The sequence below is a fragment of the Nicotiana tabacum genome, chromosome 17 (genome assembly GCF_000715075.1).
Source record: "Nicotiana tabacum cultivar K326 chromosome 17, ASM71507v2, whole genome shotgun sequence".
NCBI classification, from domain to species: domain Eukaryota; kingdom Viridiplantae; phylum Streptophyta; class Magnoliopsida; order Solanales; family Solanaceae; genus Nicotiana; species Nicotiana tabacum.
In genome coordinates this window covers 57,527,005-57,599,093 of record NC_134096.1, presented here as the reverse complement: position 1 = coordinate 57,599,093, position 72,089 = coordinate 57,527,005, and the positions used below count along the sequence as shown (strand labels likewise).

Below are 72,089 nucleotides of genomic sequence, written 5' to 3'. Positions count from 1 at the left end.
GACCTCCTTGCCTTACCCCTCAAATTCTGCCCCAGTTTAAATACATACTTCTAACAATATTTTTGGTTGTTCCGCATATGATGAAGTTGGTTGAACTTGCGATCTTGCCCTAGTTTCTGATCGTGGGGGAAAATAAAGATTTTATTAAGATGTGACCGAACCCACAGGGCTTCCTACGTATCCCCTCTTAAACGGGAATCAGGTCAAGCGTAGTTCAGTTACATCAAGTGAAGAAATGTAAACAATCCTAAACATAATATCTCTTGACTGCGTCTGAGTTGATAGGTTTTGGCCAAATCTCTCCGTCCATTTCTGCAAGTATGAATGCTCCTCCTGTTAGTACTCGATGAACCATGTAGGGACCTTGCCAATTGGGTGAGAACTTCCTCTTGGCTTCGTCCTGATGTGGGAAGATCCGTTTTAGCACTAGCTGCCCCAGTGTGAATTGTCTTGGTCTGACCTTTTTGTTGCAAGCTCTTGCCATTCTATTCTGGTAGAATTGACCGTGAGATACCGCATTCATTTTTTTCCCATCGATGAGATCTAGTTGTTCATATCGGCTCTATACCCATTCTGCGTCGCTGAGCTCAGCTTGTTGTATGATTCTTAGAGAAGGGATTTCTACTTCGGCTGGGATAACTACTTCCGTACCGTAGACCAGGAGGTAAGGAGTTGCCCTAGTTGATATGCGAACCGTGGTACGATACCCTAGCAGAGCAAATGGCATCTTGTCGTGCCATTGTTTGTAATTATCTACCATTTTCCTTAGTATTTTCTTGATATTTTTGTTGGCGGCTTCTACAGTTCCATTCATCTGCGGCATGTATGCTGTGAAATTCTTATGCTTGATCTTGAAAGTTTCACACATGGCCTTCATTAAATCACTATTGAGATTGGTGGCATTGTCGGTGATGATTGACTCTGGCACTCCGAATCGACAAATAATGCAATCTCGAACAAAATCTGCGACGACCTTCTTAGTTACAGCTTTGTAAGATGCGGTATCGACCCATTTTGTAAAATAGTCTATGGCCACGAAAATGAACCTATGCCCATTTGAAGCAGCGGGTTTGATTGGACCGATGGCATCTATGCCCCAAGCAGAGAAATGCTAGTGTGCGCTTGTTGGACTGAGTTCATTGGGTGACACTCATATCATATCAGCATGTATCTTGCATTGGTGATACGTATGGACATACTTGATGCGGTCTGTTTCCATAGTCATCCAGAAATATCCTGCTTTTAGTATTTTCTTGGCTAAGATAAATCCAGTCATGTGCGGTCCGCAGGTTCTGGCGTGTATTTCCTCGAGCAATCTGGATGCTTCCTTGGCGTCGACACATCGTAATAATCCCAGGTCTGGAGTCCTTCTGTACAGAATTCCTCTGCTTTGAAAGAAATGGTTGGCTAACCTTCGGAGTGTGTGCTTCTGAGTATGAGTTGCGTGTTCTGGGTACTCTCCATTTGCCAAGTATTCTTTGATGTCATGGAACCAAGAAGTTTCGTCACTTTCTTCTTCAACATGAGCACAATAAGACGGTTGTTTATGAATTCCTATTGGAATATGATCGATGAAGTTCTTGTCTAGGTGTTTTATCATGGAAGATAAAGTGGCCAATGCATCTACGAACTCGTTCTGAATCCTCGGAACATGTTTGAACTCTATCTTCGTGAACCTCTTGATCAACTCTTGTACACAGTGCAAATATGGTAATATTTTGGTGTTCTTGGTAGCCCATTCTCCTAAAACCTGATGCACCAAAAGATTAGAATCTCCAATCACCAACAACTCCTGAACATTCATGTCAATGGCACAACCTGAGTCCCAAGATGCAAGCCTCATATTCCGCCATATTGTTGGTACATGGAAACCTGAGTTTTGCATATACAAGATAGTGTTGGCCAGTTTCTGATACTAAGACAACTCCGATACCCACTCCTTTGAAGTTTGCAGCTTCGTCGGAGAACATTTTCCAACCATCATATGCTTCGGTGATATCTTCTCCTATGAATGGCACCTCTTCGTTGGGGAAATACGTTTTCAATGGTTCGTATTCTCCGTCTACAGTTTTTTTTGCCAAATAATATGCCAATGCTTGCCCTTTTACCTCCTTGTAAGTTACATAGATGATGTCAAATTCACTTAGTAATATCTGCCATTTTGCTAACTTTCCTGTAGGCATGGGTTTTTGGAAGATGTATTTCAGCGGATCCATCCTTGATATGAGATATGTGGTGTATGCACAGAAATAATGCCTCAACTTTTGAGCAATCCATGTCAAAGTTGAGCAGGTGCGCTTCAGCAAAGAGTACCGGGCTTTGTAAGGTGTGAATTTCTTACTCAGATAATATATTGCCTACTCATTTCTTCCAGTCTCATCATGTTGTCCCAGAACGCAACCAAAAGCTCCATCTAGTACGGACAAATAAAGCAGCAAAGGTCTTCCTGGTTCTGGTGGGACTAGAACAGGTGGTTTAGACAAATACTCCTTGATTTTGTCGAAGGCTTTCTGACATTCTTCAGTCCATCTTGTTGCATCAATTTTCTTCAGCATTTTCAAGATCGACTCACAAATCATGGTTGATTGTGCTATGAAATGGCTGATGTAGTTGAGTCACCCTAAGAAGCTCATCACATCTTTCTTATTCTTCGGCGGTGGCAAGTCCTGGATAGCTTTGACCTTTGACGGGTCCAATTCAGTCCCTCGACGACTGACAATGAATCCTAGCAATTTTCCGGCAGGGACTTCGAAGGAACACTTTGCAGGATCCAGTTTCAGATTATACCTTCAAAACCGATCAAAGAATTTCCTCAAGTATGCTATATGATCTGTGCTTCTTCTGGATTTGATGATTACATCATCCACATACACATCTATTTTCTTGTGTATCATGTCGTGGAAAATGGTTGTCATGGCTCTCATGTAAGTGGCTCCAGCATTCTTCAAACCAAACAGATCATTTTATAACAGTACATTCCCTGTGGTGTGATAAAGGCTGTCTTTTCGGCATCCTCTTCATCCATCCAGATCTGATGATACCCCGTGAAACAATCCACAAAGGATTGGAGTTCATGCTTGTCACAGTTGTCAATCAGTATATATATATATTGGGCAATGGGAAATCATCTTTGGGACTCGCCCTGTTTAAATCTCGGTAATCAACACATACTCTGACTTTCCCATCTTTCTTCGGAACCAGCACAATGTTGGCCAACCAAGTCGGATATTCAACCACTCTGAGAACCTTGGGTTTGATTTGCTTGGTGACCTCCTATTTTATCTTCAAAATCATATACGACTTGAATTTTCTAAGCTTCTGTTTTACCGGTGGACACATGGGATTGGTAGATAGCTTGTGAGCCACTATGGATGTGCTCAAACCAGTCATATCATCGTAGGACCATGCAAAGATATCTTTATACTCTTTTAGGAATCGTACATACTCTTCCTTCTCTGATGGTGATTGGTAAATGCTTATACACGTTTACTTGACCGCTTCAGAGTCCCCTAAGTTAACTGTATCAGTCTTGTCTAAATTAGACTTAGGCTTGTTTTTAAAGTTTTCCACTTCTCTAGCAATTTCCTCAAGTATTATGTCGTCTTCCAGATCCTCTGAATCATTATCCTTATGTCATGTTGCCTCATTACATGTCACAGTCGTAGGTTCATCGAGATAGGTAATAATAATGCTGTAGAGAGAAAATATAAAGAATAACAATAAATACAAAAAATAGCAATGCATTAATAAAATCTTGAAAAATGTAAACAAGTACGGCTCGATGATTTGAGCAATTATTTCAAAACAAAATACGTTCAAAACAAAATATTGAAAATGTCTTAGATGCTCAAAAAATTGCTTTAAAATCATTGATGCTAATTGCCAGGCTACCCAGGAACTCGACGGGTCTGGGATGGTGTAGCAGTCCAATTCCTGATAACAACTCCTTTTTCAACGGTCTGAATGGTAAGGTCTTCCTCCTCCTCCTCCTGCTCCTCAACTATCGCACTGTAATCCATGTCTTTGTCATCCAGAAATAGCTTCCTTATGCCATCTAAGGCTTCATCTTCCTCAGACCCCCACATTATGTCATCTTGATGAAATGTTTGGTCTAAATATGGTACCGATTGTCCCAGTAGATAATAAGGACTACGCCATGGTGGTAACCAATATTGGCACTCTTGCCAAGTATATTCGTACCCAAGTCCGAAAGTTGTACCATGACGCTTCGGCTGTACCGGTTTGGTGATCCCTTGGAGATTCTTGCCAAGACCCTTGCTAAGTTTATACCCTGTCCATAGCAGTATGCTTTCTATTTTGTTGTTCCACCATTTGTCCTTTTCAATTATGTTGACGTGCTCAATGTGATGGTATGTTTCTTCACCTAACTGCTTCCTATTCTTGATGACCAGAATAGTCTGATTGGTATAAATGGGATTACTTACATCTCTGTGGATGATCACCTCCTGGTGGTTCCATTCAAATTTCACGGCCTGATGTAGAGTATAGGCCACTGCCCCAGCGGCATGTATCCAGGGTCATCCCAACAATAGATTGTAGGTAGCAGATATATCTAGCACTTGAAACTCAACTTCAAACCAGGTTGGGCCCATCTGTAGGATGAGGTTGATTTCTCCGATTGTGGCTCTTTGAGATCCATCAAACGCCTTCACATTCATGCTTCCTGCTCGTATCTCGTACATGCCTTTACCCAACCTCTTCAGAGTGGTCAGTGGACATATATTGAGACTCGAACCCCCATCTATCAAGACCCTGGCGATGAATTTATCCTCAAATTGCACTGTGATATGTAGTGCCCTGTTGTGACTTAGTCCTTCTAGTGGCAGCTCGTCTTCATGAAAGGTGATTTTGTGGCTTTCCAGTAACTGCCCGACCATGTTGGCCATTTCCCCACTAGTGATGTTGGCGGGTACATAGGTTTCACTCAGCACCTTCATCAGGGCATTCCTGTGTGTCTCAGAGTTTTGTCGCAGTGACAAGATAGATATCTGAGCGGGAATTTTGTTCAAATGGTCAACCACAGAGTATTCTCTCGCTTGTACTTTTCTCCAAAGGTCGTCACGACCAGTCTCAATAACAGGTGGCTTAGATGCAGCTTCTTTGCTTGTTCCTCCCAAGAGCTCTGGTGTATAAACCCTGCATGTTCTAGTCATGCCTTGTGCTGCACCTGTTTCTTCCATTTTCGCTTTTCCTTTCCTTCTCGTTTCCGCAACATAATCCCATGGTATAGCATCAGACTTGTAAGATGGTGTTGGTGATACCATCACAGTGAAAGGTGTGGTTACCTCAACTTCAAACGGTACTGGTGCGGTTACCTCGACTTTAAGTGGTTCTTAGGTTTGTACCACAATGGGCGTAAGGGTGAATGGAGATGTTTTAGGATCACCCCCCCTTCCGAATAAGTCCAACTGACCCCTCCGGATCCTATTCTTCATTGGTCTCTATGATCTAGGAGATGATTGTTACGAATATTAGGTGCGACTTCTTTTGCCTATATGACCTTGGTGTCGATCAATGTCTGAATCTTGTCCTTCAGAGTGCGACACTCATTAATGGTATGGACCTTCATGCCTGAGTGATAGGCACATGTCTTCTTTGGGTTAATCCACTGAGAAGAGTTTTCCATAGCAACGGCGGGAATGGGAGTGACATAACCATTAGCCTTCAATCTCTCATACAGTTGGTTTATGGGTTCAGCAATTGGAGTGTATTGTATGGGTGGTCTGCGGTCCAAGTTTGGTCTTAGTGTTTGGTAATTTTGGCGGGCGGGTGGTGGTGAGTGATAATATGCGGGTTGGGTGTAGTAGGCGTGGTAGGTGGTGACATGTTGTTGGTATCTGGGGGGTGAGGGCTGGTGTGTGGGTGGAGGTATTTCGTATGTGAGAGGAGGTTTAGGACCCTGTGCCACCATTACATCACCCACTTCTTTCTTCTTCGAGATACCTCCTGACTGCAAGGCTTTATTCTTGGCCTGTAATGCTTCGAAATTTGTCACCATTCCACTCTTAATTCCTTCTTCTATTCTTTCTCCCAGCTTGATGATCTCAGAGAATTTATGGGTTTTAATAACCATCAGCCTTTCATATTACCGCGGCTCTTGTGCTATGACGAAGAACTTATTCATTTGTTCTTCTTCAAGCGCTGGCCTTACCTTTGCAGCTTTAGATCTCCACCGAGTAGCATACTCGCAGAAAGTTTCTGTTGGTTTCTTCTTGAGATTTTGAATGTAGAAAATGTCTGGTGCATTTTCTGTGTTGAACCTGAATATGTCCATGAAATCTGACGCCATGCTCACCCAATTAACCCACTTCTCCGGGTTCTGACTGATGTACCAAGATAGATCATCTCCCGTGATTCTTATCATGACCAACTTTATACGGATTCGTTCATCTTTGCCCACTCCTACAAGTTTGTCACAATATGTCATTAGATGTACCTTCGGATCACCAGTTCCATCGAACATTTCGAACTTGGGAGGTTTGTAACCCTCTGACAGTTCCACATCTGGTTGAATGCACAAGTCCTCATAATTCAAACCTTCAATGCCCTTACCATCTTCGACGCTCTGAACTGTGCTAGTGAGCTTCTTGAGTTCTTCCGCCATGTTCTTGATGAGCAGGTCCTTCTCGATTGATTCTGGTATATATAGGATTTGTTGTGGGATGTGGGGTAAAGTTTCCACATATATGGGATTACTTTGGTGAACTTCGGGAATCTGGGCATAAGGGTGGTCATTGGTTGAGTTTTGGGGATCAGAAGTAGGTTGCGGTGCATTCTGGGGAGTATGGTAAGTGGTGGTTGTAGGTATTGAATTAGATGATGATGGTGTTGTTGAGGAGTAGGTACTGGTGGAGGGTTATGGTTCTGAGGAGGTGTGGTGTATTGATGGTGGCGGTGGATTTTGGTTCTGCGTGTTTTGGGGTGGTGTCGGGTTTTGGGCATTTGGATTTTGTTGGTTGGTATCAGGGACGTTTAGGGTGAGGGAAAAGTTTGCCAAGTTTCGGACCTGCTCAATTTCTCCTTGTAGCTCCAGAATTTTCTGTTCCAGGCATAAGACCAATTCGTTTTGTGCCGGAGTACTTCAGCCACTTGAAGTTTCAACGTTTTCTTCCATAGTAGCATTGTCTTTTCTGATACCGCTTAAATCATCCATTTTTCATTTCCCTTTGCTTCTGCCTTTAGGATCACTTGGTGGAGGAGGAGGTGGAGGACCTTTGGATCTAGTATGATATGCAGATGATGCCAGTATGCACGAACCAACCTTGGGGAATGGGAATAATCAAAAGAAAGAAAAAGCAAAAAGTAACCAAGTCAGGGATATTTGAAGAATGCTTGCAGTATTTAAACATGTTCTGTAAAATCATGCAATAATTCGCGACCTAATTTGGGACCTCATTGTGCCCGAGGTAGGCCTAAGCGACACATAGACTTGGAGAAAACTGATGCCATTATTGCGTCATTTCATTAATGTGAAAACGAGCCAAACTTTTACTAAATCGATAATAATAATGAAGTTACTAATGGCGTTTAGCCTTATTACAATCGAAATCTAAACTAAGCTAGTAAATAGTAAAGAACATCATTTGATAAATCTATTTGGCCACTCAGGGACCTTCTCCACGCTTGGCTCTTTTGACACCATCAATCAAGTTCCCCAGGTCGCGCATAACCAACAATAAATAAGCTTTTTCTAGATACCCTCCTTCGCTGACATCTGTGTTCTGACAATCTGCAAACCTCTTTCTTATCTTTCCCTCAAGCTCCATCAATCCTTGTTCTAGATATTCCAAACTCTCGGTGGACTTAGTGGCGATTTCCTTCCATTCATTAATTGCCTCCATGTCCACTTTATGTTGTTCCAGATGTCTAGCTTCAAACTCGAAAACCTTTTTGCGAAGCCTTCTATACTTGACATGTTCCTCAGCAGCATCATCGATGATCCTATTTTCCAAATTGACCCCTGGCTTGACGTCTCCCGCTACATCATCTACCAACCATAGCGGATAGAAATATATATGACCGGCATGGCACCTGTCTGGCTCGATAGTCTCTCCTTCCACAATGACCTTCTGGTTCCACATATGTTGCGCCTCAAACTTGAAAGGAATGATGTCCCCTTTGAAATCTTTCTTGTACTGAACCATGTTAGAAACCCGATGTATGACTTGTTTTCTTCCTGCTTGTCTCATTACCCTTATAGAAGCATAGGGAAAAATGTCTCGCAACCCGATCAATACCAAATGATTATTATCCCTTGACTTGATGATGAATTAACTGCTAGGAAACCACTCAAACATCCAATGAACCTTCTCGTCTGTCAGATTGCTGAAGAAACGTATCCAACTTACAGCACTTCCGGGCTGTACGAACCTATCTAGGATGAATGTCATTTTGTTTGAATAGTGGTAGGCTATGTAGTCATTCAATGGCCGTCGCAGAAGCTCCTGACTATATTCTCCCTTTTGAAAGTGTTCCAATAACCAGACTTGCAATAATAGATTACAACCTTCAAAATGTCCGAACCCCTGCTTGCACCGATCTAGAGCGCGGTACAGTTTAGCTAGGATCAGAGGGATGATGGTGTAGGTTTGCCCCTCGATGCCTTCCATTAAAGTTCTAGCAATTATAGCTAAACGAGTGTGAATCCTTCCCCCTTTCATTGGAAATATCAACAAACCCAAAAAGCAAATGATGAATACATAAACTTGGCGGTGCGTCCAACCTAAGGAGGTAATGGCAAGTTCATCATGATGAATATAATATGACTTACTGTGCCCGTAACGCTCATAAAGGAATTCAAATGCGATGTATGACTTCTTCAAACAAAGCAACTCATCATTTTTCTTGAAACCTAGCATTTTTAGAAAACCGCGAGGGGTGCAATTCTCTGGTACTAATAACCCTGGACTATCCCATGGCATCTTGGCGAAACCTCCTATTTCTTCTAAGAGGTGTCATTTCTATGTCACCAAAGCGGAAGACGACCCTTTTCTCGTCCCAAAACATGGCAGCGGCCTCGATCAATGCCTTATTTGGTCGGATGTCTAGCAAGGACGACAAATTACCAAGGACCCTTCTCACATGTTTCTTATCGCAAGGCGTGAGATTTTTCCACCACTCAAGTAGCAGAGGTGGGATGTTTTGGACCATGCCGAACCTGGGGACTTCATGCTTCATTTTCTGCAAGCAAATAAAGTTAGCCCTTTCCCCCTCCTGATTCTACTATTTACGCAATAATGATCCACATATTGGCACATTTTCTCCAAGTAATGCACATAACATGATAGTGTCCATTAGGATTGTGAAAATCCCGTCAGACTTTGGACAAGGCTTATCTTAGCGGGCTATTATGTTAACAACGTCATAACCCGTACTAGGTTCAACATGATGCATGTACATTTGATGTTGGAGTAAGGTTTCTAGAATGGTCTAGACTGGTACTTTCAAGTGGATAACTTGAGAGGAAAAGGCACGAGACTGTCGACTGCACCGCTGATCGACTAGTCTACCGCAAATAAGCCTTTCCGATTTAAAAAGGTTAATTCTGGAAGAGCACAGACACTCATCAAGAGCCGCTATATTGATAATTGGCACGAGTGGAGTATTATGTGGAGCATGTTTTATGCAGAAATAATAACACATTGCCAAGTATTTGCATGATAAATATGTAAACGCAGTAAATATGGTAATAAGTTCAAACATGAAAAGCATAAGAAAGAAAGACAAAGGAAGAAGTTAGTTCGTGGAATATATGCGAGAATGTAATAAAGCAAGTAAGGGAGTAGGGATGGGAGAGGTATGATATAGCAGTCTTTAAAAAAAATGAAGAGCAGTCATAGCAAATAATGGCGAACGGGAAAGGGATATGCATGTTATAGAAATTTTTTAAAAATAAAGGTGGAGCAGGGAAGGGATATGCATTTTATAACAAAGAAAATAATCCACGTAAGCCAAGTTCATTATGGTAAAATCCTAAGTATTTCCCCAGCAGAGTCGCCATGCTGTCGCACCCTGTTTCCTCATGAAAGCAGTCCTCGACATTGTGACAACTTTTTTGGATGGGAGATAGAGTGCACTTAGCCCATTTCTATTGACTTTGGCATTGATTTGTTACCGGGCACTCAGCCCATTTCTATTCCACTCTATCGGATGGTCCCAACAGAGTTGAAAAATTTAAAGGAACAGTTGCAAGAGTTTCTCGATAAGGGCTTCATTTGGCCTAGTGTGTCGCCTTGGGGTGCTCCTGTCTTGTTTGTGAAGAAGAAGGATGGTTCTATGAAAATGTGTATTTATTATCGCTAGTTAAACAAGGTTACAATCAAGAACAGGTACCTATTGCCACATATTGATGACCTATTTGATCAGCTTCAGGGTGCCAGAGTATTCTCTAAGATCGACTTGCGTTCAGGCTATCATCAGTTGAAGATTCGGGAGCCAGATATCTCGAAGACTGCTTTCAAAACTCGGTATGTTCATTACGAGTTCCTTATAATGTATTTTGGGTTGACCAATGCCCCAACATCATTCATGCACTTGATGAACAATGTATTTCAACCCTATCTTGACTCCTTCGTCATTGTGTTTATTGACGACATTCTGGTGTACCCCGGAGTCGGGAGGATTATGTGCAACACCTAAGGACTGCGCTTCAGACCTTGAGGGAGAATAATTTGCATGCAAAATTTTTGAAGTGTGAGTTCTGGCTAGACTCAGTGGCATTTTTGGGTCATGTAGTATCGTGTAAGGGGATCAGGTAGATCCAAAGAAGATTGAAGCAGTGCAGAGTTGGCCTAGACCGTCCTCAGCTACGGAGATCCGAAATTTTCTTGGTTTGGTAGGGAATTAACGTCGATTTGTAGAGGTTTTCTCATCTATTACTGCACCTATGACCAGATTGACCCAAAAGGGTGCTCTGTTTAGGTGGACCGAGGAATGTGAGGAGAGCTTTCAAAAGCTCAAGAATGTTTTAACTACAGCCCCAGTGTTAGTGTTCCCTATTGGATCGGGGTCGTATATGGTGTATTGTGATGCATCGCGCATTGGTCTCGACACGATGTTGATGCAGGATGGTAGGGTGATTGCCTACGCTTCCAGATAATTGAAGGTGCATGAGAAGAATTATCCTGTCCACGACCTTGAGTTAGCAGCTATTGTTCATGCCTTTAAGATCTGGCGGCACTATTTGTATGGTGTTCCTTATGAGGTTTTCACCGATCACCGGAGTCTACAATATCTGTTTAAACAGAAGGATCTTAACTTGCGGCATCGGAGATGGTTGGAGTTGCTTAAAGATTATGACATCACCATTCTCTATCATCCCGGGAAGGCCAATGTGGTGTGCGATGCCTTGAGTCGCTAGGTGGAGAGTTTGGGTAGTTTAGCATATCAACCAGTAACAGAGAGGCCTTTAGCCTTAAATGTTCAGGCCTTGGCCAACCAGTTTGTCAGATTGGATATTTCCGAGCCGAGTAGAGTTTTGGCTTGTGTGGTTTCTCAGTCTTCTATTTATGATCATATCAGAGAGCGTCAAAATGATGACCCCCATCTGCTTATCCTTAAGCACGTGGTTTAGCACGGTAATGTCAAGGAAGTCACTATTGTAGATGATGGTGTATTACATATACAGGGCAGGCTATGTGTGCCTAATGTAGATGGTTTGCGTGAGTTGATCCTCTAGGAGGCTGATAGTTCGCGGTACTCCATTCATCCAGGTGCCGCGAAGATGTATCAAGATTTGAGGCAGCACTATTGGTGGAGGCGGATGAAGAAGGACATAGTGGAATATGTAGCTCGTTGCCTAAATTGTCAGCAGGTGAATTATGAGCATCATCGACCGAGAGGATTGCTTCAGAAGATAGAGATTCCAGAGTGGAAATGGGAGCGGATCACTATGAATTTTATTATTGGGCTCCCACGGACTCAGAGGAAGTTCAATGCGGTTTGGGTGATTGTGGATAGATTGACCAATTCAACTCATTTCATTCATGTGGTTACTACTTACTATTCTGAGTAGTTGGCTCAAATTTACATCAGCGAGATTGTTTGGCTTCATGGCATACCGCTATCTATCATCTTTGACCGGGGAACGCAGTTTACATCATAGTTATGGAGAGCTGTATAGTGTGAGTTAGGTACTCATGTGGTGTTGAGTACAACATTTCACCCTCAGACGGTCGGATAGTCCGAGCACACAATTCAAATATTGGAGGATATGCTTCGTGCGTGTGTCATTGATTTTGGGGGTGCTTGGGATCAATTCTTGCTACTTGCGGAGTTTGCCTACAACAACAGTTATTAGTCCAGAATTCAGATGGCGCCGTATGAGGATTTGTATGGTAGACGGTGCCGGTATCCAGTGGGTTGGTTAGAGTTGAGTGAGGCTAGGCTATTGGGTACAGACTTGGTTCAGGATGCCTTGGAGAAAGTTAAATTCATTCAATATCAACTTCGTACAGCCCAGTCTAGGCAGAAGAGTTATGCAGATCGGAAGGTTTGCGACGTTGCATTCATGGTTGGGGAGCGGGTTTTGCTGTGGGTTTCACCCATGAAGGGGTATTATGAGATTCGGAAAAAAGGGCAAGTTGAGCCCTAGGTATATTGGACATTTTGAAATTCTTGAGAGGGTTGGAGAGGTGGCTTACAGACTTTCACCGCCACCTAGTCTCTCTACAGTTCATCCATTATTCCATGTTTCCATGCTCCGGAAGTATCACGGTGATCCGTCTCATGTGTTAGACTTCAGCTTAGTCCAGTTGGACAAGGATCTATCTTATGTTGAGGAGCCAGTGGCCATTTTAGACCGGCAGGTTCGAAGTTGAGGTCAAAGAGCATTGCTTCAGTGAAGGTTCAGTGGAGGGGTCATTCAGTCGAGGAGGCGACTTGGGAGACCGAGAATGATATGCGCAGCCATCATCCTCATCTTTTTACCACTTCAGGTATGTCTATATACTCGTTCAAGGACGAATGTATGTTTTAAGAGGGGGAGCATGTAGCGACCTGACCGATCGTTTTGAGAGTATTAGCCCTGAACCCCTATTTATTGCTCCCTTTATTTCATTTTTTGGGGTTTGTGACTTGCCGGGAGGATTTGTCTTTGGTTTCAGAGTGAAATGGGACACATAGTCCTTAAAATGGAAGTTTAAGTCGTAGGAATCGACCGTATTTCACACTTTCTGAAGACAACTCCAGAATGGAGGTTTGACAGTTCCAATAGCTCCGTAGGGTGATTTTAGTTTAGGGAGAGTGTTCGGATGTTGAATTGGAGGTCCGTAGGTCATTTTAGCATCAATTGGCGAAAGTTAGAAATTTGATAAATTTTTGGGAGGTTTGACCGGGAGTGGACTTTTTGATATCGGGGCTAGATTCTGAATCTAGAAATTGTAGTAGGTATGTAATGTCAATTATGATTTGTGTGCAAAATTTGAGATCAATCGGACTTGATTTGATAGGTTTCGGCATCGGGTGTAGAAGTTTGAAGTTTTAAAGTTCATTAGGCTTGAATCAATGCACAATTTGTATTTTTAGCGTTGTTTGATGTGATTCAAAGGCTCGACTAAGCTCGTATGATGTTTTAGGACTGGTTAGTATAATTTGATGAGGTCCTGGGGGCCTCGGGTGAGTTTCGGATGGTTAACAGATCAATTTTGGACTTAGAAGATTTTCTGGTGCTGGGCTGGTTCTGGTGTAATCACACCTGCGCAAGGTGGAATGCACGTGCGAGCCCGCAGAAGTGAGCAATTGGCCGCAGATGCGGGGCTGGGGAAATTGATCAGTGGTCGCAGATGTGGCGCAAAGGCCGCAAAAGCGGAGTCGCTTCTGCGGAAGAGTGACCTCAGAAGCGAAAATGGGCGAGGGTGCTGGGGAGGCCAAGGCTTCCGCAGAAGCGGACGAGGGACCACAGAAGCGCATCCGCAGATGAGGACATTTGCGCTAGGTGCGTAATCGAGGAGAGCTTAAGTGAACTCCGCAGATGCGGAGACTTCACCGCAGAAGCAGTGCCGCATAAACGGAATTTGGCCGGCAAAAGCGGAAAGTCTGGGCAAACTATATTAAATCAAGGGTTCGTGATTTTTATCATTTTGGACATTTTGAGCTCGGGTTTTGGTGATTCTTGAGAGCATTTTCGAGGGATTTCTTGAGGTAAGTCTCTTGTGCTTATTTTTTTTTATCAATAATCTTGTTTTCCCACCTAGATTGTGTGTGTTTAAGGTGGAATGTGGGAGTTTGAGGCTAAAGGTTTGAAAAGTTTAATTTGGGGATTTGAGTAGCGACTTGGTATCGAATTTTGGTAATTTGGGTATGGGTGAACTCGTTATTGAATGGGTGTTCGTAATTTGTAACTTTTACCCGATTCCGAGATGTGGGCCTGAGTTAACGTTTTGGGCGAATTTCTAATTCTTTGCTAAAGTCGTAGTTTCATTATTTAAATTAGTTTTTTGTACTTATATTTATAGTGTGAAATTATTTTGGCTAGATACGAGCCGATCTGAGTTGGAAAATTGAGGGAAAGGCATACTACTTGACTTATTGAGCGAGATTTGAGGTAAGTGACTTATCTAATCTTGTGTGGGGGAAATTCCCTTAGGATTTGGGACTGTTGTAACAATTTGTGATATGTGAGCGTCGTGTACGCGAGGTGACGAGTCCGTACACGGATTGATAATGAAAAAATTCGGTTCTTGCTGATTTGTCATCTTTTGAATTTCTTTAACTGAGTTGTCTTCTTTTAAAATACATTAATTGAGTTGCCTTAGCATATGTAGTGATCATGTTTAGCCTAGTATCGCATGTCTACGTGCTTTAACTGTTACTTGCAATTTATGCAACATGCTTAGTTAAATTACCTGTTTTTCTTGATTTGAATTAAATCTTTAACTGTAAGATTCTTGCTGAAAATTCGTGTTTCCTTCGATTAACTGTTACATATTTACTTTGGGACTATGAGGTGGTTCCTCGGGGGATCCCCATGTACTGCATATTTACTTTGGGACTACGAAGCGTTTCCTCGGGAGATCTCCATGTACTGCATATTTACTTTGGGACTACGAGGTGGTTTCTCGCGAGATCCCCCTGTACTGCATATTTACTTTGGTACTTTGGGACTACGAGGCGTTTATTCGGGAGATCCCCCTGTACTGCATATTTACTTTTGGACTACGAGGCGTTTACTCGGGAGATCCCCCTATCTTGCATATTTACTTTGGGACTACGAGGCAGTACCTCGGGAGATCCCCCTGTTGAGCATTTACATTTGGGTTTACGAGGAGATACCTCGTGGTGTATGCATACTACACTTTTGCACATAGTTTTGTGCAGACCCAGGTTCTTCCCACCAGACTAGATACCTTCGAGTTGGACCGCACGTGCAGATTTCAAGGTATATCTGCTAGCGTCCGCAGACCTTAGAGTCCACCTCTATCCTTACTATGTTGTTTTTCTTAGTTTTTTCTTTAGACTCTGATGTATAGAGGAACTTAGTATTTTCTCTTATAATCTTGTGACTTGTTTGCACCGGGTTTTGGGAGTTATAATTATTGAATGACAGTTTTATAATTATTTCATGTGTTGAGAATTGGGCTTCAGTTTTATATTATGTATTTTCGCAAGTCTGTTAGGCTTACCTAATCTTAGAGACTAGGTACCATCACAACATCCTGCAGAGGGTGAAAGGGGGTCGTGACACAAAGTCTCAATAACAATAACATGAACGAAAAGTAACTCAGCAAGGAACGACTTTCCCTTTCATCACAACTTCAAGTAATTAGATTAATGCCTCTTGATAACTTAAATTTTAATTAATTAATTAAGGAAAAAAAAACTAAATAATGAAAATACCTTCCATAAAATGGCAACTTAGCAATCAAAGAATTCATGTAAAGGTTAAGGTAGTAACCACTCCAAATAAGCATATAAAACAAACTCGGCAAGTAAAGAATGAGGCATGTAACAACAATTTTCAAATAAAGTATATAATGGTGAACATGACCAGTAAAGGATATAATATGTGCCCACAATCTCCAATTATTATATAAAAGATGCCTGAGAGTTTAAACCGATAGAATTTGCACATATAAGCCCGAGTACGTACTCGTCACCTCGCGTACACGGCTTTCACATTACACTTCGGTTTTCAATTTTAACTAAAATGTCAACCCCGGGCCCGCACCTCTGAACCCATTAAAAATTCACAAAATTCGAACACCCATTCAAATACGAGTCCAACCATACCAAAAATTTTAAATTTCGATATCGAATCGCCCTTTAAATCTTCATTTTACATTTTGAAAGATTTTACAAAAATTTCCCATTTTCTTCCATTCAATTCATTAATTAAGGATGCAAATAATCATGGAATCATGAAATATAATGAAAACCGAGTAGGAAACACTTATCCTAATCCATATGGTAAAAATCGCCTAAAAATCACTAAATCCCGAGGTTCCCAACTCAAAATGTGGATAAATTGCTCAAAGGTCCGAAATTGGACATTAAATCCACTGCCCAGGCTTCCTTCTTCACGATCGCGGACATCCCTTCGCGATTGCGATGAACAAATTCTTCAACAGCGATTTCGAAGCTCCTCCTAGACATCCTGTAAGCTATCCACTATAACGTTTGGTACAGAATTCCAAATGTCAAACGGTTTGATTTTCTGAAAACTAGACACAAAGGGCTACAATTTTTATTTTGGATCATCTCTAAATTTCTAATAGATTGCAAGATATAAGCTTCCAAAGTCAGCCCTGTGCAACAGAAATTGCTCCTACGCGATCGCGGAAAGGCTTACGTGATCGCGATTCACAAGGCCCCATACTGCAGTTTGCTCTTTGCGAATGCGACCAAATGTTTGCGATGCACACCTCTGTAGCCAAAAAACCAGCAACTGAAAATGGCCTAAAATGGTCCGAAACCACCCCGAAATCCACCCGAGCCCTCGGGGCTCCACGCGAAACATCCATACAAGTCTAGAAACATCATGTGAACTTGCTCGCGCGATAAAATCCCCAAAATAACATCTGAAATCATGAATCAGACATCAACACGCATGAAATTTGAAGGGAGAAATCAAGAATTTCTAGAATTGCAACCAAGCGTCCGAATGCTATTAAACCAACTCCGAACGACCCCGAATTTTGCAGGCAAGTTCCAAATCATAACGTAGACCTACTCGATGTTTCAAATCTCACTTAACAACATCAAAAACATGAATCACACCTCAAGTCAAGCTTAATGAACTAACGAACTTTCAAAATTCAAAATTAATAGCGAACAAGCCTAAACACCTTGGAATGATCTCAAATATTGCACACAAGTCATAAATGACAGTACGTACCTATTCTAACTTTCAGAACCGGGATCCGACCCCGACATCAATAAAGTCAACTCTCGGTCAAACTTTTCAAAATCTTTCATTTTTTAACTTTCGCCAATTCATGTCGGAACGATCTACGAACCTCCAAATCAACATCTGGGCACGCTCCTGATACCAACTTCACCATACGGAGCTATTGGAACCATCAAAACTCCATTTTGGAGTTGTCTATACAAAAGTCAAACTTCGATCAACTATTACTGCTTAATCTTCTAAAATAAGAATTTTTCTTCCAAATTGACCCTGAATCATCCGAAAACTGATCTCGACCGCACACGCAAGTAATAATATATAATATGAAGCTGCTCGAGACCTTAAGCTGCCGAACGGGACGCTAATTCTCAAAAAGACCGGTCGAGTCGTGATAAAAGATGAGTTGGATGACGAATCGTGAAAGTGCCAAAAGAATTACTCCGTGATAACAAATTCGTTATAGATAATTGTACATTATATTTCATAGTTTTCTAATTTTCTTAATTTTGATGTTATATTGCCTCCTTCAATGTTGTAGCAACAAGTAAATTTGAAATACAAAAGTTATCCATTAATTTAAATGTTATATAAAATATAAAAATTAAATTATTTTAAATTTTGTATTATTGAAGAAATAGCAAATTTGATAATAAATAACACGAGGGGTCTATAATAATAAATAGCTAAAAAGGGCTCTGTGGCCGCTTTAGAAATTACAAGACATTGAATAGCCGGAAAATATACAAGGCTTGACAAAATTAGTACAAAAAGGATGATAAAGAACACTCTTGAATTACCAAAATTATCAAAACCTCTGACACTTTTGGGAGATTCAATTGAAAAAGATAAAATCACTATCTATAAATAATCTAAGAGAGAGAGAGACGCATAGCATAGACACACCATAACTTAACAGATATGCTCAAAAACTGCTATGTGCCTATTACACATGATTTCTGCCCATCAGCAGAAACAAAATCTCAAATTCAAGAGGTATGCATTCCATTTTTTGCAACCTTAATTTAATTATAACTTTTATTATAATATATATTTGATAAAAAAATTACTTTTACATTAACCGAAAATCCCTGGGACATGAGACAAAAATATATATGTGAAATTATCTTAGCACCAATTTAGAAATCAGATAACATAGAGGACTATCATAGAGTTGAACTAAACATGTTTCATCACTTAAGTTGCCTCACACTATTTGATGAATATAACTAATTCTGAGGTCCTTTTAAAACGCTTAAAAAGTGTTTGGATGGTATCAGGATGATATTACCATTGAGAATCAACAGAAAAATAATTAAATAAAAATATAAATTTAGACATGAATTTCTCACATAGTCGTTGGAACGTGCAACGCACGTTTATAGATACTAGTATATATATATATATATATATATATATATATATAATAAAATAAAATAACATTTCATTATCTTACCCTTTAAATCTTAAAAATGAAAATATTGGTACAACATGACGATTGAAATATCTCGAGTTAATATACATTGATATTATTACTTCACAAGTAGTCGCCAATAAATTTGCTACGTAAATAATCAAATAAAGTTATTTTCTTTTTGGCCCTCCTTTTTTGCTTTATTGATACTTGATACTCGGTAGTAACAAGTTATATTATTTACTTTAAACTTTCTTAGAATTAAGAGAAAATTTCTAGTTCATCAATAAAAGAGTTATTTATTGTGAATTATGGATGGCAAATGGGCGATCTAGTTAGAAATGAGCAGGTCGAAATTGTGTAAGGAAAAAGCGGATAAAATATCGGATTCGATCCATAATTAAACATATAGAAAATGGAATATATGTTACGTAGAACAACTCAAAGTATTATTTTTTATTACTCTTCTAACGATCTTATTTGTGTGTATTTGAAGTCTGGTCCTTTATGGTGGACTGTCATTTTGAAGTCTAGTCCCTTTCTATTCTTTGGGAAAAATTTGAACCGAATCAAATTGGGGATTTCTCAAATAGGATTGTTCGAAGAGTAATAAAAAAAAGTAACACTTTGAGTTGATCTACACGACAACTACTCCAAAAATCATAAGAGCTTTCACAGTTTTACACAAACTAAACAATTTCTACACAACAACTATTCCAAAAATCAGGTTAATAAGAACCCAAAACTTATCTTATAACTGTACAACCAATGCTAATAAACTGTGCATGAAGAGAGAAGACTGAAAGAGACAAAGGAAATTGGAAGAGGAGTTGAGCAGCTGTAAAAATTTGGAGGAACAACAGTGCGGAGGCTGTGCAAATCTGGAAGAATCAGAGTGTAGATGTTGAGCGTTCGTTTGAGCAGTGTATGGGAACGTGTCAAGCTCCTGCACAACAGTGTGGAGGCTGTGCAAATCTGAAAATAGGGTTAGCCCATGCCTTAGACCAAAACAGTTACAGTCTTCCCAAAATGCCCCTGACAATCCTAAGCTCCTCGCTTACTCCCACTTTAGGAATTAGAGGAAAGCAATCTGCCAGTAGTGAAGTTAGAAGTTTTTGGCTTGCTTTATTTCTTCTCTTCTCTTGATGTTGGCAATACAAAGTTTTGATTGTTCATAGATAAGATTGGTTCTATTAAAAATAAATCGCATTGGAAATCCAAAAAAAAAACTTTCAAAGATGCAGCAAGCTTATTGAATTAGAATTATGTAACGACCCAACCGGTTATTTTGAGTATTATATCCACATTCCCCCATTTATTACTTATTCTGTGCTTACTTGTTGTTATGTGACTTGCCGGGGTGATCGGTTTAGTTCCGGGGATGTTTCGGAATAAGTTAGGACACTTAGTCCCAAGGTTGGAAGCCTAAGTTGAAAGAGTTGACCGGATGTTACTTATGTCTAAATGACTCTGGAATGGAGTTTTTATGGTTCTGATAGATCTGTACAGTGATTTTGGACTTAGAAGTGTGTTCGGATATTGATTTGGAGGTCCGTAGATAATTGTGGCTTAAATTGGCGAAAGTTAGGAAAATTAAAGTTAGGAGAATTGAGAGGTTTGACCGAGAGTTGACTTTTTGGGTTACCGGGCTTATATTTTTGTTTCGGAAGTTGGAATAGGTCCGTTGTATCATTTATGACTTGTTTGCAAAATTTAAGGTCAATCGGAGTAGATTTGAGAGGTTTCGGCATCGATGGTAAAAGTTGAAAATTTATTAGTTTTAATAGGTTTGAATTGGGGTGCGATTCGTGTTTTGATGTTGTTTGATATGATTTGAGGCCTCGACTAAGTTCGTATCGTATTTTAGGACTTGTTGGTATGTTTGGTTGAGGGGTTTCGGATGGCTAATGGATCGAAATTTGACTTAGGTGATATGCTAAAGTGCTTCAGGTCTGGTGTCATCGCACATGCGGAAGGATTGGCCGTAGGTGCGGAACTGCAGAAGCGGCTAGGTGTGTGCATGTGCGTAAAGGGAGAAGGCTGCTGAGAAGCGCTGGTGCGAAGGAAATCGGCAGAAGCGGGCGCACTCCTGCGCGAAGTTTTTCGCCGAAGCGGAGCTGGGCAGTTTGGCTAGGATCGCAAAAGCGATGGGTTTGTCCGCAGATGCGGTCCCGCAGGTGCGAACGTGGGACCATAAGTGCACGAGGTCGGGTGTATAGTGTAATTCCGCAGGTACAGATTTTTAACTGCAAAAGCGGCACCGCCGAAGCGGCTAAATGGGCCGTAGAAGTGAAATGCCTGTCAGTGACCTTAATTCGAAGGGTTTCGTGATTTATTCATTTTTGAACTTTGGGAGCTCGTATTAAAGCGATTTTTGAAGGAATTTTTGCTAGATTTTGAGATGTAAGCAACTTTTGGTCGTTTTCGTCCATTTATATTGAATACCCATTAGGTTTACCCCATAGATTTGGTGTTTTTGAAGTGAAAATTGGAAATTTTGACCCATGTATTGGAGAGTAATAATTGGAGATTTGAATGACAATTTGGTATCGGAATTTGGTAATTTTGATAGGATTGGACTCATAGTTGAATGGTGTTTGGATTTTGTTAATATTTTTGGATTCCGGGGTTGACTTTTTGACTTTTGTTAAAGAACTTAGCTTATTCATATGGAATTGATTCTTATAGCTCATGTTGATTGTATTGAGTTGTTTATGTCTAGATTCGAGTCGTTCGGCGGCCGATTCTCGAGGCAATGGCTTATTGGAGTAGAGATTTTCATGGTTTAAGGTAAGTAACACTTCTAAAAATGGTTATGAGGCTATGAATCTCCGAAATATGTGTTGTGTGGTTGGTGTTAAGGTGATGCACATGCTAGGTGACGGGTGTATGGGCGTGCACCGTGGAAATTATGACCCGGTCGATTTTGTGGTACTGTGTAGTCATCAAACCTTGTTGGTATTCATGTGATCCCTATGTGTTAGAATAATTAAGTTGTAATCCATGTTAGAAATCATGTTTAGGTTGTATGCTTGTCTTGTTCCATTAGGGTCATTTCTGCTGGGAAATTTTGTACTCACTCACATCCATCATTTGCATATCATATTTTAGTCTCTGTTACTATTTATTATTGTATCATATATCATTGTTTGGGCTGATTGACATGAGATTTGTAAGCCTAAGAGACTGGAGAGATTGATAAATAAGTTGGGGCCTGAGAGTCGTGTTGTGAGTAAGATTTGTGGATCGGGTTGCACGCCGTAGGAGGCCTTCTTGGATTTATATATATTATTATTATGGATTGGGATGCATGTCTCAGCAGGCTCTATGTGCTTTATACATTACTACGGGATCGGGCTGTACGCCACAGCAGGCCATATTGGCTTTATATTAGCACTTGGGCAGGATTCACCCATTCAGAGTCTGACATACCAGCAGTGAGCGCAGGTATTGTACCGTGCTGAGTGACTGAGTGTGATGAGTGAGAGTTGAGACAGTCGGATTGAGTACCCTGAGAGTGGGAGTACGTGAGGTTATCATTGTGATACATTTTATGTGACATACATATTTGACATGTAGATTTAGAGATGTAACATTCCTCATATCAGTCATACTTGGCATATTTCATCTGTGTTGAGCTTAAACTGTTGAACTTGAAAGCATGTCTACATTTCTACACTGTGTACCATCTGGTTATGAGTTTCTCTGGGATATTACTGTCATATTTCCTGTTATATCTGTACTGTTGAAATTTGGATTTGGATTGTACCTTTCTGAGCTCGTCACTACTTTCAGCCCAAGGTTAGTCTTGTTACTTATTGAGTATATTGGGTCGGTTGTACTCATACTATACTCTGCACCACGTGTGCAGATCCATGTACTTCTAGGCGCGGCGGTTGTTAGTTTGGAGCTTCATCTGTTCAGAGACTATTGAGGTAGCTGCCTTGGCGTTCGCAGACCTTGATTCTCCTTCTTTTTATTTTATTTGTATTGTCCTATCTTTCTAGACAATGTTTAGCAGTTAGACTATGTTGTCATTTAGATTCTCATGTATTCAGTGACACCCGGATTTTGGGAGATTTTGTATTGAGTCGTTGTATTTTCTTATCAGTTAATTATGAGATTTTTACAAATTTATGCTTATTTCAGTATGTTTTAAATTAAAGATGTATGGTTATTTGTGAGTTGTCGGTTTGCCTAGTATTGTGATAGGCGCCATCACGACCTGTGAGATTTTGGGTCGTGACAAGTTGGTATCAGAGCCTAAGTTACATAGGTCTCACGTGTCATGAGCAGGTTTAGTAGAGTCTTGAGGATCGGTACAGATACATATGTACTTATCTTCGAGAGGCTGTCAAACTATTAGGAAAGTTTCACTTTCTTGTATTCTTGTCGTCCGAGTTTGTTGATTCCAGAAACTAAACTTCTGTTATTCTATTCTCCCACAAATGGTGAGGACACGTGCTACCGGGTCGAGCGGACGACCACATGTACCACTAGCTAGGGCCACGAGAGGTCGGGCCCGCGGTAGAGGCCGAGGTGCAACTCGTACAACAGCTAGAGCAGCACTTGTAGACCCACCAGATGCTCCAGCTCAGGAGCAAATCCTAGACGTAGTTGAACCGGTGGGACCAGCTCAAGCATTAGCTATGCCCATTGTGATTCTAAGCCTTCAGGAGGATCTGGACCAGATATTGATTGTTTGCACTAGCCTTGCTCATGCGGTTTCAGTTCCGGCCGCGCCAACCACTTTTCAAGCTGGGGGGTTGCTCACACTCCCGCCGCCCATACTCTAGAGTAGGTGGTGCATGGACTTCAGATACTCGGAGTACTACCAGCCTAGCTAGTTGTAGTTGATCAAGCCTATGTAGGCCTCACTATGAGTGACGAGGAGCAGAAGTGACAATACTCAAGACTTCTTAGATAGTTGTTGGGCCGCCTTCAGATGGTGGGAGACTTATGAATGGAGCAAGCCAGCCAGTGTTGCACTACTTATATGGCATGAGTTCTCTATTCTATTCTTGGAGAAGTTTGTGCCACTGACTAACAGGGAAGAGTTGCATAGGCTATGCCAAGAAGGTATGTCTGTGACCCAGTATGAGATGAGATTTTCAGAGTTGGCTCGTCACGCGATCTGGCTGGTTACCACCGAGAGGGAAAGGATTTGGAGGTTCATTTATGGCCTTAACTATGGACTGCTCTTTGTTATGACTCGGGAGATTGCATCAGGTGCTGGGTTCTACGAGGTTGTTGATATTGCTAGGCGACTAGAGCAGGTCCGTAGTCAGGAGTGTGAGGACATGGAGGCTAATAGGCCACGTGGTTTGGGTGGTTTTAGCAGTGTTTCTTCTAAAGGGCGGTCCCACCACAACAGGGGTAATCCTTATAGGCCCGCTCAGCTGGCTCGTCCGGTTCATCGTGCTGCATCAGCTAGCCATAGTTCGTACAGTGCTGGTTCTGGCCAGTCATCTCCTAGTGTCCTCCTAGCTCAGAGCTCATCCTGTGCTCCATATGTTCCGGATTCATTTGTGCCATGTTCTTCTAGCCATTATTCTAGTTTTCGGGGTCCTATTTAGTCCCCACCACCTTTGACGAATCGGAGTTGCTACGAGTGTGAGGTGTTTGGACATGTTAGGAGGTATTGTCCCCGTCTCTTGGGAGGTCTAGTTAAGCAGAGGGGTCAGGCTATAAATTCTGCACCAGTTACTTCACCACCCGCTCATCTAGCTCGAGGTGGGCTTAGGTAGCTAGAGGTCTCCCTAGAGGGGGAGGCCGATCAGGTGGTGGTCAAGCTCAATGCTATTCTTTCCCTTCCAGGCCAAAGGCTTTTTCTTTAGACGCAGTGATCACAAGTATTGTTTCAGTATGACACAGGGATGGTTCTATATTATTTGACCCTGGTTCCACTTATTCATATGTATCGTCATATTTATTCGTTATCTGGATATGCCACGTGAGTCCTTAGTCTTACCTATTCATGTATCTATGCCGGTGGGTAATTCTATTATTTTGGACCGTGTGTATCGGTCATGTGTGGTGACTATTGGAGGATTGGATACTAGAGTTGATCTTTTATTGCATAGTGTGGTTGATTTCGACATGATTTTGGGTATGGATTGGTTATCCCTATGCCATGCTATTCTGGATTATCACGCTAAGAGTGTGACATTGGCGATGCAAGGGTTACCTATAATCGAGTAGAGAGGTTCTCTGGACTATGTTCCCAGTATGGTGATTTCATATTTGAAGGCCCAACGGATGGTTGGGAAGGGATGTTTTTCATATTTGGCTTTTGTGAGGGATGTTGGTGCAGATACTCATGCTATTGATTCTGTTTCGATAGTGCGAGACTTTACGGATTTATTTCCTATAGACCTGCCAGGCATGCTGCCCGACAGGGATATTGATTTTGGTATTGACTTGGTGTCGGACACTCATCCCATTTCTATTCCTCCGTACCGTATGGCACCAGAAGAGTTGAAGGAATTGAAAGAGTAGCTTCAAGAGCTTCTTGATAAGGGGTTCATTAGGCCTAGTGTGTCACCTTGGGGTGTACCAGTTCTGTTTGTGAAGAGGAGGGATAGTACTATGCAGATGTGCATTGACTATAGGCAGTTGAACAAAGTTACAATTAAGAACAAGTATCCTTTGTCGCGCATTGATGACTTATTTGACCAGCTTCAGGGAGTTAGAGTGTTCTCTAAGATTGATTTGAGATCTGGGTATCACCAGTTGAAGATTTCGGACTCGGATATTCTGAAGACGACATTCAGGACTCGCTATGGTCAGTATGAGTTCCTCTTGATGACTTTTGGGCTGACCAATGTCCCAGCAACATTCATTCATCTAATGAACTGTGTATTCCAACCATATCTTGATTTGTTTGCCATAGTATTTATAGATGATATCTTGGTGTACTCACGTAGCCAGGAAGAGCACGCACAACCTTTGAGGATTGTACTACTGAGGTTGAGAGAGGAGAAACTTTATGCCTAGTTATCCAAATATGAGTTTTGGCTAAGTTCGGTGGCATTCTTAGGGCACGTGGTGTCCAGAGAAGGGATTAAGGTGGATCCAAAGAAGATAGAAGTAGTTTAGAGTTGGCCCAAACCGTCTTGAGCTACTGAGATTCGGAGTTTTCTCAAATTGGCCAAATATTATCATCGCTTCGTAGAGGGTTTTTCGTCTATTGTAGTGCCTTTGACCATGTTGACCCAGAAGGGTGCGCCATTCAGGTGGTTGGATGAGTGTGAGGAGAGCTTTTAGAAGCTCAAGACTGCCTTGACCACGACTCCAGTTCTAGTTTTGCCTTTAGCATCGGGATCTTATACAGTATATTCTGATGCTTCTCGGATTAGTATTGGGTGTGTCTTAATGCAGGAGGGTAGAGTGATTGCCATGCTTCACGATAGTTGAAGCCCCATGAGAAGAACTATCTGTTCATGATTTGGCGTTGGCAGCCATTGTTCATGCATTGAAGATTTGGAGGAATTATCTCTATGGTGTATCTTGTGAGGTACTTACGTATCATCGGAGTCTCCAGCACTTGTTCAATCAAAATGATCTAAATTTGAGGCACAAGAGATGGTTGGATCTGCTAAAGGACTATGATATTACCATTTTTGTATCATCCCGGGAAGGCCAATGTGGTGGCCGATGCCTTGAGTAGAAAGGCGGTGAGTATGGATAGCCTTGCATTTATTCCCATTGGTGAGAGACCGCTTACATCAGATGCTTAGTACTTGGCCTATCAGTTCACGAGGTTAGATGTTTTGAAGCCTAGTTGGGTTCTAGTTTGTATGGTTTCTCAGTCTTCCTTATATGATTGCATCAGAGAGCGTCAGTATGACGACCCCCATTTGCTTATCCTTAAGGACACGATTCAGCACAGTGATGCCAATGAGGTTTCTATTGGGGATGATGGGGTGTTGAGGATGCACGATCAGATTTTTCTGCCCGATGTAGATGGGCTACGTGAGTTGATTCTTGAGGAGGCCCACAGTTCGTGGTATTCCATTCATCCGGGTGCTGCAAAGATGTACCAAGACTTGAGGCAACACTATTGGTGGAGGAGGATGAAGAAAGATATAGTGGGGTTTGTAGCTCGGCGCTTAAATTGTCAGCAAGTGAAGTACGATCATCAGAGGCCGGGTGGATTGCTTCAGAGGCTTGATATTCCAGAGTGGAAATGGAGCGTATAACTATGGACTTCGTAGTTAGGCTCCCATGGACTTCGAGGAAGATTGATGCTATTTGGGTGATTGTGGACTGGTTGACCAAGTCCGCGCATTTTATTCTAGTTGGGACTACCTATTCTTCGGAGCGGTTGGATGAGATCTATATTCGCGAGTTTGTTCGCCTTCACGCTGTGCCAATGTCCATCATTTCAGATCAAGGCACACAGTTCACATCGTAGTTTTAGAGAGTAGAGCAACGAGAGTTAGGCACACGGATTGAGTTGAGTACATCATTCCACCCTCAGACTGACAGAAAGTCCGAGTGCACTATTCAGAAATTGGAGGATATGCTACGCGCTTGTGTCATGGATTTCGGGGGCTCTTGGTATCAGTTTCTGCCGCTTACAGAGTTTGCCTACAATAACAGCTACCAATCGAGTATTCAGATGGCCCCGTATGAGGCTTTATTTGGGAGACGATGTCGGTCTCCAGTTGGTTGGTTTGAGCCAGGTGAGACTAGGCTATTGGGTGCTGACTTGGTTCAGGATACTTTAGACAAGGTTAAGTTGATTCAGGATCGAGTTCGCACGGCACAGTCTAGACAGAAGAGTTATGATAATCGAAAGGTTCGTGATATTACTTACAGGGTGGGAGAGAAGGAATTACTCAGAGTTTCACCTATGAAGGGTGTTATGAGGTTCGGGAAGAAGGTTAAGTTGAGCCCTCGGTATATCGGCCCTTTTGAGGTGCTTGAAAGGATTGGAGAGGTGGCTTACAAGCTTGCATTGCCGCCTAATATGTTGAGTGTTCATCCAATGTTTCATGTTTCCATGCTCCAAAAATATTTTGGCGATCCGTCTCATATTTTGGACTTCAACACGATTCAGCTAGACGGGCAGCACGATTCAAGAAGGCTACTTGGGAGACCGAGCGAGAGATGCAGAGCAGATATCCACGCCCATTTGAGACTCTAGGTATGATTCTAGACCCAGTCAAGGATGAACGTCTGTTTAAGAGGGGAAGAATGTAATGACTCGACCAATCATTTTGAGTATTATAGCCTCGTTCCCTAATTTATTACTTAATATGTGCTTACTTGTTGTTATGTGACTTGCCGGAGTGGTCGGTTTGGTTCCGGGGATATTTCGGAATGAGTTGGGACACTTAGTCCCAAGGTTGGAAGCATAAGTTGAAAGAGTTTACCGGATATTGACATGTGTAAATGACTTTGAAATAGAGTTTTGATGGTTCTGATAGCTCCGTATAGTGATTTTGGACTTAGGAGTGTGTCCGAATATTGATTTGGAGGTTTCGGCATCGATTGTAGAAGTTGAAAATTTATTAGTTTCAATAGGCTTGAATTGGGGTGTGATTCAGATTTTTGATGTTGTTTGATGTGTTTTGAGGTCTTGACTAAGTTCAAATCGTGTTTTAGGATTTGTTGGTATGTTTGGTTGAGGTGGGTGAATTTCGGATGGCTAACGGATCGAAATTTGACTTAGGTGATATGCTGAATTGCTTCAGGTCTGGTGTCATCACACCTACAGAAGAATTGGTCGCAGAAGCGGCTAGGTGAGAAGAGGGAGAAGGTTGCTGGAAAGCGCAGGTGCGGAGGAAATTCGCAGAAGCAGACGCACTCCTGCGCGAAGTGTTCCGCAGAAGCGGAGTTGGACTGTGTGGATAGGATAGCAGAAGCGATGGGTTTGTCCGCATATGCGGTCCCACAGGTGTGAAGAGGGGAAAACAGGTACGCGAGGTTGGGTGTCTAGTGTAATTCCGCAGGTGCGGTTTTTTAACAGCAAAAGCGGTACCGCAGAAGCGGCTAAATGGGCTGCAGAAGCGAAATGCCTAGCAGTGACGTAAATTCTAAGGGTTTTGTGATTTATTCATTTTTGGACTTTGGGAGTTCGGATTAAGGAGAATTTTGAAGGGGTTTCACTAGATTTTGAGAGGTAAGCAACTTTTGGTCATTTTTATCCATTTATATTGAATACCCATTAAGGTTTCCCCACATATTTGGTGTTTCTAAAGTGAAAATTGGGGATTTTTGACCCATGTATTTGAGATAAATAATTGGAGATTTGAGTGACGATTTGGTGTCGGAATTTGGTAGGGTTGGACTCGTAGTTGAATTGGTATTCAGATTTAATTTTGTCTGATTCCGGGGGTGACTTTTTGATTTTTGTTAAAGAACTTAGCTTATTCATATGGTTTGATTCATATAGCTCGTGCTGATTGTATTGAGTTGTTTGTGGCTAGATTCGAGTCGTTCGGAGGCCGATTCTCGAGGCAAGAGTTTGTTAGAGTAGAGATTTGCACGGTTTGAGGTAAGTAACACTTATAAACTTGGTTCTGAGAGTATGAATCCCAAAATACGTGTTATATGGTATTATGGTTGGTGTTGAGGTGGCGCACATGCTAAGTGACGGGCGTGTGGGCGTGCACCGTAGAAATTGTGACGCGGTCGATTCCGTGGTACTGTGTAGTCATCAAGCCTTGTTGCTATTCACGTGATCCTTATGTGCTAGAATAATTGAGATGTAATTCATGTTAGAAATCATGTTTAAGTTGTATGCTTGTCCTGTTGAGACCCACTAGGGTCATTTCTGCTGTTGAATTATTTGCTTAAATGACTATTTTTTACTCTGTCACATCCATCATTTGCATATCATATTTCAGTCTCTGTTACTATTTATTGTTGTATCATATATCATTATTTGGGCTGATTGGCATGAGATTTGTGAGCCCGAGAGACTGGATAGATTGATGACTTAGTTGGGGGCCTGAGAGTCGTGTTGTGAGTGAGATTTGTAGATCGGGATGCATGCTGCAGAAGGCCCTATGAGCTTTATATATATTATTATTATGGATCGGGTTGCATGCCGCAGAAGGCCCTATGAGCTTTACACATTGCTATGGGATCGGGCTGCACGCCGCAGCATGCCATATTAGCTTTATATTAGCGCTTGGGCAGAATCTGTCCCTCTAGAGTCTGACATACCAGCAGTGAGTACTGGAACGGTACAATGCTGAGTGACTGAGTGTGATGAGTGAGAGTTGAGACAGTCACATTGAGTACCTTGAGAGTATGAGTACGTGAGGTTATCATTGTGATGCATTACACGTGATATGCACATTTGACATGTAGATATAGAGATATAATATCCCTTATATCAGTCATACTTGGCACATTTCATCTTTGTTGAGCTTAAACTGTTAAACTTGAAAGCAAGTCTATATTTTTGTACTGTGTACCATCTGGTTATGAGCTTCTCTGAGATATTACTGTCATATTTCCTGTTATATCTGTACTGTTGAAATTTGGATTTGTCCTGTACCTTTCTGAGCTCGTCACTGCTTTCAGCACAAGGTTAGTCTTGTTACTTATTGAGTACATTGGGTCGGTTATACTCACTATACTCTGCACTTCGTGTGCAGATCCAGGTACTTCTGGCATGGCGGTTGCTAGCTTTTGAGCTTTATCTGTTCGGAGACTATTGAGGTAGATGTCTTGGCGTCCGTAGACCTTGACTCTCCTTCTTTTCAATTTATTTGTACTATCCTATCTTTCTAGATAGTGTTTAGCAGTCAGAATATGTTGTCATTTAGATGCTCATGTACTAAGTGACACCAGGATTTTGGGAGATTTTGTATTGAGTCGGGATATTTTCTTATCAGTTAATTATGAGATTTTTACTATTTACGTTTATTTCAGTATATTTTAAATTAAAGTTGCGTAGTTATTTGTGAGTTGCCGACTTGCCTAGTATTATAATAGGTGCCATCATGACATATAGAATTTTGGATCGTGACAAATTAGATCGCGAGACCATTTAAACTAATCATGCACAGTTCTCTCTCTTTTTTTTTCTTTTCCATGTCCTTTTAAGTTATGTACCTATTGGCATTTTATCCGTTTGAAGAAGGAGTTATGTGACAAAATCTGATGAATATCTAGATAGTTCTTAAAATTAGTACTAAAAATTGGGGAGGAAGAATATTATAATAAATATGATCAAGAAGGATTTATATTCATATTCTCAAAGAAGGCTATCCAAGCATAGATATTCTTCTTTCTTTCTGGTTATTGTTTTATAGAATTTGTTAAACTGTTTTCAATTCAAAAAGCAAAAAGTATATTTTTGAACCAAATTATATTATGTTATGGTCCATTGTATTCTTGAATCTCACATTGGTATCGTGATATATTAATGTAAGATATATATAGCCTTGGGATCTCTCATTTCACTATCTACATAATGTATCTGTGGTCCTCAATAGGGTCGGTACTGTAATAAATCCTGCAATGGACCATCCTCGATAGTTGCGTGCTTGACATTTCTAGCCTCGGGCAAATATTGCTGTATTAGCGTCACTATCCATGACACGATAAGAACTGAGGGAGGTGGGTGGCTCTGATACCATTGATACAATCCAAGGCAAACCACCTCAAAAATCTAGTTATTAAGGTGGGAGAGCCCAAGGCAATATAAATCCCACATCAACATATTATAATTTTGATGTGAAACTCAAGTCTCATATCGTGCAGTAGACCATAACATTATATCAAAGAGTATATTCTTTCTTTTTGGTTATATTTTGCGAAATTTGGAAAAAAGTCAAATTATACGATAATGAACAGAGTTTTTACAAGAAATTAAAAACTTTATCTTCTTCAATGGAGCTTTCATACAACTCCAGAGATACAGTAGTACACTCCTTACTGACTCAAATGTTACTGTTCCACTGCCAAAAAAAATCATCTGCTGAGAAAATGTTTAAATGAAACAAAATTGAACAAGAAGAATTTATGATTAAGGTTCCCCGAACTACGTCAAGAACCATTATAGAATGTGTTGTATAATACTCCTAAACCTTATGTTATCGATGTGTATCTTTTTTAGGGCTTTCGATTGAATTATTACAATTAAAATTTTATTATAACGCTCATATGTAAAGATACCAACTGGTGCTTTCCCTCCACTAGGGGTGTACATAGGTCAGATTGGTTCGCATTTTGCAATTACCAAACCAAACCAATTGTATCGGATTTTTAAATCTATAAACCAAACCAACAAAAGTCGGGTTTTTCAATATCAAATTTTCTCGGGTTTTTTTTCTGATAAACTTGTAATCCAAAGGTCTCTACTTTATAAATTATTTTTCACTTTACACTAAAATACTAATAAAAGCTTTAAAGCAATTGACATGTCCAACTTCAATTGAACCTTAGATAAATAATTAGAAAGAGCAGGTTGGAGTATCATGGACAAATCAATTGCTTTAAGTATTGTAAAAAGTCTAATTTCTCCAAATGTCAAATCAACTGAACCTTAAAGAAACAATGTAATACAAAAGTTTCTTAATTGATTAAAAACTATGCACCAACTTTCTTTTAATTAATTACCTTAAAGTAGTAAAGATTCCAAAAATAATCATGAAGCAAATTGTAGTTAACTATCCCTCTAATCAATCCTCAAAGGTGAGTCTGCATATTTCGAAAGAAAAGAAACAATAAACATATTTAATATTAAATAATATAAAAAAATAACTATACTCATTAACAATTAAATATAAATTATTACCTTCTTCAACTTGCTCAATTTTCTGAACTTCCTCTAACATGTATTCAAACTTATATTCCCTGGAAATACATCAATGTAACAAATAATGTAGGAAATACATCACTCTTAATTTTACATAGTCCATATTATTTAACCAAATGATTCAAAATATAAGTAAAAACGTTTTAATATCTTTTTAAGTAACAGTCAATTACTCATGTTAATCATCTAAGAGAAACAAAATAAACAAATAAATTCGATAATAGGGAGGAATACAACAGATTTGCAAAAAAACTCGCTAATCGTAAAAAGAAAAATCTTAGTTAATTGAAAAAAATAAGGTGTATGTATGCAGTTAAAAGAAAACATGTAAAATGAGAAAGGGAAGAGCCTTACCGATGAGAGCAAAAGAGAGTTAATAGGGTTTGAGCTAATTGGGGGGTTTTGGAATGGAACATAGTGTTTCTTGCTTTTGGAGAAGAGACAAAATGATTTCAATTGTTTAAGTATTTTAGAAGAGCTTTAAGACTAATCTACTTTTGCTTTAGGACTAGGTTTTGGTTTGGGCTCAATTATTCTTTTATCGGCTAAACAAAAACAAACATTTACATTGGCTATAAAACCAACTTAAAATATTATGCTAAATATAGAAATTATAAAAAAAATTAAGAAATATTTATAACTTACATTCTCATAAATATTTTTATCCATCTAATATATAAAATATGTATACATGTAATGTTGGGTTGGTTTGGTTTCGGTTTGACTTTTTTTAGTTAATACCAAACCAACCCTATTATGGTCTGGTTTTATTTTTCAATACCAAACCAAGTCAAACCAAACTACTAGTCAGATTTTTTTTTTCGGGTTGACTCGAATTTTCGGATTGATGCGGATTATCGGTTTGGTTTGTACACCCCTACCCTCCACTAACACAAAAGTTCGAGGTTGATGCGAAAACCTTTCTACAAAATCAATTTTATAAAGGTGAAAATATGAAAGTTGCTCAATCTATCCCATATCTATAACATTTATTTTTAAACACTTCCAACGATTTTAAGGTGCCATTTGAACATATGGCCATCCATGAGGCCACTACTCAGATTTTGTCCCTGTTAGTCTATGTAGGATAGATTTGTTTACAAAATGAAAATTTCATTCTATTACTTTTGAAGGAGAAATTTAGCGCCGGACTAACGGGAAAAAAAATCTAAAGAGTGGCCTAAAAAAGGCCAAATAAATAAAAAAAAACTAAAGGAGAAAATGTACAGTCAACTATTTCTATAACAAACTCGTTTGTTCCGATAGTTTTTTACTTTTATAGTGAATGACTGGTATACACATATAACAACATTTGACGTTTAATATTTTTTTTGGTTTGTTATAGATAAAAATTATCCAATTAATTATTTTCCTTTTATAACATTATATATAAAAGATAAGAAAATTATTCAAATTTAAAATCTCAAAAGATATGCATATTTCACTAGTTAAATATTGAAGAAAGCTAATACATTATATTAATAATTTCATAACTAAACGTATAAAGATTTAAACTTTAAGGCAGACATTTTAAAGCTATCTAGAAAAATATTTCTTTTAAGATTAATAGAAGAACTTTGTAATTGCAGCTTGTTTTGTAGATTTATTCTCTTATTAGCGATATAAATCTTAAATTGGCGAAAATTCGCGTCCAAATGTTTAGCAAAAATGTATCCAATAGCTTTCCGTTGAAGACAATCTAAGAGTTTAATATTTAAATTTTCTATCTAAATATTTTTTGGAATTTGTCTAATGAAAAAGATATCATGTTCAAATCTTATATATCTTATGCAAGATAGAAATTTTGTTTAATGGAAAAGATTGTATGCATATTTTTAAAACTATTATTAGTAATCTTAATGATTCTATATGGCTGTTATAAAAAGACAATTTTACAAAGAATGTTATGCTATAAATATGTATGTTGCTGATATAGGTAAAAAGTTGTTAAAGAAAAGTAAAATATAATAAATGACTATTATACAGGGATGTTATTATACAAATATTTTTACATTATTCCCAAGCAAAACGACGTTTTATTCTATTATTATAAACTTTCAACTGATGGAACTAATTGTATGGGCTTAGCCAGCATTTGTAAAGGCCTCAAGTAAGAAGATCTGGACTTGATTGTCGTTACGTACTTCATTTCTAGAAGATTATGAATTATGTTCCAGAAGGTTACAGAACCAAACATTATTATTCAAGAAAAGATCAGAACAATCTTGAAGTTGCCACTCTTTTATTTCCTCCTATATATAACTAACTTCTATTGCGTTCCAAATCAGCAAACATCTAATTAACAAATCGAAGCAATCTCCGACTCTCAAAAAGCCCTCTCAGTCAAGAATGTCTCTTATCCCAAGCCTTTTCGGCAGTCGACGAAGCAACGTGTTTGATCCACTCTCTCTGGACATGTGGGATCCCTTTGAAGGTTTCCCCCTTTCCAACAATTTGGCGAATGTCCCCAGCTCGGCTCGCGAAACCTCTGCCTTCGCCAACGCTAGGATTGATTGGAAAGAAACTCCAGAAGCGCACGTTTTCAAAGCTGATCTTCCGGGGCTGAAGAAGGAAGAGGTGAAGGTGGAGGTGGAAGAAGGCAAAGTGCTACAGATTAGCGGAGAGAGAAGCAAAGAGCAAGAAGAGAAGAACGAGCAGTGCCACCGTGTTGAAAGGAGCAGCGGCAAATTCCTTAGGCAATTTAGGTTGCCGGAGAATGCCAAGATGGATCAGGTGAAGGCTAGTATGGAAAATGGTGTGCTCACCGTTACAGTTCCCAAAGAGGAAGTGAAGAAGCCTGAGGTCAAAGCCATTGAGATATCTGGTTAATTAATTCTTTCTTTCCTTACACTTTATAATGAATCATTTGTGTCTCTGTGAGCTATGCTTCTTATAATGTAATCTGGTTGGTGTCAAGTTTGTTTGTGAAAGATGGTTGTAATGTAATTTACTATAATAACACTACTTATTTTATTGTTGTATCAATTAATTTGTCTATCATCCAAGGTTCGCACCTACCTCCTTAGTAGCTGATTTGCATATTGAAAGGTCCTTGAATAATTAGATTACCAAATCCTTACGCCATCCAGGGATCTTAGCTACATTATTATTACTGTTATAAAATAAAGACTGTAAAGTAAAGACAAGTATAGAGAGAAACTGATATATTATTCAACTTCAAACTTCTGTACATAATGAAATGAATTCTTCTCTATTTATAGAAGAAAGGAAGTTGCTGTGTAAGCTGCTACTGCAAGCTGCTGTGTAAGCTGCTTGTAAGCTGCTGCTGCAAGCTGCTGTGTAAGCTGCTTGTAAGCTGCTACTGCAAGCTGCTGTGTAAGCTGCTTGTAAGCTGCTGTGTAAGCTGCTTGTAAGCTGCTGCTCTAAACTGTTGTGCCAGATATAGATAATCTTCTATCATGGGTAATATTTATCCATAGCGGAGTACCGAAAGGATAAGCTTCTTCAGGAGGCTTATTTACAACGGAGTACTAAATGAACATCCATAATATAATATATTCATAACACTCCCCCTTGGATGTTCATTAAAAGATAACGTGCCTCGTTAAAACCTTACTAGGAAAAAACCCAGTGGGAAAAAATCCTAGTGAAGGAAAAAGAGTACACATATTTAGTAATACGCATTGCTAACTGCCTCATTAAAAACCTTATAAGGAAAACTCTGTGGAAAAAAACCTTAATAAGGGAAAAAGAGTACATCGCGTATTTTACTCCCCCTGATGAAAACCTTGTTTCAAATATTTAAGTCTCTGCATTCCAATCTTGTATACCATCTTCTCAAAAGTTGAAGTTGGTAAAGATTTGGTGAATAAATCTGCCGGATTGTCACTTGAACGGATTTGTTGCACATCAATGTCACCATTTTTCTGAAGATCGTGTGTGTAGAATAATTTTGGTGAAATGTGCTTCGTTCTATCTCCTTTTATAAATCCTCCCTTCAATTGGGCTATGCATGCAGCATTGTCTTCGTATAAAATTGTGGGTCTTTTCTCACATTCCAAACCACATTTTTCTCGAATAAAATGAATTATTGATCTCAACCATACGCATTCCCTACTTGCTTCATGAATAGCTATTATTTCAGCATGATTTGAAGAAGTAGCAACAATAGATTGTTTTGTGGAGCGCCATGATATGATAGTACCTCCACATGTAAACACGTACCCGGTTTGAGATCTAGCTTTATGGGGATCAGATAAATAACCTGTATCTGCATAACCAACAAGATCTGCACTATCTTTGTTAGCATAAAATAAACCCATATCAAGAGTTCCCTTTAAATATCGTAATATATGCTTAATCCCGTTCCAATGTCTCCGTGTAGGAGAAGAGCTATATCTTGCTAGTAAATTAACAGAAAATGCTATGTCAGGCCTTGTAGCATTAGCAAGATACATAAGTGCACCAATTGCACTGAGATAGGGTGTTTCAGGACCCAGGAGTTCCTCATCCTCTTCTGGAGGTCGGAATGGGTCCTTATTCACTTCAAGTGATCGAACAACCATTGGTGTACTCAATGGGTGTGCTTTGTCCATGTAAAAGCGTTTTAAGACCCTTTCTGTATAGGCAGATTGATGGATAAAGATCCCGTCTGCTAAATGTTCAATTTGCAGACCAAGACAAAGTTTTGTCTTCCCAAGATCTTTCATCTCAAATTCTTTCTTAAGATATTCAATTGCCTTTTGGAGCTCTTCTGAAGTTCCAACAAGATTTATGTCATCAACATAAACAGCAAGTATAACAAATTCTGAAGCCATTTTCTTTATGAAAATACATGGACAAATAACATCATTTATGTAACCTTCTTTCAGCAAATATTCACTGAGGCGATTATACCACATGCGCCCAGATTGCTTTAAACCGTACAAAGATCTTTGTAATCTGATTGAGTACATTTCCCTAGATTTTGAATATGCTTCAGGCATTTTAAATCCTTCAGGGATTTTCATGTAAATTTCATTATCAAGTGACCCGTACAGATAAGCTGTAACCACATCCATTAGATGTATTTCAAGCCTTTCACGTAAGGCTAAACTGATGAGATATCGAAATGTTATGGCATCCATAACGGGTGAATATGTTTCTTCATAATCGACTCCAGGTCGTTGTGAGAATCCTTGTGCGACAAGGCGAGCCTTGTATCTTTCAACTTCATTTTGCTCATTCCTTTTTCGCACAAAAACCCATTTATGACCAACTGGTTTTATACCAGCAGGTGTTTGGACTACTGGTCCAAAGACCTCTCTTTTAGCAAGTGCGTTCAATTCTGATTGAATTGCCCCTTGCCATTTTGGCCAATCAGATCTTTGTTGACATTCTTCGACAGATCGGGGTTCAAAATCCTCACTATCTTGCATAATGTTAAGTGCAACATTATATGCAAAAATATTATCCACCACTATTTCAGATCGATTTAAATTAATCCCATCACCAGTAGAACTTATTAAAAGTTCTTCGCTCACTTGAGTCTCGGGTTTATTGATTTCTTCAGGAATCTCATAACTAATCAGATCTTGGGTCTCTTCAGGAGATCCCTTCATAATATCATTTTGATCATTTGTCGATTTTCTTTTTCTAGGATTTCGATCCTTAGAACCCATAGGCCTACCACGCTTCAGGCGTGCTTTAGGTTCACTAGCTCTCATGCTAATAGATGGTCCTGCTGGGACATCAATTCGAATAGGCACATTCTCTGCAGGGATATGTGACTTAGTTATCCTTTTCAAATCAGTAAATGCGTCTGGCATTTGATTTGCTATATTCTGTAAATGGATGATCTTCTGGACCTCCTGATTACATATAGGGGTACGTGGATCAAAGTGAGATAATGATGAAACTTTCCACACAATTTCTCTTTTGATTTCCTTTTTCTCTCCCCCTAATTGTGGGAAATTTGTTTCATCAAATCGACAATCTGCAAATCGAGCAGTAAATAAATCTCCCGTCAATGGTTCAAGATAGCGAATAATAGAGGGTGATTCAAACCCAATATATATTCCTAACCTTCTTTGGGGGCCCATCTTACTGCGCTGGGGTGGTGCTACTGGCACATATACAACACATCCAAAAATTCGTAGATGGGTAATGTTTGGTTCATGACCAAAAACTAATTGTGACGGAGAATATTTATTATAATGTGTTGGTCTGAGACGGATAAGTGATGCTGCGTGCAAGATAGCATGGCCCCAAACAGTAGTGGGCAATTTTGTTTTCATAAGTAGTGGTCTTGCTATCAATTGCAATCGTTTAATAAATGACTCTGCAAGGCCATTTTGAGTATGAACATAAGCTACCGGATGTTCAACTTTTATCCCAACTGATAGACAATAATCATCAAAAGTTTGAGATGAGAATTCTCCAGCATTATCAAGGCGAATAGCCTTTATAGGATAATCTGGGAATTGTGCCCTTAATCGAATTATTTGGGCTAATAACTTTGCAAACGCCAGGTTGCGAGATGATAATAGGCACACATGAGACCATCTTGAAGATGCATCTATTAGGATCATAAAATATCTAAACAACCCACTTGGTGGGTGAATAGGTCCACATATATCCCCATGTATACGTTCTAAGAAGGTAGGGGACTCAATGCCAACTTTCATTGGTGATGGTCTAGTGATCATTTTGCCTTGATAACAAGCATCACAAGAAAATTCATTATTTGTAAGAATCTTCAGGTTCTTTAATGGATGCCCACTCGAATTTTCAGTAATTCGTCTCATCATTATTGATCCAGGATGGCCCAAACGGCCATGCCAAAGCACAAAAGTATTTGAATCAGTAAACTTCTGGTTTACGATAGAGTGTGATTCAACTGTACTAATCTTTGAATAATATAAGCCAGAAGATAAAGTTGGTAACTTTTCTACAATGCATTTCTGGCCAGAAATATTCTTTGTAATACAAAGATATTCCACATTCATTTCATCTATTGTCTCAACATGATACCCATTTCGGCGGATATCTATAAAACTCAACAAGTTTCTTCGGGACTTGGATGAGTATAATGCATTGTCGATAATAAGTTTTGTTCCCTTAGACAGAAATACAATAGCTCTTCCGGAGCCTTCAATCAAACTTATATTACCAGAAATTGTAGAAACATTTGCTTTTTCCTTATGCAAATAAGAAAAGTATTTCTGATCTTTGAATATGGCATGAGTTGTCCCACTATCAACTACACAAATATCTTCATGATTGGTCTTTGATCCAAACATAATTTGAGGATTATCCATATTCTTCAAAATGACATAAACAAAATAAATATGATAGTAAATATTATTTATCAAAGCATAACTTTTATTTATGTACAACAATTACATAACCATACTATCTACTACAAATAACAAAAATTAAAATATTTACATCTCTACAGATTCACTACCGATCACATGACTTGTTTCTCCTTCTGGGAGTGCAAAGTAATCAGCTACATCCAAATGCATGAAGTCTAAATTATCTTCAGAAATAAAATTTGCTTCAGCATTTTTCTCTGTCTTCTTCAGGGAAGCTTGATATAGCTCAACCAGGTGCTTTGGCGTACGACATGTACGTGACCAGTGCCCTTTTCCTCCACATCTATAGCATGCATTTTCTGGCTTTGCTGCTTGCACCGCTTCATGCTTTTGTTCCTTCCTTTTCCACTGCTGGTGGTGAGGAGGGTTCTTTGGTGCATTATTATTACCACGATTAGAGTTTCCTCCCCGACCACGGCCATGACCACGACTGGGGCCATGTCCCCTTCCACGTTTAGCTTGGTGGAAGTTCGTCTCATTCACTTCAGGGAATGGACAAGAACCAGTAGGTCGGCTTTCATGGTTTTTCATTAATAGCCCATTATGTTGCTCGGCTATAAGAAGATGTGAGATAAGTTCAGAATACTTTTTAAATCCCATCTCTCGATATTGCTGCTGCAGGAGCATATTCGAGGCATGAAAAGTGGTGAAAGTTTTCTCCAACATATCATGATCAGTAATATTATCACCACATAGTTTCAATTGGGAAATAATTCTGAACATAGCAGAATTATACTCACATATAGATTTAAAATCTTGTAGCCTTAGATGAGTCCAATCATAACGTGCCTGTGGAAGAACGACCATCTTCAGGTGGTCATATCTATCTTTCAAATTACTCCACAGTATGACTGGATCTTTAACAGTAAGATATTCCATTTTCAGGCCCTCATCAAGGTGATGGCGTAGGAATATCATTGCTTTGGCACGGTCTTGGTTTGATGCCTGATTTTTATCTTTGATGGTGTCTGCCAGACCCATCGCATCAAGATGAATTTCGGCATCAAGCACCCAAGACATGTAGCTTTTGCCCGATATATCCAGGGCTACAAACTCAAGTTTAGAAAGATTTGACATTATTTAGAAAAAGAAAGTTCGTACCTCTTATACTTTCAAAGTATTTGCTCGAGATGGCAGAGTCTCGTGCTGATAACGTGTTATAAAATAAAGACTGTAAAGTAAAGACAAGTATAGAGAGAAACTGATATATTATTCAACTTCAAACTTCTGTACATAATGAAATGAATTCTTCTCTATTTATAGAAGAAAGGAAGCTGATGTGTAAGCTGCTACTGCAAGCTGCTGTGTAAGCTGCTTGTAAGCTGCTGCTGCAAGCTGCTGTGTAAGCTACTTGTAAGCTGCTGTGTAAGCTGCTTGTAAGCTGCTGCTCTAAACTGTTGTGCCAGATATAGATAATCTTCTATCATGGGTAATATTTATCCATAGCGGAGTACCGAAAGGATAAGCTTCTTCAGGAGGCTTATTTACAACGGAGTACTAAATGAACATCCATAATATAATATATTCATAACAATTACCAATTTTTAAAGAATTGATATGATTATAGCCTCCGAAAATAAACGGTTAAGATTCAAAACAATTAGCAAACATTCTTTACTCCAGATTATAGCCACAATCAGATAAACTGTTGTGATGAATATTTTAGTGCTATCATGTTGTGAATTGTGATTTATACATAACTCTCACTCAAACGTGGAGGACTGGCACTTCACTCCCAATTCTGACGTCCGCTTTAGCAAAGAATTGCTAACGCCATCATTTTTTTTGTCTTTCTATAACCCTTGTGTTCGGGCCAGTTTGTGTGCATTTCGATTAATTCTACGGGACATGTACATATGTTACCTTCCAACAATCACCATCAATAGGTACCAGAAAATTTTATCCACCAAAAATTAAATGGATGGGAAGGAATGACATAGTATTTTGCTTTTACTAGAATTTGAACTTGAGATCTCATGATTTTCACTCCCACCAAGTACTGTGAAAGGATGTTCTCTTCTGATAGCAATTTTGAATTTTCTAGTTAAATAATTACATCGGTAGCTTTTTAAATTTGATACAATTTATAAGTTAGATACTTCAATTTAGGTAGTGATTATCTGAATATCTTTATTTGGCAGGGAATGTCTTGTTATAGTCGGCTCAATAAAAATTAAAATTATTAAAAAATCCTTAAAACTTATATAGTAAAATTTATACAATAATATAACACACAAGAAATCTCCGGACTTTGGTCTAGTGGCAAGATCAAGTGCATAATGTGGATCAGGCACACAAACTCTATCATACACAAAATTGTGATATTTAAGTAGAGGAACAAGCATACTATGTCCTAAGTTTCGAAACTTGATTATTTACGCTCGGAAATTTCTCGCTTAACAAAAAAAAAAGACATAAAAGAATTTATTTTCTTATGTTTGAATCAACATGACAAAATGGGATAGTTAATCCAGAAAAATCTATTACTAATTAGAAAGTGAAATTGTTAGAAACATTAAAATGAAATGAGTATAGAAGAGGAAAAATTAGAATTAAAAAGAAAGGTAAGTATTAGTTTAATGAGAAAGAAAATTTATGTTATTTACTGACTCTTTAGATATTAAAAATTTAACGTCTTTTATTAATACTATTAAATTATATATTATATATAATAATATGTTACTTCATATTTTTTGGGGCATACAATTGGTGTTCAATTTTCGCCGTCTCTCAACTTTTTCCCTTCTCTCTTATGAGCATTAGAATTGTAAAAGAAATTCTTTCAAAAAAATACTCTTAAGAAAGCAAAAAGTTATTAGGGAAATTGCAAATTTGTTTTATTTTTCTCTTATGAAATAGGAACTATTTCTATCATTTAAAAATTTAGGTTCTAATAGAGCAATATCCCGCCCATTCTTGGTCTTTTGACTCATTTAGATTTTTCTTTTTTATATTTCCCCTCCTATATCCATTAACTGTAAATTGTAATAATCTCTTAATAGGAAGAACATAGAACGCTCTGAAAGTCTAGAGAGATCTCCTTGTTCCAATATCAATAGTTATATCTAGAATATTCTAGATTGCGCTCGAACTCGATAAGTTCCTTGGTCTATTTCCTTTTCCTTCCGAAACTCCCACCTATAACAAATAACACTGGGCAAAGTTTTGGTTGTCGTCAAACAATTCGAATACAACAATCAAGTACAGTTTAATTTCCATCCTTAACCATCATCTGATTATCATCAGTCAAGTCCTCATTCAGATAAAAAATATCTCTGATTCCAAGATTTTTTGGTGGGATCCTTTCGAGGGCTTCCTTTTCTCCGGCACAGTCGCCAACGTTCCAACCTCTGCTCGTGAAACCGCTGCTTTCGCGAGCACTCGGATGGATTGGAAAGAGACCACAGAATCCCATGTCTTTAAGATGAATCTTCCTGGAATTATGTTGAAGAAGAGAAGAATATTGTTCATTCATCTGATGAAATTGCTCAGAAGAAAGGCAGATGCAAAGATGAAAAAGAAATGAAACGTGTGGAACATAAGAGATAGGGTTTTCGGACAAGGGGCGGCTCTAAAGCTTTGGGGGAGTGAGGCTTGCCTTAGACCCCCAAATTTTAAATGTCCCAAATTTATTTTAAATTCTTATTATTATTGTTGTTGTTATATATTATATAATTTATATAAATAATTAGAATTAAAAAAATGTTACTGTATATTTTTTGTTATTTGATTGAGATATTTTATACAATAAAATTATAAATTATGATAATTTTCTTCTCTCATTAATTAATATATTTGACAAGAGTGGGTTGCTCTAGTGGTGAGCATCCTCCACTTACAACCAAGAGGTTGTGAGTTCGAATCACCCCAAGAATAAGGTGGGGAGTTCTTGGAGGGAGGGAGCCGAGGGTCTATCAGAAACAGCTTCTCTACTCCAGGGTAGGGGTAAGGTGTGCGTACAAACTACCAGTCAGATCTCACTAGTGGGATTATACTGAGATTAAGGGCCTCCGAATATGATTTCGCCTTAGACCCCGACATCCGTTGAGCAGCCTCTGTTTCGGACCATCCTATGTTCTAATATCTCTTACTGTATTAAGTTGGCTCTTGACTCTACACGTGGCGGAATCACAACCATATACAAATTTTAATCCCTACCGCTGATTTGAATAGATGAGCTGGAAAGATAAAATATTTTGGAAGCTTTCTTCTACGTCACATGCACATACTTAGTAAAGGAATATTTTTTTGTTTTTGTAGGCAATAAGAAGTGTACATGTGTAAAGTCTCTTTCACATTTTTTAGTTTTTCTTTTACTGCAAATACTTGTATAAATGTATTCATACATATTCAATACAAGACAGAAAAGTTTCTGCATTCTACCCTTCATTTTCTTTCAAAGAAAGAGGAGGTGAAGGTGGAGGTAGAAGAAGGAAGAGTTCTACAAATTATGGTGAGAGAAGCAGAGAGCAAGAGGAGAAGAACGATAAATGGCACCACATGGAGAGGAGCAGCGGCAAGTACCTTAGGAGGTTTAGGCTGCCGGAGAATACTAAAATGGAAGAGATTAAGGCAACTATGGAGAATGGGGTGCTCACTGTGACTGTCCCAAAAATGGAGGAAAAGAAACCTGAGGTCAAGCGCATTGACATCTCTGGTTAAACAACAGAGGGCGCGCTCTCGGTGGCTGCGGATCTACTTGTAATTTCGGAAGTGTACGGTGTCTTGTTTTCTGGAAGTCTTGTTTTTAGGAGCTTTTAGCTCAAAAATGTGTATTTGTATGTTTGTGCTTTTACATACACGCTTCTAATTAGAAAATGATCAAAATGGTCCTTAATGTATAAGGGATGGATTATTTCGGTTCTCCGTGTATTTAAAAAGTCGACACATTTACTCTCCAACCCTAAAACTAACAGTACACATGAAAATCTCAGTTAAATTTAACAACACATGTCTTGTGCATCTCATGTAAGATACTACAAACACAACCAAAACACAAAAGAAAGCTTCGGCCTACTCATCTGAGTCAGCGACACCATGTATGCTTCAGGAAACAAACCTTTTGCCAGAGAAAGAGACTCAATGAGGATGTCGTGGAGTATGCTGAGACCTAATAACGGATTTAAGATCTAAAGAAAATATAGTTTCGATATCTCTGGCTAACCAGTGCGGTGGCATGTCAAGAAGACGTTACACTTTTTCGGTAATTCGTACTGTTCTCGTTACATCTTCTGGGAAACCAAGTAGAGTTATGACCCCGTCTTTTGAAGTCTCAGTAAAATATTGTTTTCTTAATCGAATCGACTCTGTTTTCCAATCCTTCCCCATGTCCAGATCTTCCAGTCCGTCTTATGAACTTGCAAGGAGCTTAATTTGTCAAGACTAAGTCTATAATTTCCTTCATCATTGATTGATTCGTATTTAACTTTGTAAATCTTCTATCACTCTTTTGCATAGCCTGAAGAAACCGTGCACTCTGCTTTAAGTTCAAGAAGTGAAGAGACAGAAGAGATTTTGTAAATTAACAGCATACCCCAAGTGGTTCATACAAGGCACGCCCTCTTTAAAAGCCTTCCCAGTCCCTTGTAGAACTGTAGAAGCGCATATGAAATTTCCTAAAACTGATGCGCTTCACAATTTCAGTAATGGTCATGGCCACGACCACTTTACAACTACTCATATTATTGTTATAAAATGGAGAACCTTAAGCATCTTAGTGGAAGGAACTAACTCACGAACAACTCTTGCAAAATCCTTTGAGATCCTATTAGACATTAGATAATTCTTCCAAGTTGGTCTATTGAAAGCATCTTGAGCCTCTGCCTCTGATCTTCCAGCAACAGCCAGTCAAATCAACTTTCTCCAATTGATTCATTTATGGATACCAATAGAGTGCGTGCCTTCAACACATGCTGTCAGAGGCCCTGATCCTCTATTTATTACCTGCTCTATGTTGTATAGTCCCAAAGTTGAAGCTTTAAGTTGAAAGAATTGACCGTAGTTTAAATTTTGTATAGACGACTCTGGAATGGAGTTTTGACGGTTCCAATAGCTCCGTATGGTGATTTTGAACTTAAAAGCATGTCCGGATGATAATTTAGATGTTCGTAGGTCGTTTCGATTTGAATTGGCGAAAGTTAGGAAATTGAATGTTTGGAAGGTTGGAATGTTTGACGGGGACTAGACTTTATTGATATCGGGGTCGGATTCCGATTCTGATTCTCATTCTGACAGTTGGAATAGGTCCATCATTTATGACTTGTTTTCAAAATTTGAAGTTTATCGGAGTTGTTTTGGTATGAATCGGCATTAGTTTTGGAATTCGAAAGTTCATAGTTTCATAGGCTTGAATTTGGGTTACGATTCGTAAAATCGATGTTGTTTGATGTGATTTTTGGCCTTGAATAGGTCCGCTATGTGTTTTGGAACTTGTTGGTATATTCGGACGGGGTCTTGGGTCCTCCGGGTGTGATTTGGATTGAATCCGAAATAAGTTTGGACCTTGTGTGATTGCTGAAGGTTGCTGTGTCTGGTGCAATCGCACCTGCACATTTTGGGTCGTAGGTCCAGCGCCGCAGGAGCGGACCTTGAGCCGCATAAGAGGATTTTGGCATGCCCAACTAGAACCACATGTGCGGTCCATTTTCCGCAGAAGCGGACTCGCAGGAGCGAGTGAGAAAGCGCAGAAGCAGAAATGGCTGGCCAAGCCTAGGGTCGCAAAATCAGAACCCTTCTGCAGGCGCAAAAGCATAGATGCACATATTATCAGCAGGAGCGGACGCGCAAGTGCGCGATTTGGCCGTAGAAGCAGAATCTCCTGAGTTAAGTTGGAACCGCACTTGCGATGGATTTTCTGCAGGTGCGACCCCAGGCCCTTAGAAGCGAGGATCGCTGGGCAGAAAATGGGTCTTTGAGTGTTTGAGTTTCATAATCCATTTTTGGACCTAGAGAGCTCGGTTTGTGGCGATGTTTCGAGAGATTTTCAAGGAAAATATTGGGATAAGAAATCCTAACTCAATTTTGGTTAAATTACACGAATCTATTATTAATTTCATCATTTAATTTGTGATTTGAGTTGAAAATTTGTGAAAACATTGTGAAAACTTCTTAGGCTAAGATTTGGGGATTTGAAAGGTGATTTGAGGTCAGATTTGAGTAACTCTTGTATGGTTGGACTCGTTATCGAATGGGTGTTCGGATTTTATAATTTTGGTCGGGTTCCGAGACACGGGCACGGGTTGACTATTTGAGTTGACTTTTTATTTCTTTGCAAAAATCATAATTTTATTGTTCGAAATAGTTTCCTATAGTTTATATTTATAGTATGAAGTTTTTTTGGCTAGATTCGACCCGTTCGGAGTTGGATAATCGAGGGAAAGGCCTACTAGTGGATTGAGTTAGCGTGTTTTGAGGTAAGTGTCTTGCCTAAGTTTGTGTGGGGGAGTTACCCCTTAGGATTGGTGTTGTTTCGTGATAAATGTGATGTGTGGAAGTCGTGTACGTAAGGTGAAGAGTGTGTACATGGGTAAATGTAAAAATTTATCGATTTTAGCTATGTAGATTCATTTCATGCCTTAATTGAGTTATCTTAACATGTTATCTTTATCATTATTAGTATATTTTCACATGCTCTACGTGTCTTATCTCTTACTTGTTAATTTCTCTACATGTTTACTTGAAGTTCTTGTTTCCTTTATTCCATATTCATTATGTAACCGTTAAATTCTTTACTTGAATTTGTTATTCTTGGAATATCTTGTTGTTGAAAGAGGCATTGAGTTATAACGGTCGTGATTCACATTGAGGCAAAGTGTTAAGTTGTGAAATACTATTCTTATCGAGTTATTCACTTCCAGTTGTCATTGTTGTTACTCTTTTATGCATATTGTTATTTAGCTACGGGGTACTTGTTGTACATATACTATTGTTGTTGGTTTCTTGGCAAGTTGTGATATTGGGCAATTGAGGTGCGATTTGTGATATGTTGTGATATTGATACGCATTCGCTGGTATAAGGTTTTGGGGTTGAAACGCACGCGGTGAGATAAGGTGTGCTTGATATGTATGTCTAGTAGGGGAACTACTAGAAGTCACGCGGTATGATAAAGTGGGCTAAAACATGGGATGTTATTTCGGGAAAAGCGATTTTCAAAACTAAATACAAGGCTCCTGCGGTGATATAAGGAAAGATTGTGAATTATTTTTGTGATTTGAGACTATGAGGTGGTACCTCGGTAGTGACTCTTGTTGGTACTTCTTTATTACTTCACTTGTTGTTTGGATGTTTTGTTTCCTTGACTTAACATTGACCTGACCTTGTTACTACTCTACCAAGGTTAGGTTTGGCACTTACTAGGTATTGTTGTGGTGTACTCATACTACACTTCTGCACATCTTTTGTGCAGATCTAGGTATCTCCTACCAGTCCAGGCATCAGTGAGTTGAGTTCGTACTTGGAGACTTCAAGGTACACCTGCCTGCGCCCGCCGGCCTCGGAGTCACCCTCTATCTATTTCTATATTTTTTCTTCTTTTATTAGATAAAGTTGTATATGGATGATTATGATACCGTTGTAGAGCTTGTGACTCGATATCATCAGGTTTTGGGAAAATTGTATATGCTGGGTTGTGGAGTTTTCTTATTTAAAATTGTTGAGTATTTAAGAGTATACTTGTTATTTCAGTTAATTTTGCATGTTTGTTAGGCTTACCTAATCTTAGAAACTAGGTTCCATCACGACATCCTACAGAAGGAAATTGGGGTCGTGACAGAGGCAGACCCAGGATTTGAGTACGAGGGGCACCACTATATGCTAAGTACTAGTAATAGAATTCGGCGTACAACTAGATGCTAATTACTAGCGATAAAATTCGGCGTACAACTCTTTAAAAACTTAATGATTATGATTGATAACTTACCATCTAAGTATTAAATAAAAGTGTTAAAGAAAGGAAAAGCACCGAACAAAGAGAGAGAGAGAAAGAGATTTTTGTGCAAAATGGGTGCTACGGGAAGGGAAGTGTTTAATTTAAGCCTATTTCAAACTTCAAAATTTTTAGTTTTTTTTCTAATATAAAAAAGTATTCAGTGATAAGAAAAGGTGTTCAAACTTTAAAATTATCAAAAACTTACATAGAAAAATCAAGATTAAGGGTGTGTTAGTAGTCAAGGAATTGAAGAAGAGTCTCAAACTTTCAGTTGCCATCGTGGAGTCAGACTTGACGACGCCCGCTACTTTATCGAGGTGATTGTTGAAGAACGTTGTAACAAAAAGGATTTATATTTTATTATTTATAGAGCAATAGTTGCAATTTGAGGTTTTTGATTTGAAGGGTGAGATTTAAAAAAGAATAAAATTAATTAAGTTGATTATTATGTACTAGTACTAAACTATAATTGAATCTAAAAACATTAAAAAAAATAGTTTGCCATTAAATTTAAATATGTTGAATTCAAATAAGTAAAATAGAAAGAAGGAGAAAAAGCTAAGCATGAGTTTCGAACCCACATCAACCACTAAAGGGAGGAAACTTAAGCGCTCCACTCAACCACTCCTCCATTCAAGCTTTTGTGTTTGGAGGGGGGGAAGAGGATCCCAACTGTATTTACAGATATATATACATGATTTCTGTCGAGACTCCCGTGATCCCTCAAGCGGCAACATAGGTCTGCCTCTGTATGCTGTGTCTAGATCGAACAGGAAGATTTGCTCCAGCGTTTTGTATTTATGGCATCTCACGTCAGATGCACGTGACAAGTGTGGTTACATTTAACTAAGATTTTGATATGTATTGTTAGGTTTAGGGTTGAAGACTAAATGTGTCAATTTTTTGTACACATGGAGGACCATATATGTGAAGTGGTATATAGTAAGGACCATTTTGATCATTTTGTGTGCCTTTTTTATTAACCGCCTATTTACTGTTTCGCTCTCTATACGTATACTAGTTATTTTTTGCCCGTGCAAAGCCTGGGCTCAATTCCAAAAATTAAAGCTTTTAAGAGTATATGAAACCTGAAGAAATAATTTCTTACTTTTCACTTCTATTTTACTTTTATTGAGATGGGTAAACGTTTTTTCTAGGTTGATTTTGTTTAGAATGTATATACCAATAAGTTTTTCAAATCTAACTGAGCCTTAGCATATTTATCCTGTTTGACCTGTCATTGTTTTTGTTTTTTTAATTTTTATTTGAGAGAATATAGTAAGAAAAATATTAAATGTTAACTTTTAATTTGGTAACTGATTTTTCCAATGAAATAAATCTCATGCAAGTTGATTAGATAATCTAACATGAAAAAAGCGGCAACTACATCGTATAAATTTATTATACACACAAGAATAATATTTTTTATATAATGAGGTGACTAATACACAAAAAAAAGTAAATATATAAAATTTTATCGAGTAATTATATTAGGTAAATGGTATCGGATAAATCTTTGCATATTGCAACAATGTTTTCATTTCATAAATAAACTTTATTGTAATGTATTTAAAAGTGTCTTTAATGCTCTTTTCGTGGAACATTTATAGCTAAACAATGTCATCTTTTAAGACTCTTAAATTAAATTATCAAACATATGAACACAATATCCATGATCATAAGTAAATAAAATAGTTAGAAATGCAAAAAAAAATCAACTTAGTAACTTATATTTGTCTTTTCCAGGCCACCTTTTATTTAAAAGAAAAAAACTATTAAGAAATTTCAATAATATCATATTGCTACACCTGTAATATATATATATATATATATATATATATATATATATATATATATAAAATACAATTTCTCGTAATGAAAGACATTATGAAAAATAGAATAATGAATAATTCTATACTAATGTTTGTAGATATTTATTCAAAATTGAATATCAATTGTTAGTTTGAGTGCCCGTATGATTCAGTAAAGAACTTGGTCGTTTATCGTGTTTCTTAAACTTGAAGTAAAGTAAACAGTAAAGTAAACACATCAATTTTTATGTGAAAAATTACCCGACTCAAAAGGTGCAAAAATGGCGACCTACTACGTAAGTTTTTCAACTTCAACTCCACTAAAACAATGAGCCAAAACTTATATCAATTACAAGATTATTTTTTCAATGCTCTCTGGTACTCCTAATACTACTATTTTGATTTAAGAGTTACTCTAACTTGTAAAGCAAACACTCACTTCAACTCAGTAATTATTTGTGATACTTGATTACAACTAGATTTCCTAAAATACATTTGCTAGACTGACTCAAGAAGAATACAATGCAAGTATTCGACTAGAGTGAACAACATATGATTCTTCAGTTGATGTGAAAAAAGATAAAAAGAGAAGTCCAAAGTAGATAGTATTTAAACGCATAGACTTGAGATCTTCTAGGAGTCTTATACATAGTGAGCTTCTCCTTTGATAGGACTCCTATTGTTCCAAGGATTCAACAAGCTTTGGGACTCTTGTCTCCAACTGAATTATCTATATCTTCTTGAGCAACAACCCTTGTCATATGTAGCAACCTTCTTCCATCAAACTCGGACCTGGTAACTTTAAAATAAAGTTATTGTCTTGTGCAGACGTACAATCATCAACATGAGAAGCTGGTCCTTTATCCCGAGAAGCTGGTTCTTAAAACAGTTAAGAAGCTACGTTGATTACCTGGTTCTTTGAATCACTGCATTTAAACACACTTTATTACTCATCAAAACCTCAATACTCAATAAATTTCTCCTTTTTGATGATGACAAACTTTGTACACAGTAGAACCAGGTAATCTCAATAAAGAACTAGATAACCACAACAAGTACTATTGACAGACATGTATATTCACAACCCACAACCTCCCAACCTTATTTCCCCCTTTTGGCATCATAAAAAAGAAGAAGATGTTAGACATATGAAGTACATATAACGTAAGATTCTAGGCCAAACAGGCTAAAACATAAGCTTAAGAAATATCAAGGCAAACAACAAGGAATACCAAAACATATAAACAGTTGCGGCGCGTAACCCGATCCCACCGTACAAACATAATCCTCCCTTATTCCTCCATGTAAATATCAATAAATAAAAGTAAATTATATGTTGCGGAGCGCAACCCGATCCCACCATATAATCAGAATCAATATCATAATCCTCTCTTATTTCACCATATCATATCACCCTTATTTCACCTGTTGCGGCGTGCAACCCGATCCCACCATATCAATATCAATCCTCTCTTATTCTACTTGTTGAGATGTGTAATCCGAACCATAAACATAAATCAATAAATAAAATCAATTCAACAACTCAAATCATTAGAATCTCTACGATTAACGAATATAAAAGTTGAACAAAAAAAGAAATATCATCCAAAATTAAGAATTTACTATAATTAAAACTAAGCAGTAGGACAAGTCAAATAAATGATAATTAAAGGGTACAAATAAGTCAATTAAGGAAAGTAATAGTTAATCATGGAAATATGAGAGAATCTAACATTTTAATACGAGAATAATAAATGACAAGCAGCAAATTTAGGCATGAGAAGCAATTAAAGCATGTAAGAGTTAGGCCATAGAATAAAATAATTAATAAAATACGAAAAAACATGGAAACAAGTATTTTGACGGCGTATATACACTTGTCACCTCGCATATACGCCGCTACACATGAATTTCACATAGCACATAGCTCAAGGGTTCCTAATTCCCTAAAATCAAGGTTAAACCCAACACTTACCTCGTTCTGCAAGCAATTCAAAGCTCTATTGGGGGCTTTCCTCTAAAATCCGCCTCGGAACCAACCGAATCTAACCAAAATCGACACAATAACATCAAATAATGCTAGAAAAATTAATTATAATACATAAAGCTAAGATCTTTACATCTTTCCCAAAAAGTCAAAAAAAGTCAATTCCGGGATCGCTTGTTCGAAACCCAAGATTCAGAAAAAAATTTATTTACCCATTCACCCAAGCTCGACTATGTAATTAGTTTCGAAATTCGACCCTAATTTGAGGTCTAAATCCGAAATTTGTATAAAAAATATCAATTATTCACAAATCCCTAATTTTCTATCATGAAAGAACAAATATTAAGGTTAGAATGATGATGGAAATAGAAGAAAATAAGTTAAAGTATACTAACTTATGAAAATGTGATGAAATTTCTCCTCCAAATCGCCTCTAGGCCGAGCTCTAATGAAAAGATGGTGAAAAATGGGTGAAATCCCGATTTTTAGGAGTTTAAATGATTGGACGTCACGTGTTCATCGCGTTCCCGAGACACCTGACGCATTTTTGAAGAGCACTTCCCTGATGGCCATTGCGATCGCGACATACTTTACGCGTTGCATAGAAGGAAACCAGAACAGAAAAACCAATAGTCCTATTTCAAGAACAAATGGTCTGAACGAAATTTGAAACATGCCCGGGCCCCCCGAGACTACGTCTGAATATACCAACAAGTCCTAAAACATGATACGAACTCGCTCAAAGCCTTAAATCACATCAAAACAACACTAAAACCACAAATCGCACATCGATTCAAGCCTAATGAACTTATAAACTTCTAAATTCTAAAACTAATGCCGAAACATACCAGACCAACTCTAATTGACCTCACATTTTTAACACAAGTCATAATTGACACAACGGACCTATTCCAACTTTCGGAACTGAAATCCAGACCAGATATCAATAAACTCAACTCCCGGTCAAATTTTTCAACTTTCCAACTTTCGCCAATTTAAGTCGAAATGACCTACGGACCTCCAAATCAATATTTGGACACGCTCCTAAGTCCAAAATTACCATATGGAGCTATCAGAACTGTCAAAACTCCATTCCGGAGTCCTCTACATCAAAGTTAAACTCCGGTTAACTCTTTCAACTTACGCTTCCAATTTTGGGACTAAGTATTCTATTTCACCCTGAAACTCATCCAAACCCAAAACCAACCCCCCTCCCCCCGTCCCCACGACAAGTCAAATAACCACATTATAACATAGAGGAGGCAATAAATAAGGGAACGAGACTAATATACTCAAAACGACCGGTCGGGTCGTTATACTAGAGCAACAACCATAGTCTATGAACCATGTTGACCTTATGGAATCCATGGAGCCTGGGTAGTCTGTGGAGGTGAACCTCTCATGAGTCCGGGGAAGTCCTTCACCATATTTCCGGTATCACCATACTCCAAACAAGATCTCAACGGGTGTGGCTGCTAAAACAGACTCTAGCCTGATCGGATAGACTCACATCTGAAGGCCCCCCGATGGGAGGTGCGCTAGAAAGTGGTTGTGCATAATGGGAAACCTGAGACCTAGAAATAGCCGGAGCACTGCTAGTAGCTAGAAGTGCTGAATAAACTGGCCAACTCCCAAATCCCCTGCCATGTTAGGTTGTAGTTGCAGCGTGGCCACCACTAAATCCTCCATACCCTCCAAGGTAGGTGCATGTCGGGACAAGTCACTAAATCTGATAGCATACTCTGACACTGTCATAGTCCCCTGACGTAGCTGCATAAACCTTGTGTGTCATGCATCCCAAAGGGTTTGGGGGACAAACTCTCTAAAACATATCTCTTAAAACTGAGCCCAAGTGAGTGGGGCAACCAGTGCTATGCTGCTTCTAACAGTTGAAATGTGGTAAAAGCAACTCCGCTCACCTCCACAATACCCATGGTGTAGAGAATACAATGGAACTTCTTTAGAAACCCTTGCGCATCCTCGGTAGTTATTCCACTAAAAGTATGAGGATCATACTTCTTAAACCTTTCAAGTTTTCTCTGCTCCTCCTCAGATGCCGCTGGCATGACCCCAGACTGAACCGGAATAATTGGATGTGCTGGCATGATGCTTGGAACCTGATTAACATGGACCCGCCACTCTGGAGTATAGGCTGGGAGAGTCTGAGCTTCTCCCCCAGCCTGAGATGTAGCTGGTGCGAGGGGAACCAATCCCGCCTGATCTAGAGTGTCGAACATGCTCAAGATATGTGCTAGGGTCTCCTGGAGTCCGTGAGTAACAACATGCACCTCGGGTGCCTATCCCTCAATCGGAGCTACTGGCGGCTCCTCAATCACTGCTTGGGTAGGTATTTTGGCTGCAGTCTATGCACTCCTCGACCTATGCCTCGGCCCCGGCCCTGGCCTCGCACGGCTCTTGCATGGGTTGCGGGTGTATGATCATCGGATTTAGCAGTGCGTGTCCTCACCTTCTGTGAGAGAATAGAAAGACAAAAACTTAGATTTCAAAATCAACAAGTTCATACGATAAGGAATCAAAGAAGTGAAATTTTCTAACAATCATGTAGCCTCTCGTAGATAAGTACAGAAATCTCTGTACCGATATACAAGACTTTACTAAACTTGCTTATGACTCGTAGCACTTATGAACCTAGAGCTCTGATACCAACTTGTCACGACCCCAATTTTCCACCTTAGGATGTCGTGATGGCAATTAGTCTCTAATACTAGCTAGGTAATCCTAACATTCATTGATAGCTTTAAATAAATAATAAAATTGAGATAATAAAATAAACCGATAAAGCTCATAATAACTCCAAAATGGAGTTTCAACAACATAATATCCATAACTAGTGGAACTGAGTCATAAACTCTACAGAATGCTCTAAAATATCTAATACAGCACTGTCTGATAAAACAATAAATAGTAATGAGAAGATAATGGAAGGTGACTCCGAGCAGGTATACTTTGAAGTCTCCGGAGATAGTTGAATGATCACTAGTGTCCGACATGGGCAGATGTACCTGGATCTACACAAAAACATAGAGAAAAGTAATATTAGTACACCACAATGGTACCCAGTAAGTATCAAGCTTAATCTCGATAGAGTAGTGATGAGACCAGGTCAAGACACCTACTAGAACAAGATAAACTAAACAGAGTATAATAAAGGACAATAACGGAGAACAAGGAAATGAATGATAACAAAGTAGTATAATAATGTAGGCTAATAATAGAATTTAAGGCAAGAAAGGCAACGAGAAGTGAACACATAATGAGAACAACAAGTAATCAATTACGGGCAATTACAAGTAAGAAGATGAAGAAAACAACAAGAATTGTTCGAACAAAAAGCCCCTTTAACATGGAATATACAACAAGAATTACAACCGAGGTACCATGCCTCATATCCACATTTCATAATTTTAATCACAATTTTTTCTTATGCCGTCGTGTGAGCCTTACATTTAGATATTTTTTAAATATATTTTTAGAAATAGCTACACACACTTTAGCCCCCTTTTGTTAGCGCGTGGCTTCAAATAATTCTCTTACTAGCAACACGTACATAAATTCCCACCTTATATCACCACATGCACATTAACCCCTATCCTTACACCTCTGTATGCGCATCAATATCAAAACACAATTATAACTCGCACCACAAGTTCATATATGCCACAACTTGCCAAAATCAACAATACCAAAGTTACCACAACATATAGCCAACGGCTCAACCACAATGCGAACAAGAATCTAGATAATAACAAAATGAGTGAGAATTACTCAACAAGGAAAGATATCTTAATAATCAAAAACTTCAAACTCAATTTGATCATAGCTTTCATAACTTCAATTTCAATAACTCAAAATGAAGATATTTTCATGAAATGACAACTTGTAATAACAACTCCAAATAAGAATAACTCGACAATAAATGAGCTAACATGGTAGTGAGAGATATAACAAAGGCAATTAAGCATATAAGAGCATGTTTGACATTAAGGGATAGCACATGTGATAACAACATAAAGTAAAGCATATAAGAGAAATTTAACAATCAAAGTTATAACATGATATTACAATTTCTAATTAAATGCATGAAATATTCTAAGAGTCTAAATAGGTCAAAATACGACATATAAGCCAGTGTACGTACTCATCACCTTGTGTACACGTCTTTCACATTATCCAAATAACACAAATCAACCAAAGTCCTAAGGGGTACCCCCCCCCCCCACAAAGTTAGACAAGATATTTACCTCAAACAAGCTAAATCAATCCACTAATAATCCTTTCCCATGAAAATCTAACTTCGGACGGCTCGAATATAGTCAAAATAACTTAATACCATAAATACAAGCCACAAGAAGTAATTCCGGATAATAAGGTTCCAATCTTCAAAGAAAATCAAAAAGTCAACCTAAAGAGTCAACCCCGGGCCCGCACCTCAGAACCTGACCTAACTTATAAAATCTGAACATTCATTTTGATACGAGTTCAACGATACTACATTTATCTCATTCCGACTTCAAATCGATCGTCAAATCCTCAATTTATGGTTTAGGAAAGTTTTACAAAATTCCCCAAAATTTTCCAACTCAAATCACTAATTAAATGATAAGAACAATGATGGAATCATGAATTATAAATAAATCTGAGTCAAAGTCACTTACCCTGATCCAATCCTTGAAAATCCCCTCCAACATTGCCTAAAACTGAGCTCTCTAACCCAAAAAGTGAGAAATGAGATAAAACCCTCGAACTAGCTTATTTCTACCCATGCTTTCCACAAATGCGGACAAATAGTCGCTTCTGCGACTCCGCATCAACGAAAAATCATCGCAGATGTGGTATATCATTAAGGCTGGAAAATCCGCTTCTGCAATAACACATGTGCATCTGTGCATCGTCTTATACAAAAATAACACCACATCTGCGGTACATGCCCCTCCAGTTCCACTCTGCTTCCGCGGAAGAATTTGCGCTTCTGCGCGAGTGCACCTGCGTCCAGGTGTCTGCACCTACGACTTTCCCCTGGCCAGCCTCCCTTTACTTCTGCGATCCTCAGCCGCACCTGTGGCTCCGCTTCTGCGGCCAAGCCCACCGCAAATGCGATGACACCAGAACTCAGATTTCTACAACAACCTTCCTAAGTCTAAGATGTATCCGATCCGAATCACATCCGGCAAGTTATATAACGTTAAATGAACATAGAAAATACAATAAATAGGAAAACGAGACTACAATATTTAAAACGGTCGGCCGGGTCGTTATGATATATTAGATAGGAATACAAGAACCATCGAAATACTCTCTCCGTCTTATAAATTCCCATGTTAATTTTGTCGAGTTAAATTTTACTCCAAATTAAGCATAGATGTTTTTGAAGACCGTTCAGCTTTATTTTCTTAATTGAATCTAATACTATGATTGTTACTGGCTAGGAAATCCGATATTTTGAAAAGTTAGAAAGAGAAATGATAAATGACAAAGTAACGCTATTAAAGACTGTCACAGTAGCTAAGAGTGGGTCCGGTGAATGATTTTTGGATGGGAATTATACAATATTGATGAATTTGCAAAATCAGAGACCCGAATTGTTATTGGATGCATCTCTTTTCTTCTAACCGGATGTGCACTTTCCAACCTTTTCCAAATTATGTTATTAATACAATATTGTTCGTGGCTATTGTTGACACACAAAATGATGTATATAGTACTTGTTAGCGTACTTTAAGCACTTAAAAGCTCAATAAACTTGTAAGGTTGCTATATATATGCTGAAATTATGGGTTAAAGGCTTTCTAGATCAATTATGTTAGGATCGAAATAATCAGGTGTCATGAAGATTAAAGCAAACCTTGAACGATGATACATCAGACAATAATAAAAAAAAATATCAAAAGAAGCACAAATATTTAACGTGGTTCGGTCAATTGACCTACATCCACAGGCGGAGATGAGCAATCTAATATATAAAAGAGATTACAAAATATCGAGAGAACAACCTCACAAAGAGGCAAATACAAGTGACATGCTAACAATTGTCCCAAAGTTTTTCCCCTAAACAAGACTCACAAACCCCATTTAGCTGCATTGCGGATGCTACTGAATGATAAGGAAGGACCATCAATATTGTCACGACCCCAAACTCCCACCTTAGGATGTCGTGATCACCCTAAGACTAGGTAAGCCTAACATACAAGAGAATTTATCAGAAATAGCCACTAAGAATATTAAATTAACTGATAATTCTCATTACATCATTAATACTGAATAACAATCACCAAAAATTCCCTAAAACGGGTGAAATTGAGTCATAAGCTCTAAGAAGTACACTAAAAATCTCAAAAGTACAATACTATCTTATGTGAAGATAAATAATAGAAAAGATAATACTAGAAGGTGATTCTGAGGCCTGCGGGTGTCAAGCAGGTATACCTTGAAGTCTTCGGAATATCTAATCCAATCACTAGCATCTGGCACGAACTGAAGTACCTAGATCTGCACGAAAATATGCAGAAGCATAGCATGAGTACATCACAACGATACCTAGTAAGTATCAAGTCTAACCTCAGTAGAATAGTGAAGAGGCTAGGTTAAGACACCAACTAGATCAAGAAAACTTAGCAAAGTGTTAACAAAATATAATAACGGAAAGCAAAGAAATAAATGACAAAAAAACATTACAATGATATAAGGCTACAAACAAATTAAGGCAATAAAAAGGGAGACAAAGAGTGAACATATGATAGGAACAACAAATGATCGAGTACCGTGAGAATACAAGTATAATAATGAAGGAAAGATAATAACCGTTCAAATCAACAAGCCTCTTTGGCATAGAATGTACAACAAGAATAATAACTGAGGTATCACACCTCATATTTTCATTTCATAAGTAACAATCATAATATTTCTTATATCACCGCGTAAACCTTGCATTTATTTTAAAAATATTTTTTTTCGAAATAGTTACACGCGTTTTAGCCCCCTTATCTCACCGCGTGGCTTTAAGTAATTCCCTAACTAGCAACACGTGTATAAATCCCACCTTATCTCACTGCATGCATTTCAATACCCACCCTTACACCATCGCATGCTTATCAGTATCACAACATAATAATCAACTCACACCATATTTTCCCATATGCCACAACATTTTCCAAATCAGCAATACTAATGCTACCACAACGCATAGCCCGCGACTTAACCACAATGTGTACAATAAAGATAAAGTGTTGAATCAGACATGCAAAGTCAACCTCGGTCTCGCACCCCAGAACCCAACAAAATTCACAAATTCTGAATACTCATTCAACAACAAGTCCAACAATACTAATTTTATCCAATTTCATTCACAAATCGACCCTCAAATCACCAAATCTCACTGTCCAATACCATAGCCTAAAATCCTCAAATTTCTCTTCAAATTCACAAAGCCTAGGTGTAATAATAAATGGGTAATTAATATTTATAAGACCGAGTTCCAAAAGTCCAAAAATGAGAAAATTACTCAAACCCTCGAATTCATGAAATCTGCCAGTCGAATTGCATCTACGATGAAAAACCTCGCACCTACGATACCGCATTTGCGGTCCCGTTATCTCATATGCAAGATTCGCCAAAGTCCCAACCTCCCGCTTCTGCAATCGTCCCTCCGCATCTGCGAATCCGTGCTTGTGGAGATTTTCCACTTCTGTGGCTCCCAGCTCCATCAACAACTTTCTGTTTTTGCTTATGCGGAAATCTACGCGCACCTGCACTACAGGAGCCGCACCTGTGACTCTGCATCTGCAACCATTCCCATCGCAGATGCAAAAATACTAGAAGTCATAAAGTGCCAGTAATGATACCAAGTCAAAACTGATCTATTAACCATCTGAAACACCCCTGAGGCCCCCGGGACCCCATCCAAACATACCAACAAGAGCTAAAACATGATGAAAACTTACGCCTCAAATTTCATCAAACAACATCAATATCACGAATCGCTCATCAATTCAAGCCTAATGAAACTAATAAACTTCCAACTTCTAAAACTAATGTTGAACCATATCAAATCAACTCCGAATGACCTCAATTTTTTCAAAATAGTCCCAAATGACACAACGGATCTATTCCAACTCCTAGAATCAAAATTCGAACCCGATATCAACAACGTCAACTCTCGATCAAATCTCTCAACCTTTTAACTTTCTCCAAAAAGTCTCAAACCAACCTACGGACCTCCAAATCATCCTCCGGACATACGGCTAAGTCCAAATTTGCCATATAAAGCAATTTGAATCATTAAAACTCTATTCCGGAGTTTTCACAAAAGTCAAAGTCCAATCAACTCTTTCAACTTAAGCTTCCAATTTTGAGACTAAGTGTCCCAATTCACCTTGAAACTTTTTGAAACCAATCCACTTGCCTCGACTAGTCATATAACCACAAATAAACATAAAAGAGGCATTAAATAGGGAAACGAGGCTGCAATATAAATTACTGTAATAACTCGATTAGTTATTTTGAGAATTAGCATCCCGTTCATCGGCTTAAGGTCTCGAGCAGCTTCGTATCATGTGTTATGACTTGCGTGTGTGGTTGAATTTGGTTTTCGTATGATTCAGGGTCAATTGGAAGAAGATTATTGTTTTAGAAGCTTGAGCGGTAAGAGTTGATCGGAATTTGACTTTGGTGTATATGACTCCAAGATGGCATTTTGATAATTCCAATAGTGTTGTATGGTAATTATGGACTTAGCCATGCATCCGGATTTTGATTTTGAGGTCCTTAGGATAATTCGAAGCATTTTGGCAAAAATTGAAAAATTAAAGTGTTGGATGGTTGAGAGGTTTGACCGGGAGTTGACATTTTTTATATCAGGCTCGGATCGCGATTTTGATAGTTAGATTAGCTCCGTTATGTTATTTGAGACTTGCACGAAAATATTAAGGTTATTCCAGATTGATTTGATATGTTTCAGCATGAGTTTTGGAAGTTAGAAGAATTGAAAATTCATAAGTTCGATTCGAGGTGCGATTCGTAGTTTCGACGTTGTTCGATGCAATTTGAGGCCTTGAGTAGGTCCGTGTTATGTTACGGAACTTGCTGGTATGTTATGACAGGATTCCAAGTGGCTCAGATGTGTTTCGGACGTGTTGCGGAACGTTTTGAGCCTTGTGGAAGTTGCTGGAAATTCTGTATTGTGGTGCCTTCACACCTGCTCATGAGGGACCGCAGGTGCAGTGCCACATGAGAGAGTGTAGTGGAGTCTGGGCTGAACACAGATACAAACGATTATTCCATATCCATAAAATCGTAGATGCGATGCATGAAGCGCAGATGCGATGGTCAGGAGTATAGTGGGTCTCGCAGGTGCGAGATTTTCAAGCGAAAGCGGTCGTCACAAGTGCGATGCATTTCTCGCAGATGAGAATCTGGGCAGAATGTTAAGAATCAAAATTTTTCCCTTTCTTCATCTCATTTTGAGTTGGGAGCCTCAGTTTTGAGCGATGTTTGAAGGGTTCCTCACGTGTTCGATTGGGGTAAGTGTTCTATATTTGGAATTGATTACATTTCATACTTATTTATATCATTAAATTAGTGAATTTAGTGGAAGAAAATGAGAAACTTTGTAAACATCTTTAAAAATATAAAATGAAGATTTGAAGGGCGATTCGATATCAGAATTTGATAATTTTGGTATGGTTGGACTCGTAGCGGAATGGGTATTTGAGTTTTGTGAATTTTATCGGGTTCCGAGGTGTAGTCCCAAGGTTGACTTCTGGGTTGACTTTTTAGTTTTAATTAAAGACCGAAGCTTTATTATCCAAAATTATTTCATATGAGTTTTATTTATGACTTGAAGTTATTTTGGCTAAATTTGAGCCGTCCGGAGGTTGTTTTGCTCGAGAATGTCATTTTAGAGTATCGGCCTAGCTTTTTGAGGTAAGTATCTTGCATAACTTTATGGGGGAACTACCCCTTAGGATTTGAGTCATTTGTGCTAATTGTGTCATGTGAAGGCCGTGTACGCGAGGTGATGAGTACGTAATCAGGCTTATTTGTAGAAATTTGACAGTTTAGGGCTCTTAAGTTCTTACGTTCATTAGATGTGAAATTGTTTTAGCATGTTAAATTCTCTATTTACTAAATTTACCCTTACGTGTCTTATTTGGAATTGATTGATTCATGTTCTGCCTTTATTGCCAAATTAAACTCTTGTGTACCCTAATTGATGTCGTTGCCTCTTTATTGCCTTGTTGTCTTTTACGTAATTAATTAACCTTAATTGAAGTTATTATTATTTCTTCCATAATTGCTTAACCTTAATTAAAGTTATTTTTATCTATTCCGTAATTGAGTAACCTTAATTGAAGTTATTATTATCTTTTTCCATAATTGCTTAAATTTAATTGAAGTTTTGTTATCCCATCCATTGTTGACATGTTCTTATTTTGGGTCATTGATTCATGATATCTCTCTTATCATCGAATTGTAATTTTGTGGAATCATTGTTACACATTATCTCTCCCTTGTTGAGTTATTCTTGTTGATACCATTATTCCATGTTGTATCTTTCTTTGTGAGCTCGTTCTTTCGTTTCTTTGTGTTTTGGAGTTCTTGTGTTGATTTACTTGCCATACTCTAGTGTTATCGGTGTTGTTGTTGTTGTTGTACTCAGTTTTGTTGAGCCGAGAGCTATGCATGATTGTGGTCTTGAAATTGTTTTGAGGAAAAGTTGTGGCATATGGGCCCATGTGGTAAAAGACCTTATATTGTGCTGTTATGTTTTGGCACACGTGATGTTGTTGAGAGGATTGTCGGGGTGTTCGCACGTGAGTTGTTCGTGCTATTGTTGTTATTGATATTTGCACATGCGGCGTGACAAGGCAGGCTATATATGTGATTTTGCGCATGTGGCAAAACAAGGTGAGAATATTATTATGCGCGTGTGCCGAGACAAAATGGGCATTTACTTTATTGTTGCGCATGTGGCGAGACAAGGTGGGCTATGTCAGGGAATGATTTGTGATGACTTGTGATGGCCGAGGGGCATTGTTATTGTTGATATTTGTGTAGTGGTGTGCCTACCTTTTGTGAATTATACCTTTTACATTTTATGGTGATCGTTTCTTATGTGTCGTTCATTGTCTCTACTCTTACTTGTTGACTTGAATTGGGATAGAACACTTGCACAAGCATACACATAATTAATCACCCATATCGGTTTAAGAAGATGAATACTGATGTTATTGACCATTTACATGTACTCCTGTTTACTTGCCTTCTGTGTGAGAGTTGTTCTATTGGCACATGAGTTGTCCGTGTGGTCATGGATTATTATTATTGTTGGCATGTGAGTTGTCTGTGCGGATATTTGATATTGTCACTCCCTTGGCACGTGAGTTGTCCATACGGTTATTAATTGTAATTTGGGCATGAGGTGCCAAGTGATTAGGGTTCACGAATTAGGACCCGTGAAATGTGACTATGAGGTGAAGTACCACGGGGAAATCTTAGAACAATTATTGTGTGAAAGCGGTTGCTCTTATTGAATTATTACTTGTTCCATCTACTTGGTTTCACTGGACTTTAACTGTATTCAGCTTACTTCATGGCATTATTACCTGTTTGTTCGCTGCTGCTAATTGTTTCTCTTAGTTTCCTATTACAAGATTTGTTTGTTATTGTTATCATGCTTAGTTTTATTCTGAGATTGTTCCATGTTAGCTTCACATTCATACTTGTACAGGTTATTTAATCCAATAGGTGTCTTGACAATCCCTTGTCACTACTTCACCAATATTAGTCTTGATACTTACTGGGTACCGTTGTGGTGTACTCATGCTACGCTATCCACATTTTTGTACAGATTCAGGTATTACGGAGTTGGTTGATCATTAGCTAGTTGTTCGAACGTAGCTGTGGAGACTCAAGATACACTTGCCATCACGTTCACAGGCCTTGGAGTCACCTTCGAATATTGTACTTGTACTATTTATTTCTATTCTGGAACACTTATACTTAGAAGACTTTCTAGTGAACTCAGTAGAGCTTATGACTTGTACTACCAGTTTTGTGATTGTTGGATTGTATAGAAATATTTATGCTTCATGTTTAATAGTTTTTGGTTGAGTGTGCCATTACTTCAGTAAGTGTTAAGTGTACCTAGTCCCTAATACTAGGTTCCATCACGATATCCTACGGAGGGAAATTGGGTTGTGACAAGTTGGTATCAAATCTCTAGGTTCATAGTTGCTACGAGTCATAAGCGAGTTTAGTACAGTCTTGCGGATTGGTACGGACACGTCTGTACTTATCTTCGAAAGGCTACAGAACTATTAGAAAAAATCTTCACTTCTTTCATTCCTATTGTGAGAGTTTATTGATCTCGGAGTTTGAGGTTTTGTCATTCTATTCTCTCACAGACGGTGAGGAAACGAGTTGCAATTACTGATGACGTTGCCCTCAAAGTCGGTGTTGCTAGGGGTCGGGGCCAAGGTAGAGTCCGAGGAAGAGCACGTGCTACAACTAGAGCACCTGTCAGGGGCAGTAGTTGAGGAGCCATCAGTAGCTCATGTCGGAGGACAAGCACCAGAGGCACCTGTTGTTTCTCCAGGACTTCAGGAGACCTTAGCACAGTTCCTGAACATGTTTGGTACATTGGCTCAGGCAGGATTGATTTCGGTTGCTCCAGCTACTTCACACACCGGGGGAGGAGCTTAGGTTCCCACCTCCCGTACTCCAGAGCAGTGAGCCCATGTTGGTAAGGTTCCAGGTGTCATGCCGACACAACCCGTTTTTCCAGTTCAGCACGTGGTTAGGGTAGTAACATCTGAGGAGGAACACCTTAGACTTGTGAGGTTCAAGAAGTATTACCCTCCTACCTTCAGTGGGTTGACTTCAGAGGATGCAGATGGTTTCCTAGAGGAGTGCTATCGTATTCTCCACACTATTGGTATTGTGCAAACGAGTGGGTTGCTTTTACTTTGTTCCAACTTACGGGAGTGGCATATCAGTAGTGGAGAATGTACGAGTTGGGTAGCTCGGCCGATGACGCTTCACTTTTATGGTCTCAGTTCTCAAAGATGTTCTTGAGAGATTTTCTTCCCCAAACTCTTTAGGATGCCTGGCACGCGGAGTTTGAGCAGCTGTACCAAGGCACTATGTTAGTGTTAGAGTAAGTCGTTAGATTTAGTGATTTGTCCAGACATGCACGTGCTATGGGGTTCTACAGTTAGAGAGTGAGTTCGTAGGTTCATTGAGGGCCCCAGTCATGATATCTGGTTCAACATGGCTCACGAGTTAGAGACGGATGTTCCATTTCAGTAGATGGTAGAGATTGCTCGCTGATTAGAGGGCATGTGGGACCAGGAAAGAGGGGATATATGGGGTCAGGAGAGAGAGGATAGGGAGGCTAAGAAGCCGCATAGACTAGGAGGATTTACTAGTCCCTATTTTAGAGGCAGGGTATGCCATGGTAGAGGTTTTGTGGGTTATCCTGTTCAGTTTTCACTTCAGGCATCGCGCGGTGCTTCAGATATCCACGGGTCTCAGAGTGACCGTACCGAACAACTTCCACGGCCACACCAGTGAAGGGGTTGATTTGAGTGTGGAGATACCAACCACATGGTGAGAGATTGTCCCAGACTACGGATAGAGATGTCACAGCGGGGTATTCAGGATATGCGTTCTACTCCAGTTCCTGATATCCCTGCACCACCAGCTTGGGGTGCAGGTCAGTTGAGTAGAAGGTGCCCAAGAGGGAGAGGCCCGACCCGTTGATATGCTTTCTATGATGGAGATGAGGCCGCTGCATCTGATGATGTCATTACAGGTATGATTTTGATTATTATAGAGGGGAATAATTCTTATTTTGATTTGGTTCTTCTTATCGGGGTGAATCTTCTTATCTTGCTTCATATATGGGTGAGTTTTGTGATTTTGTACTTTGCTTATGTGTTTACCCCTATTGGAAGATTCTATAGCGGCAACCCATGTATGTTGTTTTGTTTTGTTCACTCTTGAGAGCTATGATACTAGAAGTGACTTTCTGTTACCCATTACGGTAGGTTTTGATATGATTTCTGGGTGGTTGGTTACCATTTGTGAATTAGATACTCTACCGGTATGGGAGTTTAGTATGTGTTGTGACCTTGCTAGCGGAAATAGAATTAGTGAAAGGTTTCGGTTGGTCTGATGTGTATTCTACTTGTGATTTAGAGATGAGGATGGGGCCTTCGCGTTTCCATGAGGTTTGTTATGTTCAGACTGAGCTTTGTTCCGCGATGAAATTATATTAGGATGAGACCCTTGTGATTTGTTCATATACTTTGATTCTCCCTTGTAGAATTAATTCGTGGTATTCTACTGATATGGAGTTGTGCATGTCGAGCTTGTTTGATAGTTTTTTCAAGTGTTTCCTTGTATATCCAATCATATTTGTGTTGTACTTTTAGGGTTTTAGCTTACGAGATGTGTGCCCAGGTGGTGTTAGATGTGACTTGTTGATTTGGGTGAATAGTTATGAGGTCTTCATGTTTCTTGCATCGTTGTCAGTGTTGTGAAGGTTTGGAAAAGGGTTCTAGTAGGTATGAGGTTATTTGCCGGTGTTGTAATTGATTATGGGCAACAATGGTAATCAGAGATGTTGTTATGGTCATATGTGTGATGTGTTACGTTGTGTGGTTGTACCGTGTGGGTGTAAACACGAGTTATTATTACTGGTTGGGGCTGATACCATGTGATGACGTGGGAAACAGTTCTTTTGGAAATGATCGGATGGTGAGAAATTTGATTCTAAGGTTTATCAATGTGGATGAAAGGAATAATTTTCAGTTGAAGTGGTGTTGTCGGGCCTATGTCGATTGGGATGACTTGGGATCACCCACGAGTATATGTATGGTAAGTTCATTAATTGATTTGAGGACTTCGGAATAATTCTTGGCACATTCGAGGGCGGGCGTTTGTTTAAGAAGGGAAGAATGTAACGACCTGATCGGTCATTTTTAGAATTAATATCCTATTCGGCGACTTAAGGTCTCGAGCAGCTTCGTATCATGTGTTATGACTTGTGTGTATGGTCGAATTCGATTTTAGGATGATTCAGGGTCAATTTGCAAGAAGGATTCTTGTTTTAGAAGCTTGAGCGGTAAAAGTTGGCCAAAATTTGAATTTTATGTAGATAACTCCGAGACGGTGTTTTGATGATTCCAATAGCTTCGTATGGTGATTATGGACTTAGGTGTGCGTCCGGATTTGGATTTGGAGGTCCGTAGGATAATTTGAAGCATTTTGGAAAACATTGGAAAGTTGAAGTGTTGGAAGGTTGAGAGGTTTGACCGGGAGTTAACCTAGTTGATATTGGGCTCAGATTCCTATTCTGAGAGTTGGATTTGCCCTGTTATGTCATTTGGGACTTGCACGCAAAATTTGAGGTTATTACGGATTGATTTGATACGTTTCGGCACGAGTTTTGGAAGTTGGAAGAATTGAAAATTCATAAGTTCGATTCAAGGTGTGATTTGTACTTTCGACATTATTCGATGTGATTTTAGGCCTCGAGAAGGTCCGTGTAAAGTTATGGAACTTGTTGGTATGTTTCAATGGGATCCCGAGTGGCTCGAATGTGTTTCGGACGTGTTGCGGAACGTTTTGAGCCTTATGGAAGTTGCTGGAAATTCTGTATGTTGGTGCCCTCGCACCTGCACAAGAGGGACCGCAAGTGCAGTACCACATGAGAGAGAATTTGGAATACAGGTGCAAGTGTAGTGGAGGCTGGGCTGAGCGTAGATGCGACGATTATTCCTCATCTGTGAAATCGCAGATGCGGTTCATGAAGGTTGTTTCACTCGAAAATGTCATTTTAGAGTATCGGTCTAGCTTCTTTGAGGTAAGTATCTTGCCTAAATTTGTGTGGGGGAACTACCCCTTAGGATTTGAGTCATTTGTGCTAATTATGTCATCCCATGTGCGATGCATTTCTTGCAGATACGAATCTGGGCAGAATGTTAAGAATCAAAATTGGTCATTTTCTTCATTTCGTTTTGAGTTGGAAGCCTTGGTTTTGAGTGAGTTTTGAGGGGTTCTTCACGTGTTCAATTGGGGTAAGTGTTCTATATTCGGAATTGATTACATTTCATGATTTCATACTTATTTATATCATTAAATTAGTGAATTGAGTGGAAGAAAATGGAAAATGTTGTAAAAATCTTTCAAAATGTAAAATGAGGATTTGAAGGCTGATTCAATATCGGAATTTGATAATTTTGGTATGGTTGAACTCATATCGGAATGGATATTTTGGTTTTATGAATTTTATGGGGTTCTGAGGTGCGGACCTAGGGTTGACTTTTGGGTTAACTTTTTAGTTTTAATTAAAGACCAAAGCTTTATTATCTAGAATTGTTTCCTATGAGTTTAATTTATGATTTGAAGTTATTTTGGCTAGATTTGAGTCGTCTGGAGGTTGTTTCACTCGAGAAGATCATTTAGAGTTCGGTCTAGCTTCTTTGCGGTATGTATCTTGCCTAACTTTGTGGGGGGGGGGGGGGAACTACCCCTTAGGATTTGAATCGTTTGTGCTAATTGTGTCATGTGAAGGTCGTGTATGCAAGGTGACGAGTACATACTCGGGCTTATTTGTAGAAATTTGACCGTTTACGGCTCTTAGGTTCTTATGTTCATTATATGTGAAGTTGTTTTATCATGTTAAATCCTCCATTTACTAAATTCACCCTTACGTGTCTTATTTGGAATTGATTGATTTATGTTATGCCCTTGTTGCCAAATTAAACTCTTATGTGCCCTAATTGATGTTGTTGCCTCTTTTTTTCCTTGTTGTCTTTTCCATAATTGCTTGACCTTAATTGAAGTTATTATTATTTCTTCCGTAATTGCTTAACCTTAATTGAAGTTATTATTATCTCTTCCGTAATTGAGTAATCTTAATTGAAGTTATTATTATCTTTTCTAAAATTTCTTAGCTTTAATTGAAGTTTTGTTATCCCTTCCATTGTTGATATATTTTTATTTGGGGTCATTGGTTCATGCTATCTCTCTTATCGTCGAATTGTACTTTTGTGGAATCATTGTTACACATTATCTCTCCCTTGTTGAGTTATTCTTGTTGAGACCTTCTTCCATTTCTCTCTGTTCTGAACTTCTTGTGTTGATTTACTTGTCGTACTCTTGTGTTATTGTTGTTGTAATCAGTGTTGTTGAGCCGAGAGCTATGTGATTGTGGTCTTGAAATATTTTTGAGGAAAAGTTGTGTCATATGGACATATGTGGTGAAACACTTTATAATGTGTTATTATGTTTTGGCACATGTGATATTATAGAGGACTATCACGGTGTTCGAACGTGAGTTGTCCATGCTATTGTTGTTATTGATATTTTCATATACGACGTGACAAGGGGCTATATATGTGGGTTTGCGCATGTGGCGAGACAAGGTGAGAATATTATTATGCGCGTGTGGCGAGACAATGTGTGCATTTTCTTTATTAATGCGCACATGGCGAGACACGGTAGGCTATGTCAAGCAATGAATTGTGATGACTTGTGATGAACAGAGGCATTGTTATTGTTGATATTAGTGTAGTGGTGTGCCAACCTTGTGTGAATTATACCTTGTACATTTTGTGGTGATCATTTCTTATGTGTCATTCATTGTCTATACTCTTACTTGTTGACTTGAATTGGGATAGAACACTTGCACACGCATACACGTAATTATTCACACATATCGGTTTAAGAAGATGAATCTTGATAATATTGACCATTTACATGTACTCCCGTTTACTTTCCTTTTGTGCGAGAGCTGTTCTATTGGCACGTGAGTTGTCCGTGTAATCATGGATCATTATTATTGTTGGCACATGAGTTGTCCGTGTGGATATTTGATATTGTCACTCCCTTGGCATGTTAGTCATTCCTGCTGTTATGAATTGTAATTTGTGGACAAGGTACAATTGGGACCCGAGAAATGTGACTATGAGGTGAAGTACCTTGGAGAAATATTTAAACAAATCTTGTGTGGAAGCAGTTTCTCCTATTGAATTATTACTTGTTCCTGATGGTAGGCTATAATCTCATATTTTAGTCGATTATTACATTCTAATTTACTGCACTTTAGTTGAGTTTGAGCTTTAATCGCTAATGTTTTACACTAATTGTGTGTTTTATGCCCTGTAAGAGTGATTCCGAGCTATGTAGATGTTATGGAATGAACTCAAGTGATTTGGAGTTTTGAAGTCTGAGTAAAAGCCCATGGAATTAAGCCAGGATCGTATTCAGGGATCAACGGATGATAGTGGAACGAAACGAAGAATCAAGCAGGCATATTGCGTAGTGTATAGTAAAGTGTACATAACATTTAACTCGGAACTACGTTTGGGCTCCACAATATATTGTTGGAAATCTAATTCAAAGGACTACAGCTTTAATGTTTTACGTGTTTTCAAATTCCCAACATAATAGGGTGAAAGGTGCTGATGGGGAAGAACAATGTGAAAAGTGTGCGGCCAAGTGCGCAGGCACACTTCCAGGGCCGCGCACGTCCAACTCCGGAAAAGTATTCTTTTTCGTGTATGACTTGTGTGCCAAATTAGAAGTCATTCCGGATTCATGTAATATGTTTTGGTATGAGATTTGCAAATTGAAAAGTTTAAAACTCAAAGTTTGAATCGGGGTGGAAATTATAATTTCAGCGTTGTTTGACATGATACGAGCCCCCGAGTAAGTCCGTATTATGTTATTGGACTTGTTGGTATATTCGTACGGGGTCCTGAGTATCCCGAGAGTGAAACGGATTAAAATCGGATCAAGAATTGGACTTAAGCAAAATCTGTATTTTTGCCTTCTGTAATAATCGCACCTGCGGATTTTTGACCGCACGTACGAGCTCGCAGAAGCGAGAATTCGATCTCAGATGCGCCTGGGCATGGCAAGGAAAAAGTCCGCAGGTGCGGAAATCTGCATGCACCCGCGCGTTCGCATTTGCGCGCAAATTTCACAAATGCGGACATACGCTGGCAGCCCCTTTTCCGCAGATGCGAGATTTTTCTCGCAGATGCGAGCTCACATGTGTGAGTCCAGGCACCGCAGGTGCGGAAATGCCTGGGTAGTGTATATATCGAAGAGTCCAACATTTTTATTCATTTTGGTCATTTTGAGCTCGGTTAAGGCAACATTTTGGGCGATTTTCACGGAAAACGTTGGGGTAAGTGTTCCTTATCCTATATTGATTATATTTCATGATTCCATACTCGTTTATATCATGAATCGGTGAATTTATGGAAGCAAAATCAGATTTTTCTAAAATCTTCCAAAAACGAGAAATTTAGATTTGAAGGTCCATTTGATATCGGAATTGGACAATTTTTGTATGGTTGAACTCGTATTGAAACGATTGTTCGGATTTAGCGAGTTTTTCTCTGATTTGAGACCTGGGTCCCACTGTCGAATATTTTAATAAATTTTGGATTTT

The 72,089-nt window shown here is 38.9% G+C and overlaps 1 protein-coding gene across 1 annotated transcript; it reads left to right on the top strand.

Moving 5' to 3' along the window:
* Nucleotides 1-34,790: 34,790 nt before the first annotated feature.
* LOC107790339 (18.2 kDa class I heat shock protein) lies at nucleotides 34,791-35,544 on the top strand. Its single transcript, XM_016612260.2, has one exon. It carries the CDS (start codon nucleotides 34,909-34,911, stop codon nucleotides 35,386-35,388), a length of 480 nt encoding a protein of 159 aa, XP_016467746.2. The 5' UTR covers nucleotides 34,791-34,908; the 3' UTR covers nucleotides 35,389-35,544.
* The last annotated feature ends 36,545 nt before the right edge of the window (nucleotides 35,545-72,089 follow it).

Excerpts from the sequence above, each read along its gene's own strand:
- LOC107790339 (XM_016612260.2), top strand. The coding sequence starts at position 34,909 with ATGTCTCTTATCCCAAGCCTTTTCGGCAGTCGACGAAGCAACGTGTTT.